At 43.7% G+C, this 72,089-nt stretch overlaps 2 protein-coding genes across 3 annotated transcripts in view; one reads left to right on the forward strand and one right to left on the reverse strand.

The window, feature by feature from the left end:
• The window catches only part of NPAS3 (neuronal PAS domain protein 3), a 628,153-nt gene extending 627,117 nt beyond the window's left edge, over nucleotides 1-1,036 (forward strand). For both annotated transcript variants that reach the window (XM_075103333.1, XM_075103334.1), the window contains one exon: nucleotides 1-1,036. This exon is cut by the window's left edge and continues 3,245 nt beyond it. The gene's annotated coding sequence lies outside the window, so the exon portion shown is untranslated.
• A 26,867-nt stretch (nucleotides 1,037-27,903) lies between these two features.
• Nucleotides 27,904-57,681, reverse strand: EGLN3 (egl-9 family hypoxia inducible factor 3). The gene is made up of 5 exons (XM_075103335.1): nucleotides 56,966-57,681; nucleotides 35,981-36,100; nucleotides 33,972-34,108; nucleotides 33,224-33,297; nucleotides 27,904-31,796 (listed from the first exon to the last, which is right to left on the reverse strand). Exons 1-5 carry the CDS (start codon nucleotides 57,320-57,322, stop codon nucleotides 31,759-31,761), a joined length of 726 nt encoding a protein of 241 aa, XP_074959436.1. The 5' UTR covers nucleotides 57,323-57,681; the 3' UTR covers nucleotides 27,904-31,758.
• Nucleotides 57,682-72,089: the final 14,408 nt, after the last annotated feature.

The raw sequence follows: 72,089 nt of genomic DNA on the forward strand, positions 1-72,089 counted from the left end.
GAACTGTAAGCAGAGGGTGCATTTCTTTGGTTTTCTCCCAGGTAGGCTGGCGGAGTAATACGTAGAGCAATTACCAGTGAGATAGGAAATGCTTTCAAAGGTCAACCAGCATTGTTTAAGAAGGAAACTGAGCTTAGAATTGTCATGTATATTTGCTTATGTGTGCAATGCTAATATATTAACTCAGCTGTCCTTTGAATTTTTGATCACTCACTGCGTCGAGTCAATTCCTGGGGCAGCTTTGAATTTGAGAAGTAGGTCCAAGCCACAGCGGAGCAATAGTGAAAAAGGAATTGGACGCCACAAATTTATTTAACGAGCTTTTGAAGGTTCCATTGGAAGGATTTAAGTAGGTCTAAAAAAGGTGAGAAAGCTGATTGGGAAATTCAAAGTTTAATTCTGGAAGCTCTACTCTAGCTATGGAACAATCAAAGGAGTGCACCTCTCAGCTACAAAGAACAGCTAGACAGCTGTTGTTGTTTTGGTTTTTTTTTTATAAATGTTTCTGTGTTGTGTCAAAATGATTTCTGGTGATTTAAACTAACAGATAATCACAGCTGCTGTCTAAATCCATAGTGTTTAAAATTACAAAATGAAAAAAAAACTTCATTACCTGTGAAGACTGTGTCTGTGTTTTTAACTATTTCTTGTACAAATATATGAAATCTTTTATGAGGAGACTGGTGCCAAGTAGCTGAATAATGGGGAAAGGGATTCTGTTCGTATAAATCTTAGCAGTGTTACCAACTCTACAATATAAAAAAAATTAAAATGTTAAAAAGTGACAGCTATGGTACATTTATTTTGTGTTAAGCTAACCGAATCTAACTTCTTGAGTGCCTGGCTTATTTGAAACATTTTTTTCATTGATCATTGATAATGCTGCAAATCAGAAATGTACATACTTCATTTACAACAGGGTTCTTTTTATACTTTTGTAGATTCTCATACATGTCATACATGGTTGTCTTTATGTAACTTAATTTTTTTTCATCCCGCAGGTGCCATTTTCATAATAAACTTCTCTTGGATTTGTTACTATCTGGCATCATTTCTTTTACATATAACCATCCTGACTAATGAATGCTGGTAGTATTTGTTTGAGCAGGTATTTTTTAATTGTTTTGTTTAAAAAAAAAAAAAAAAAAAAAACAAAAAACCAAGAAAAAATAACCAAAAATCAAAGAAGATAAAGCTAGATTTTATTAACGCTGTTGAAATGAAGAAAAGAAGCTGTCAAGATGTAGGTTAAGAATGCTAATCCAAATACTACAACAAACTTGCCACCATCCTAAATTCTCAGCTACCCCAACTCATTGTCATATTGAGCATTTTTATGCACATTATCAAAGCTGAATAATGGACCTGCAACATTAACCACTATAGAAAGTGTGCATTTTTTCTTGATTAATGCACACTGGGAGAGGTCAACTTTTCTACATTAATCATTTAAAATGCACTTTATATTTTCATTTTTGTACTCAACAATGTTACAGTGAAACTCTTCAGTCACATTATATCCTATCTAGGCTGCTGATTCTTTTAAATGTGTACTTTCTTTCCCCAGACTGGCAACGTGTAAGTTGTTGGTGTCGTGTGGCTAGACTTTCTGCCTTGCAAACTGAGGACAGAAACATTTACCAGCGTAGAAAAGACAAGGCAAAAAGCCTTGACCTCACAGCTGAAGGGGAAAAAAACCCTCAGATATAGTTTTGGTTACGCAGACATCCACACACAGTGGCTGACTCTAAAAAGGGAACAGCCATCAGCGACTATGCCTGCATACGTTCTGAAAAAAGGTCCAGAGCAAGTGTGTTTGGTCTCTGCTTTGGAAAAGCAGGGAGAAGCTGTGCTACAGGAGATGCCACCCCAGGTACCCGTTGCTGTGTGCTGACTCTGGCGGTGGCTGCTGCACGTGCGAGGAGTGGCGGGGTTGGGGAGCGGGAGCCTTCTCACCCACTGCTCACGCAGTCTCGGCGTTTCTCCTTCATTCATTGGCTTTCTTTACAGAGCCTCCCCCACCTGCAGAAAAGATTTCCAGATTCCATATTTTACTTTGTTATTGCTGAGTATGCAATCTCTAAGAACACAAATTTTGGGCGTGTAAAATCAAGGCAGGGCTGCCCATAGCCAAAATCTGTAAGCAACTTTGAGTGCCCAAATCTTTTCTCTTCTGTATGTCCACTTAGAAATTAAAGCTGTTGGGCTAGTCATTCTGGGTCAGATTTTGGTTACTTTATAATACTGAGCAAAACTGCCTAATCAGTTGCAGTTTTCAGCACATCTTTTTAAAGCAAAAGATACACTCTGCTGAAGTAAGAGCATGTGAATCTGGCTTGCTGGGCTGATAAAACAAAAAAAAAGGCCAAAAAAAAAAAAGCACAAAAAATGTATGCAGTTATGGCTCAGTGAGCCAGCCCAATGGCTTAATAGCCTGAAGCCTGGCTCTTTGAGTTTCCGAGCAGTTCAGGATTCCCACTTCCCAGGCTCCAAGTACTCAGTTTGATATGTCTCCAACTTGCAGGGGGTAGAAAGGAGCAGAGGTTAGCAGTGCTGCTTTCAGCTCTGCTCACACGTTCCAGTTGGCAATGCATCTTGTTTATGAGGTAGCTAAGGGCACAGATGCCAACCGAGAGGAAAACGGAATTTAAATGGAGACTGGAAGAATGACTAGAATAAAGCTTAATGGAAGAATAACATGCCTGTTCCAAATAAGTGTTAACCAATATTAACTAAAGCCATTAATCCCAAGAAGGGGCTTGAGGGGGGCATTTCCAAGCTCTTATAAAGGCTTTTTAAACCTCAGCCGTACTGTCTATACATTGCATCAGAGCACAGAGTTGATGCCCAAAATGACTAGACTGTTCTAAGACTTCCAGTTGAACAAGAAAGTTTGTGCATTAAAGAAAATGATGGAAGGGCTGTTTCATGGAGTGGCTGGGTTTTTTTCATACACTGATGCTGATGGATCGATATAGCTCTAGGGAATGGATTTTGTAAATTATCTGTAGCAATTTTAAGAAACAAAAACAACCGCTTCAAAGGGTTAAATCCTTTGAAAAGGGTTCTTTGGGGTTGGTCTAGTTGCTATTTTTCACAATGTTTGCAGGAAAAAGTGTTTGCCATGCAGGAAGTTGGTCAAACTTTGTCAAGTCATTTCATCGAAGAACATGTCCTAAAACAACTGATCTCAGTAACTGCCATCTCTGGATATTTTGTTCCTGAACCACTTGTTTTGCAAGGTGATATATGCAGTTATCTAAAAGCCACCTGGAGAGTTGCAAAGGCAAAAGGGCTCTTCTGAAGCGTCATAACTCTGAAAAGTTACAGCGATAGAAAAATCTTTCAGGACTACTTAGATAGCTAGCCCTGACAGCTTGCACTGGTGCTGTTGCGAGGTGGTCACGTCACTGGAGTAACTGTGATTCCTCTGACAGCACATTTATTGTTATGATTCTAGGAACTGCATTAGTTTAAATGTGTCAGTGCTTCCAGAGGCATTTGCATAGTTTTTTTCCTTCTTGCCACTGTAATTTCTTTATTTTCATTTTAGGGCTGGGGGAGGAGGGTGGAAAGGCTGGATGTGCGTTGTCAACTAATTTAATGAACTGTCATCTATCCAGCGAGTTTACTGAGGAGCCTACAGAAATGTGAACAAATGGGGTGTCACCAGAGCCACAGATGCTCAGGTAAGATCAAACCATTTATAAAACATGCACATGCATGCACACAGACACACAGATCTGCTACCTCTGAAAGCCAGTTGGGCTTTCAGACTGGGCAGAGTAGTACCTGTGTATATATGCATAACAAAGTCCCTTTCTTCCCCTCTTCCACCTATTCCTTTATCTTTTCATCAGAAGGAGTGAGTATGGAAGCTGTTATTCTCTCTCAGTGCAAGTAGTGTTTATATAGTGTATGAACAGGTAAATTTTACTGGCTGAAATAACACCCAAGTGATTTCTCTAATAGCTTTGAGATTTCCAAATAGCACTCAAGACCCAATTTTCATAAAACTTATCGAATCACATCAACACCTTCTTTCACCAAATCAAATGGGATCCTTCTGAAAGCAATAGGACCTAAGGATGCAGAGTTCTGCTTTTAACTGACCCAAATCAGGATGGGTATTCTTCCCCACGGTTTTGTTCAGAATCCTAAATTTGGCAGGAGAGAACGCAAGAACAGCTTTCATTTCCATAATCACCGTGAGGTGGGTCATTTGGCAAAACAAAAGCCCAGAATAGTTCAGAATTATTTCTTATAAATAATCTTGTTTCTGGAAGTATCCCATTCTAGCAATAAAACCAGAGAGCTTAGTGACTCGGGTCCAAAGCCATGCAAATGAAGTCAATAATTGGGAGTTTGATTACATTTGTAGGAAGTTAAAAATCTTTCCCATCTTGTAGGCATTCTGTAGACTACATGCAATGCAGAAAATATGGGATCTTTTAATAGACACCAACAGTAAAATGAGTACTGACTTCATGCCCAGGCAAAAAAAGACACAATAAAGGCTTATGGGAAGTTAGTGGGAGGAGGTTTGCATTGCTTTGCACATAGAGGACTTTATTACCCGGTACTTTGTCTCGAATTACCTTTCACTGACTCTAGAGACATGGAAAGTATTGAAATTACCTTTCCCATTACAAGTTTTCCTGAGAAAAAGGACCTCTGTCTTGTTTGTAATAAAAGGGAACGTAATATTCTCTTGCAAAAGGAAGGGAATCAGTTTTTCCTCTTGTTTTAAAAGCATTCACAGATTTATAGCGGAAATGACAGGAACAGGATGTATTAACCGAATGACCCCAGCAGAATGAGTCTATACCCTTGACTGATTTAAAAGTTTATCTGTGTCCTCTGAATAGCCACAAAGGGTCAAGTCTTGGTCCTGCTCAAATCAATGAGAGCTTGACTAATGACTTTAATGGTTTCAGGAACAAGACCAAAGTTTTGAGCCAATACTTATAAGCAAATAACAAAGCAGAGCCTATAGCACAAACTGCAGACAAATGAGTCTGGCTAATTGGTACAGTGCATCAAGTTTCCTTTCTAATCCTGTACCACACCGCTCACACGCTAAGAGAGCAGCTCTTCTTTGTTTAATTAAAAAGTCTTTCCCAGTCTTCCCAAACTGTGTGGTCTGATCCTTCCAGAGATTCCTGACTTTAAAATGGGTGAGGAGTGAGGCAGAGGCACAGGTAGGACTGGAGAGACTCTACTTCCTCATGCACGCTCTGTGGCAGTGGGCTTGGCTACCTGGGTCTTGAATAAGAAAGCAAAGGACGCTGAGGTCTAAACTCTGCTGGATATCAAAGCCTGTCTTTTCTTGAACTACCAGCAGTGCAAACCCTGATGGCAGCACCAGCATCATCAGTACAGCCTTCTCAGCCCCTCCCCATCCAAGATATGGGTTAGTTCAACACATTGTAAAAAGGTTAGTATTCACTGAAACCAGTTTCCAGTTTCTGTGCAGTACTGTAATCTCTGACGCCTCTTCGCATCCTTTGCAGTCTCTCCTGTACCTCAGTTAAAATCTCATTTCTTTCTTCTAGCCAGTTCTCTGCTTTATTACAGCATGTAAGATAGCATCTTGCACAGTAGTGACAAAAGCTGATTTCAGCTCAGGAAGCCCAGTCTCCTTAGATTATAGCAAATGGAAAGAACTGAGATTCTCCAAAGATTTACTTTGGACTGAAAACACACCCTAAATGCTGTGATTCATCCCCAGAGCAAGAACCCAGGGATCTCAGACTTTACAGGGTAAGAGCAGTTTCTGAGAACATGCTTCCCACTTATCGCTCATTGGCACTTTGAACAAGCTGATTTTTGCCTTCTTTTCCAATTAACAGGACAGGTCCTTGCTGCTTTGTGTATTTCCACTTCTGACGCAAGATCTGCAGCTGGGAGGCCTGGCTTGGCCCCCTTCAGTTCCTAGATAACTTTCTTCACTGACCATTACCTGAAATTTCCAACTGCACATTGACGTGATCATTCACTTCCCATGAGGCCATAGCCTCATGCCTTCACGTTTTCTGTATGGCGTCATTTCTTCTCTTTTTTCCACCACCTTTTTTTAAACTTTGCCTATTTTTTTCTTAGCTTCGCAGTATCTTCAAACACACACCCCTGGGTATGTAGCACTTCCCCAGCATGATCTATAACCATTACTGCCACTCCCTGGCCCTTGTTACCAAGCCAATTTTATATCCAATCAAGTTTTTTGCCATCAGTCCCATACTTTCTAACCTTATAAATTAATCTGTTATGTGGCACTGTATTGAGAGCCTTTTCAAGTCCAAGTAAATTATGTCTCCTTCTTCACCCCTGTCCACTCTCATTGTCACTTCCTCAGAGAAATGAATCAAGATTGTTAAGCATGACCTCCCTTTTGTAAATCCATGCTGACTATCTCTAACCAATCTATATTAGATTGGTATTAAATCAGGACACAGACTCAAAGGGGGCCTCCTATATAAATGCAACCTGAGGTTGCTTCGTGTGGAGATGAGCGAACGGAATCACTGATACACTGAAGTTAACAGTACGAGGTGGGATGGTTTGTCAATAGCTTATTAGCGTGCAGATCCCTCCCCAGGGTGGCAACCAGAACTCCTCCAGAGAAAACAAAAGCTTTTACCTGCATTTGCCTAGCACGTTTCTATTGCAGAATTGAATGGGATCACTGAGGATGAAAAGAGAACTGGGTTCTGCCTTTAGTCATCTATGATGAAGACAAAATCACAAAAATGTTGCAAAAAGCTCATTTTCAATGGAATGTTGTCCCGCAGCTTCTGAGAAGAGCTGTATCTGTATTACCTAAGGCTCACACCAAAAGGCAGCACGGGCATTTTCTTCTTGTACAAGCACAGCCAAAGGATACCGAGAGAGTCCCTTGCCTTGCCAGGGGGATGGAGAGCACGGGTGCTACATCAGCTGTAAAAACTTTCCCAATATCCCACTAAGACATTTGGGATCTTGCTTTCTCAGAAGCATGTGCCTGCTCTGAGTACATGTCACTACTGACTGACGCCAGAGAAGCAACTCTTCCCATGGAGATTAACAATAACAAGAGGTGGGCTCAGGGACTGCGAGGTACGGTTGAGTGAATCGCGCACCACATCCCGTTGCTTGCTTGCTTGCTGGGGTATGAAGATGGCAGCCTGCACAAGCAGGGTGAGGAAAGAGGCTCTCATCAGTGATTCCTGGCAGCAGGTTAGGTATATTTTGATAGCTTTTCTACCACTGTGACTGGAAATATCTCCCTCAATGCTGCAAGCATAACAGGCCTGTTTAGATTGGGTGGGGGGGAAAAAAAATATCATAGCAATCTGTCTTGAGCTTGTTTGACAAGATATGCATCAAGCATACTGAGACCCAGAGGAAGTCAAAGACATCCCTTGGGAAACTAGACTTTGGTCTCCTGCCTTATAGCACACCAAGGTGCACACAGGGAGCCTTCTAATCTACACCCTGCAGAGGCTTATTGCTTATATCCTATGTTTGGTTCCCTTGCACCTTCAAATCAGAAATGCGGTAGTCTATGTGTGGTGGCAGAGATGTTCTTTTGGGAGAGTTCAGCCCAGTCAGTGCTGCTGCAGATCTTAGATATTCTGGCAAACAGCTACTGAAACAAAGGAAACAGGCCCCCAATTCAGTTTGGCTTGCTTTCAAGGCCTTGACCCTGTAGCAGCCAGTACAGACATGCTCAGAAAAATAACTTGCAAAACCAGCAGGTCAATACAGAAAAGCATAACTTAAAGGTAAGGGTTATGACGGTATAAAGAAATGGTTGGAGCATGTCTTCCCTGTTCAGAAGATTGCTTACATGCTTTATAATGAAAGAGTTCTGAAGAGCAACTAAAACTACTGTGTATTTCTTGGACAAATACAAAAGCAGAAAAGCAGAAAAACTAATCGAAGCAGTGTTCAGGTTGCTAGAGTTATCACATTGCTAGTATCTGCAGCCAAAACATGTAGTCTTCTCATTGGCATAAAGATATATCACAGCTATATAGAATCCCACAGTCAAAGAAATATGGTGTAATATCAAGTGCATAATATAGAGTTATACATATAATCCAAGCTACCAAACATCTATAAGGAATCGGCTACTGGCTAGGCACATACCCTGGAATGTTCCATCAGCCAGCAAGTTATATACCATGCCCTTCAAGCAGAAACTGTATAGATATTTTTCTGAACTAATCTGATCATAGGTGACAGATCAGATGATGGTATCCATCCCTTCTGACCGTAAGGCCCCATTGAAACAACGGCCTTGCTGACACTAGTAAGAAATGTGCGCTATAAATGTGCAATTTGTAGAGTTAAGGATTAGACAAATTAAGAACAATAAAAAGTAAACAAAAAATGTGAAACAAAACCAGCAGCAAAATTATTTGTCATGACTGCAAGTTTCTGCCTGTGATTTCCAGCATATTTTTGTGAGGAAATAGTGAAGTTTTGTGAATGATCGGAGGTATCTTTTCATTATTATGTTGGCTCCATGTTCTCCTGCAGCAGGTGAGTTGTACTTAGAGGAATCAACAGTGCACTTCAGAGAAAGCGTCTGTGGGAGGAGAGCATGGAACTGACATTTGAGATAGGAGATATCCTTTAACTTCAGCATTAAGTGTCTGCATGCCATCTACCTTCCCTGCTGCTTTGGTTCATGGCTCAAACATCTCCATACACTGAAAATGAACTGACTCCCCACACTGAGCGGGGCTTACACCAGCCAGACAGCTTAAACACCGTGCAGCAGAGACACGGCAAGGCAGCACAGGACATGGGACTCCAGCACAGGCCTGCCTTGCTGTCAGCCATCATGCTCTGCGCACTGTCCCTCCTATAAGTAATTTTTGGCTGGCAGCGTTGGGAATATACCGACTCGGGTGGGTCACACAGATTTTTCTAAAGTCGCTTGGGGCCATCTAAATTAAAATCAAGTTGCTTAGAACTCATATGACTGGAAAGCACACCATGAAAACAATTTTCCCAAACCTCACAAATATTAACTTCACCAGTGGCTCAATATCAGACCCAAGAAAAAAGAAAACAAACCTCAAAAATTCTTCTACTGCTTTAATGGCATGGTGCTGAGGTGTGCATCATCTCCAATATACATCACTTCAGCTTTGTGGTGCTGCAACGAGACACAGACTTTGCCACCTAGCTATGCATTTATTCCCATTTGTTAAATTCATCTTCCAATACAGACAAGAGGTTTTTGTCAAACTAAATTAAGTCACTACAATACTCTAAACCCTTACTAAGACCATGAACACAAACCTTCCTTCCTCATAGAGACTTTCTGTAATTGAGCCACTGCTGCAGATGGAAAGGTCTCTCCCTGGAGTCCACATGTCTCCCTTAGAAGTGGGAAATCCCAGATGCCTCCTTCAAGAGATTCTTGCTTTGGCTCAAAATACCTTCTCCCCTGCTATTTTGGCCAGGTCCAAAAGAAAAAGCATTGGAGAGAGTGATAAGTAAATGGATCTAAGAAAACAGTCACTTCTAATTAGAAATGTGTAACGATACTGCCAGTATTAGCAGTAGTAGTTGTATTAGCATCAGTAGTAGTGGTGTTGTGCTGTAGGAGTAGTATCACATCTACTATCCCATAGTAATGAAAGTAGTGAAGATTAAGTAGTTGAGGTGTTGTCAGGATAAGTTCGAAGTGCTGCTGGATTTTCCTGTGCTTATGAAAGTGTGCTTAAATGGAAACATTAACTTCCAACTTCCTTGACCCTGTGCTTGCTTCTACCCTTTTTGGTCACTGATAGACTCATTTTTTCGTTTGTGTACAAGACTACACACTGTCAGAGGTTAGCAAAGCAGGCAATTTGCACACTTCATTTTGGAATATTACTTGTCTGTTGACCTTGTAATATTATCGTTTGATAACTGCATATGACACCAGCATTTAATACTCCGGGCTAACAGAAAAAATTCAAGGCACAAATTGGTAACTGTTCAAGGCCCTGATCACCACAAAGACATCCTGCCTTTTCATACCGTGCCCAAACTAATAATGCCTAAAAAAAACCTGCATGACCAGCTAGGAGGGGTCCATCATGGTGGGTCACTGGCTCTTAGAATTATTCTCTTTATGATTTGCTACAGCAGGGACTTGACAACCTTGTAAGAGGTATGCAAGCAGCTTTTCTTTAGTTGTCAAAAATGGCTGATAAATGCTGTGATGTTATACATCAGAAGTAACATTTTCTTTGCTGATATGGATGGGTCTGGGGGCCTGCAAGATAATCCTCTCTTGTGTACTATAAGAAGATGTCACAGACCAGGGCTCAGAGAGTACCAAAATGTTGATCACTATCTCAACACAGTTTAATAATAATAATAATAACAAAAAAAATAATAATAATGAATTGTTATACAGGCTTATTCATAATTATTAGTTAGAACAGAAATCTGATTAGATCTTCATACACATCCCATCTGTATACCTGACAGCCCTCTGTTGAGAAATAAAGGTGAGTGGCACGTGCTCAGTGAAGCTGATCCATATAGTGAAATGGTTTATGAGAAATGACGCTATATGATGAGAATACAAAACTTGATAATAGGTTTATTTATTGATTGAAAATAAAATTCATGAACTGTGAAGCTGAAAACTGCACCGAAGGGAATTGGTCCAAGAGGACACTGGGGGGGGGAGAGAGAGAGAGAATGTGTGTATGTATGTATGTGTATTCCACATAAACTAAGTTAAAGGTAGCCTAAAGGCTTCTGATTCCACAAGCAGAGCCTCTGAGGATAGGATCTGAAAGCCTTTAATGCTACTAAGGCTTCGTCAGTAAGATATTTGCATATTTTGCCTACAAACCCAAAGTGCCATATTAATTCATTTTTATTTACCTTTCTGCCGCTTCCAAAAGAAACCTCGCAGGAAGCCATTAATGACACAGCTTCACAAGAGATAATTTTCAGAGTGGCTTTGCAGGTAGTGACTGAAGGGGGAAAAATGTGTGTCAAATTTAGGTTATTAACAACATAATCCTTAAACAGACAGTATCTCAAAAACTAATTCATCTTCAAATTTGACTGTAAAAACTGCGTGAACCTTTGCTCTGTGTGCACGTGAATTTATACTGCATGGCCTTTTTTTCTTCATGTTTACTAGAAAGGGAAGCAGGAGAGTTTTGAAGTGCCAAGCTAGAAGCTGGAAAACACAATTTCATCTTATAGCTATCGCACCTTCCATTCAAATTCAGGGCTCTTCCTCCACAGACCACCATCAAAACTGCCAGGCAAGCAGTTTTCTTTCAGAACCTACGTGCAAAGCCATTGGGTAGTGCCAGGGCCTGTTTCCAACAGCAGCTGCCTGGGGAGGAGTATTTAGGCAGGCTGGTGGTGATCTCTCTGGTGCCCGGTCCCCAGCAAGCGACAGCCGAAAGACTTTGCTCGCTTGGAGCACGTTTGCCATCTCTGGCATCACACGCAGGGAATCTGGATTACCACAACCCATTGCAAGCCAAATCATGCTGGTATCTAAAAACATTCTCTGGGTTCCCTCACACAAAATCAGACCTGGCATCCCTGATTTGTCCACAACTTACAGCAGCAGGCATTTGGGGCGAGACTGCTGTATCTCGTTACAACTTAAATAATACTTTTTGTTTAGTTTAGTGCCAAGTTTTTGGTGCACAAACCTTTGGACAAACTGATTGAGAAGCAATTGCTCTGAAATCTGTGACGTCCTGCAAGAAAGGAGGAGTCCCATTTAATACCATTTTAACAGCATGATTTGTTAATCACAAGATGATGGCAAATGCAGTCTCAACATTTTCCCCACTTAAGCATAAAGTACCAAAACCTTTGTGTCTTCCCACACTAAGAGAAGTAAAATCCCTTTTTCTGATGTGAATTTATAATATCCAGTACAAGCTTCTTTTAAACTTTCCAGGTTTTGGAGGTACAATTTTCATCCCTCTACTCAGATCCTTTAAAGATATATAATTTATTAGAGGTTTCCTCTTCCTTCCTGCACTTTTCTGCTCTGGATGCTCTATTTATAGTCTTTGTAGTGTCACAATTATCACTGAGGAAAGACACAGACAGGCATGTATGTAGGCGGCATAAATGAGCCCTGTTCCACTGCCCAGTCCAGCACCTTTGCAACACATTTGTCCCTTAAACAGAGGAACCATTTCTCCTAATTTATCTGTACACTAATTTGTCTACATTTAACCCATGTTTAATCATTTTATCTACATCTAATTTATCACCATATAGTAGCCATGTCTCCCCATGTGCTGCAAAGACCCAGTCTCCCACTGCATCCCTTGTTGGGCTGGCATGTAGAGCGAGTCCCTGCATACAGGCAGGTGCCGTGTCCTGGTTACAACCCACCAGCGAGCCAAAACAAAAGGTTATATGTGTGAACCATACAAGGTGCCAGGCACCTGGATCCCACTGCCCTGGCGGTTGGGTGGAGAGTGGGGAGAAGCAACACCTTTGTTAGACAACCGCCATCCCTCCACCACCTCCTTGGCCTGGTTGAAGCCAGTGAGATTTTGTGCAACTGTGAGGCTTCTTGGGGGTGGGGCAAGGGGGAAAAAGTGCCTCCTGGCACATCCAGCCCCTCTCCCCAGTTGCACCAAAGTGGGTCTGCATCCAGATTTTCCTTTTTGTTCAGAAAAAGACTTGACCCATATTGTCCTGGAGGAAGGCAAAACACCTCAATTCCTTGCAGAGCAGTTAATCCCAGAAGCAATCCCACTGAAATCGATAGGGCCTCTCCAGCAACTCCCTGAGCCACAGTGTGTTTCAAAGCCTGACCCCCTGCTGCGGTGGATACACCTGGAGTCCATTACAAGGCTCCTTCTCCCCGTGATAGATGAGCACCGGAAATGTGCTTAAACAAGGGCCCTGGCCTTCCCAGGTGCCTGCCATTGCCATATGGCACAGACACAGACAAGCAGGGACACGTACAGGGAGGGAAAAGACGGCGAAGGCAGCAATGACGAATTGTGAGGCGAAAGGCCTCAGTTCCTATTGGAGCGTTACGTGTTTTTTAGGATGGTTTTTGCATCTCTGTACTGAAAGGCTACAGTGCGCTGCAGTTATATTTGCTCTTTGCAAGTGCTGCTTTGTTTTGCTGGGGTTTTTCTGCACAAACTGAGGAAAAGTTGCACCTGGAAAACTGCAAGGTCAGCTCATGCCAGTACTTATTGCTCAAGAAGCAGCCCTGTGATACCATTAACCAAGCCACTGCCACAGTTATTTAGGCACAAATCCTAAAAATGTTTCTTAGATCATGACATAGAGAGATAGCGGAGAAAGTAAGAAAAAGGGATTTCTGTTTAGGGGACTTCAAGCTGGGACATTTCCTAAAGCAATTAATACAGGGAAGAAAAAACCAGGAAGTTCAGGAACACACGAATGTTGGCCATTTCTGCCTCCAAATAAAACTGCTTGAGATATCTTCGAAAGCTAGCAGCAGCTCTGTGCAACTGCATCATTTCCCACTGTGTGCTGTCCTGGGGGCGTGGTGGGGGAAGGGGCCGCCGTGGTGAAATTGGGTGTGCAGAAAGGGGATTCTCTAATGCACACGTGTTCACTGAGTGTGCACGAGTAGCGTGCTGAAAGGTGTGTCTGTGCTGAAGTTCATGCCCTGTAATTTTAACATGACAATTATTTTATAATCCTTTAATATATTTTAAACTAATTTAAAGTTCAGGGCTGACAGTAGATTAGCCATATAGTTTAATTATTTAAACTACTACTCAGTGCTTGTCAGGCCACACCTGGAGCACTGTGTACAGTTCTGGTCCCCGCTATACAAAAAGGATGTGGCCAGGCTGGAAGGGGCCCAGAGAAGGGCCACCAAGATGATCAGAGGACTGGGAAGCTGCCATACGAGGATAGGCTGGGAGAGCTGGGTTTGTTCAGCCTTGAGAAAAGGAGGCTCAGAGGGGATCTCATCACCATGTACCAGTACTTAAGGGGTAGCAACAGAGAAGATGGAGACTCCCTTTTTACACGGAGTCCCATGGAGAGGACAAGGGGGGATGGACACAAGTTGCTCTTGGGGAGATTCCGATTGGACTTGAGAGGGAAATTTTTCACAGTGGTTGACTCCTCCACATTGTACAGGGTGCTGGGCCACCTTGTCTAGACTGTGCTCTTCCTAGAAAGGTTGGACTAGATGATCCCAGAGGTCCCTTCCCACCTGGGATTCTGGGATGCTGTGAAATGCTTAAGCTTTCTCTAACATACCAAAAAAGAGGGAACTTTAGGTATTTCAGCTTCATGCACCATGATAATTTTTCCCCTTCCTTTACGAATGCCTGCAAAACAAACAAATAAATAAAGTGAAACATGCAGGGCCAGAAACTGTTTCTCTTTTCTGCTCCTCAGAGGGCATTACCAAGGTTCAAGCCTTACTTGCGGTTCTATAAAACAAGCAAACTACGGGCAGTGATAAAACAGGGCTCATGCCTGTATGAGAGCACGGGGTGGTCTGTCTGATCTAGGTGGGCACTCACATGGTATGCCCACACACGGCCTCACCAGTGGGAGCAGCTGGCACAGCTGGAGGTGATTCAAGCCAAGCAAGACGTGGGCTGTGCTCTGGAAGTGTCAATCTCCAGAGACCTGGAGAGGTAAGCCTGGAAGACTATTTACCTAATCCAGTCACCATGTAAATCAGCAGTAGCAAAACCAATCCTCCACCCCCTTGCCCTCGATGGATTGTGTGCATCTGCTTCCAGCATCCAGCAGGACCAGGATGCATCACCAAAGATGACAATCCTGGCACGTTGCATGCTGCATGCCACATCTGTCACCTAGCCCCTCGGAAATAACCAGGGTTGCTGCTAACAGGTTGCCTATTGCTCATGGCCATTTTAATTTGGGTCAATTGCCTCCAAATTTGTTCTCACTCCACCATAGCCCTATAATATTTGGTCTGCCATATTGCTCACCAAAACGTACACACTCTGCTCATACCAAACATACTTGAGTTTTGGGGGTTTTCTTTGTTTTCTTTTGCTTCTGTTTTTGTCAACGAGATATAGCACAGTATTCACTAGAACTTTAACATATTCAGTGCAGGCACTGTTAAGCCCATAAGCAAAAGTAGAAAAAACTAGAAAGCTTCCTGGCCCTTGTAAAGTTTCAATAAAAATAAGCTGGTTCTAAATAGTGGTCAAATACCTTGCTTAAACCTGTTCTTTGTCAAGGACAGAGTTTTAGTTGAAGTCATAGAATGTTGTCCGGTAAATCCTTTGTGTTTCATTTTTCACATGGTTTTATGACATTTCCTATTTATGTTTCTATCTCTTTAGTAAGAGAAAGGATTTAATAGAGAGGAAAAAAGTATATATTCTGCTTACAGATGTAGGTGCAACAGATATACAACAGCTCTAACCATGCACAAACAACTGTGTCGTAACGATTTGGCCTCTTCCACCTGCAAAACCCCACCGGAAAATGGAAAAAAGCTAATTTTGCTATAATAATTTCCAAAATAATTACTTCATCTGCTACTGAATTTATTATATCAAATTGCCTGCCTGATTTATCTGTGTTAATTATTTTTTAAAGGAGAGGTAGTAAAAATAAGAAGTGGAAGGATCATATGCAAATGGGACATCTAAAGAGCAGTCATCATATTGGAAAGGAGTTAGCTAGTCATAAATGGTCAAGTTAAACTTACTCTCTATAACAGAGTAAAGCATAAGCCATTTCAGGCAAGTTCCCCTGCTCCTGATAAGACGTATTTTTAAATAGATCTGATATCCTAATCGTAATCTTTTCCCTCTGGGTAACAAGGCTAGGTGTTACTCAGGTTTACACCCACCTTTACATTTATTTTCTTTCTCTTTATAATGTGAAAAAATAAAATTGAAATGTATTCACACTTACACTTGTAAGAGCTTTGGAAGTTGTGCGGCAAGAATTTTGGGACCTTTGCTCCCGTCAGTTTCCACTAACACGTACATTTGCCAGTTCCCTTCTAGTGGTTCCTTTCAGGAGATCGGCTGCATTAATTTAACTCCTCTACTATGATTTGTAGTTAACAGAGGCTGAACCTGGGATAAAAGGAGCTTGGTGACTGCTTTTGCCTTTTGCCATCATTTGCTTGGTCTAAAGCTAATGGTGGTAACACTGACAATGTTAAAAAAAAAAAGAATAAAACCCAAGTACTTCAGGCTTTCATTCTAAGAAACAAAAGGCAATTATCCAAAGACGGAGAGAGAGGGAGAGGTTGTTGAAAGAAAGCTAAGAAGCAGTGTCTGCTGCAAAGAGATGTCAGCTTTGAAAAAACATATTTTTAACCTAAATATTTCCTGTTGGGCTCCTATGCCAGGTGCTCAACTTATCCATGCAGCCAAACCAGCACTGCTACTGCTATATGAGGGCCCACTATGACTTTCAGGCCTCCAGGCTCCCGCACCACCAGCACCTTTCTACCCACCAAAAGAAAAAGACCGTGCAGCTGGTGGTTTTGCTGGTGCTGGCAGCCACGCTGCACGGGAGGCAGAGGGGTATGACGCCTGCAGACCCTCCGCACCCCCAGCCTATGCTAGGATTTAAACATGCATGCCCAAAGGTGGGATCTCTGTCTCTGTGTGTGTGAGCGTGTGTGCGTGTGCATGTGCACAAGTCCCTATATCCCTTACTTTGCTGCTGCCTCATGACCCGAGCAGCTCTGGGGAGCCCTGTCCCCATGGGAGAGGCACCTCTCAAGAATAAAGTTGTGTGCCTCACAATATAAATAATAAAGAAGCGCCTCAGTCTTGTCTCCACAAAAATTCTTTTTCTTTTTCTTTTTATTTTTAATCTAGGTTTTCTGAACAATGGGGAAGCAAAGGCCATTATTCAGCTCCTGCACAGTAAAAAAAAGCATGTGGCTGAAGTACAGCATACTTAGCACTTTGACACTTTTGAAGTCATCTGCAAATTTACATAGTTTTTAATGGCACTTACATGTGTGCTAAGGTGTTTTGTTTTTCAGCCAAAGTCACTCAGGAGGGGCTGCGCTGGGCCATTCCTCAGCCAGTTGTCAGGGCCTGGGGGCCGCATTCCCCTGGGGGAGCACTCTCTCGGCTCACACATGAGGTTACAGAAGGAGGGATCTGCCACATCCCAACAAGACGAGACTGTGTCAAAGACAGCCTGAACAGTCCCATACACCCAGAAGACCCTTCACATTTGCTTCTCCACTGCCTGCAGCTCCAGAAGAAACTGAAAGAGGCGTGCAATACACCCCGTGACTGAATGGAGACAGTGCTGGGATGATTGTTTAACACCATGGGAAGTGAAATGCATCACGCACACCAAAAAAAAAAAAGAGCTAAACAAAGCAAAAAAGAATCTTTTTATAAATACATCAGGGCGTCTCAGACACATCACTATGATCTATAAATTATAAGCCATTGCCTAACACAGCTTGTACCACTTGGTGGCAACACTTCCATGTTTGATTTATTGAACCTTTCTTCTGATGCATGAAAGGAAAAGCGTAGGCCCTGATATGTGCAATTAATTATTGCAGAGAATAAAAACAAAAGTTTTGAATGGCTTTGACAGCACTTTCTCTCCAGGAATCATACTAAATAGTTTACAAGAGCATATTACTTTAATGCCTGAGACATTTCTAACAGGAAACTTTTACATGCCACAGAGACATCACTGAGCGGCCTTGTATGGTAATCTTAAATGCTGGCAGCAAACAATTTCTTCCAATGTGCAACCAGAACCACAAAAGAAAATGTTGACTAGCTGCTTGCAAAGCATCAGGTGCTCTGGAAAGACAGGGTAAATGGCTACAACTGTCCAAGGTTCTCCACTGCAAGTGTGTTTTTAAGACTACAGTTACACATCCGAATGGCATTCAAGGTGCACTCTTGCATGATGCCCAAACAACAGCCATGACATGGCTCTTTCTTGCAGTTTAAGTTTGATCTGCAACACTCATTCTTCAAGCAGAGATCACTCAGTGTCCCCACCTACTCAACTCTGGGCCCCCGCTAAACCTGACAAGTAATGTCATTAATGTCAATAATTTCCCACATTGCAGGATGTGCAAACTCACTAGCATTGGGCCCATACATGCAGTCTGTGGTGTCCTGTTCTGCCACATGTCCCTACAGTAATGTCACCCCAGTGTTATCAAGGGGGTGGCAGGATAGCTCTAGGAAAAGCAGCCCAAAGTCATGTAGCAGCCCAGGGGTGGTAATGAGCATGGGGGTGCTCCTGGGTCTCTGTTCACTGCTACAGGCAGATTCTGGGTAGGAAAGCAGTCCACAGACAATGTAGGTGAGGTTCATGTGCTGCAATTGCCTTCAGGAGTGCTCTCCAGCCCAGACCACCATAGCCTCAGGCAGAACAAGGACAATGCAAAAGGCCCCTACATTTACATATTCCTAACCTCTCATGAGACAGAGCACATACTTATTAGCACAAAGGCCTTGAGATCAGCAGCTGAGACAGCAAATGGAGACATTGTTTGAGCCTTAAGACCGCACTGGAGAAATCTCCTAGATATTCCCCTGCCCTTTGTGCCTGCTGCACAGGGTGATGCTGGTCAGGGTGCTGGCACAGGTGCTCTATCCAGAGGGGATGGCAGCAGGGTCCATCCCTTCCAAAGTGCTGAGCCAGCTCTGCCAGAAGAGCTGCCATCTGCAGAGGCTGGGGAAGGCCCCACCTCCTCCAAAATGGCCTCATCTACGTCTTCTGGGCATGACTGGCTGACAAGGGGAATGAAGGGAAGCTGAGACCAACAATTTTCATGCACTCGCTGGGCACATTTGCAGAGACTAAGCAAAGGAAATACACTAACAATAAGGGGGGAAATATTTGGCTTATGATATTAATGTATTTATAGAAGCACGACTATTATAGGTCCCAACCTCATGTAAAAATTTAATAGACTGCCAGTTTTAAAAGTGAAAAAAAAGTTTGTAAGAACTACCCATGCTATTTAATATTAATAATAAACACGTCTACACTCAAGTACTGATATTCCAAGTGCTTGAATTTATGACCACATTAGTTAACTCAAGTTCTTTCAGATGTGTTAAAAGAATTGATGACTCAACTGAGAATTTACTTAAAATATACTTGGAAACCAACACAGCTTTGCAAAGGGGAGAAAACGTTCAATGGAGGTAGCAAACGCTGCCTTTTGAACAGATACACGCACATTGTCTTTAACCAGGACATGACTTAGGGGAGGGAGCAGAGGTTCCTGCCCCTAAAACCTCATAAGTTCCCAAAGGCTAACTTCTGATACACCACTGTATATGTCATTGTCATTCCTTCCCCCCCAGTATTACTTCCATTTGTAATGAATGATTGGAGGTGATCTGTAACTCAATATTTCCTAGAAAAGAGAGAGCCCAACCAGCTGCAGAGCTGCTCTGCATAGGAGGGAAAGCAGGATGTGCTCCCTGCTCTAAAATCTGTTCTCCAGCTACCTTGAGGCTAGACCCAATGTGGCATCAGGTTCAGAATTGCAATTCCTGAATTTGAGACAAGAAAAAGAGGAGGAGAGCCTACAGCCTTAGGCACTAGATCAAAAAGGTTTGGGCATCAAATAACATGATGTGTAACCTGCATGAGCTATCCTACAGGGAGTGGGTATAAAAGGAGCTACCAACACCTCATTGCTGTGAAAAAAATAATTTGATTCAGCTCTGTGCTGCACTGGACGAGGGGTATTGCTCAGCACAGACAAGTGCCAGACTGCAGGGTCCTCCTGGGGTACGTGCTTACCATGCCCGACCGCCTGCATGGTGCGTGCAGCATGGGTACCTGCAATTGTTCCGCCCCAGAAAGAAGAGGGCAGGAGAAGACAACAGCTCACAGCAACATCAGGCTGAATTCCACTCCTTGACAAGGGCAGCCCTGGCCTAGTCCCGCACCAATGAGTGTTAGTAGTCCCCATAACTATTCACTGAAATAGAATCCCAAACCTCTTCCCTTCCATGGTGTACCTTGACCACTTAGGCTCCAAAAATCACACTTACATTACCATAACACAGGACACGTCATCTAGTCTGGCCAGTCCCTACTCACTGCTCCAAGAATGAAAAATCACTTCTACCTACATCATTCCTGGAAGACATTTCTCCAACACCACCTCTGGCAACGGCAGCTCCACAACTCCTTCAGGTGCTCCAGTGGTTCAGTGTCCGAGCCGTAAGAAAGCTCTTCCTAATAGCCAACTGGCAACTTCCTTGCTGCAGTTTTAGTCCATTAATTGTGTGTTATCCATCACAGGTATAGAGAACAAACTACTTCCTTATTCTTTGCAGTAATCTTCCCTGCATTTTAAGACTCTTATTTTGCTTTTACTTCCTCCTTCACACCTCTCCCCACTCTTCTTATCCCTGGAAGAAAAAATACCAGGTCTTTTACTTGTCCTCACAGGTCATGTTTTCTAAGTCTCTGATCATACTCATTTTTCTTCCAGTGAACTGATAGGACAACACTTTTTTTTATACATCTTTCCTGAAGTCAACTGAACCACAATATTCCAGTTCAGATAAATTTGCTCTTGAATCCATGAAAATGTGTTTATTCCCTCAGAAATGGAAGAGCTTCAGTGAGTTAACCAGAAGGGTCACACTCCCTCACCACAAGGACATGCTGTGTAGCCTAAAACTCCAGCTCTTCTCTTGGTGGGTGAATGAAGTCAGTCTGAATCTCCTTGGGTAGGTCTGGTGTCAGACCTTCAGCATCCTGCCTCTGTGCACTGACTGCCAGGGACCAGAGAACGGCAGAAGTGGCAGCTCCTCTCCCTCCTGCTATGGTCCACATGGGACCCAGGCCCAGACGATTCGTGTCTGCTCAGCACTGTCAAGACTGAGGCAGATCTTGACCAACTACAAGGAGATCTGCTTGTGCTCAGGGAACTTTGCTAAAATAAATGTAGATGACTGTGGTGCTAGGCAGGAGGTCGTAAAGCTCCAAATGTAGGTCTCTAGCATGCCCTCGGGCACACAGGGCCATGTGTATGCCGCTTATTACAGTTTTATAAGCTGAGCTACTCATCTGATGGCGGCTCAGAGCCCTCCATCTCCCCGGCCCTGGGTGGGATTCACACCCCAAGCACTGCATTCATATGACTGCACCACAGATCACAGCACTGGCTTGGCTCTAGCCCTGTCATGTCCACGCATTGGGATTGCAGTGCAGGGACCTAAAAATAATTGGCCTTTCCCAAATCAAGGAAAGATATTGCAGGTGAGGCCCAACAGAGTGGGAGCTAAGTAGAAGGCAAAATAAAATATTTGAAGAAAGAGAAATCAAAACAACTTTCTGTATTGACACTTGTTTTTAAACTAAAGACATAATTATCCTGTTGCAAGCCTTGGCTACGGAGAAAAAAAAAATCTTGTTGGGAACTAATTAAAGAATTAGCCAGTGTTTAGCTTCTCATAGATAAAGGAGCATACGCTTTGAAAAAGAAGTGTTTGCAGTGAGCTTTTGAAAACTCTCTGAAGACAGCCGAGCTTAAGTCTGTTAAGCTTCTTCCTTCACCTATTAAATGTCTGTTCAGACGCCTTTTCTTTCCTTCTTTTCTTTTTTTGTTCTTATAAGAGAAGCCCCTACCCTCTTAACAATAGGCATTTTCTTCTTTGCTTGAAGCACAGGGTGATGTGCTACTGTATGTCACAGTGATGGACACAGAGCATCCACCGAACCACTATAAAGGTGGGATAAGTGTCAAAGCTGGCATGAAGTACAGTCTTTAGTAAATAAAAAGCAACCCACTGTTGCCACATGCCACAGCATCACTCCAAGATTATGTTTTGACCAGACCTTTCTCGGGCATAGCCACTTTGCCTGGCCCACGTGGATCAGCATCGTGTCCCTAACACAGACAACCTTTGGGTGCTGTAGGGGATGCCCAGACCCTTTAAAGAAACTGACCCAATGCTTGGTCATTTGTGGGGCAACTTTCATCCAAGTTTCCCTGCCTACGACCTCTTTTTCCTTGCTGGGATTACCATTTATCAATGAATATTAAAACTTTGCTTATGTGGGTGGAGAAGCTGAATGTTTTGCAACACAGTTCCATTTGGATCTGGTACTTTTTCTACCTCACCTTCTCGGCGATTGGTGAACTTGGCTGTATCTCCTATGCTCCACTGTATGTGCCAGAGAAAGGTGGTACTTAAAATACATAGATCCACAGGGAGATCCCAAAATCCCTCTGCCAATTGCCCCCTAACCTAACACTGTAAGAACCCTTATTTTCTAAGTACTTACTTCAGGCATTGGATCTGCGCTTCTCCCAGCGTCTTTGCTGCCTGTCTTGGCAAAGCTGAGTAGCTGACATCTGACTGAGCCCCTGACATCATTTGGGCTCCGCTGCCTAAGTGGTCCTCCCTTTGAGGGAGATGGACCAACCACCTGCAACCCGCAGGCACCCTCAGTGCAGCCCCAGCTACGCACTCAAGGGTCCTACCAAATGCAGTAGCAGCCGCTGCACTGGGTTTGAAATAGCAATGGCATTGCCACTTTATCCCTTTTGCATACTGCACATAATCATTTTGTATAACAACTTTCTGCTCTTTGTATGGACTAGTGACGAAGACAAAGTGCTGAAATGCAACATGGAAGCTCTGATTCTCCTCTTGCTTTAAGGATCCTGTTTCTCTTCCTGCCAGAAAAAAATGCCTTTAAATCCTCTTTTCTTACTTTTCAGGAAGTGTTTTTGATTCAAGTTCAAAAAGAAAACCAAGCCTTGATTAGTTTCTCTTTTTTTTGGTCACATGACTACAACATATATTGAAAAAGAAATATATTTCCAACATAAAAGTGAATTATTTTCTTTGCCTTTTGGGAAAAAAGAGCAGTATTTTGTTCACTCTAGTTGGATATCAACAGTCACTGAGGAGGAAGGCAGGCGTTTCCCACGGGTGATTAGGAGCATTTACAGTAGTGCTACAGGGAAATACCAAGCCCTCTTGGGTGCTTTGCATGTGGTTAGAAGTAACATGATTGGCAGGTTAATCAAGCCTGAGTTTTTAGTGAAATGTGGTGTTAGTCTCTTTTCTCTTTTTTTTCTTTTCCTTTTCCTTTCAGATTAAATATGGACGTGTCATGCAGTTTTCTTGGCTTTCAAAAGTTTTTACATTTGTTTTCAAGTTTGCACACAGATGGCCCTTTCTTATCTCTGCCATTAGGGCTGGCCAATGCCTTGGCCATAGGCTCAGAAGGCCCCTCTAGGTCCTGAGGTCTCAGAGCAGCTGGGACATGTGCTTGTGGACATGCAGGACACTGCCTGAGGCTGCTGAAGCTCATCCTGGACCATTCACCTCATCAGGATGGTGCACAGGCTCATCCTCAACAGCTTAGCAGCTGGCAGCGAGGGGTGGGCAGCAGCAGGTAAGTGGTACCAGGTAAGAGCATTAAGCTCTTTGGGAATAAGATTTTGGAGATGTATTTTTCAGAGCTATAAGGTCCATCACAGGCAGCCTTCTGTAAAACACCCCAGGGCTGAGCTTTGTCCCACAGAGATATTTTGTGAGAAATGAGATGCAGCTGAGTTAAACAAATCCAGACACAGCAAGGGTGTGATAGCACTGATTTTATATCCCACTTTGCATACTCCTGACTGATGTGCAGTGGGGCCGTGGTGCAAAACAGCTGGCAGAAGGCTGGGCATGGCGACTGCTGTGGGTTACGTAAGTGCTATACATCAGCCTAAGCCTAGTCCCTTGTGCGACCAACTCTACTAAGTTTTAGAAATACCATGAGAAGATGCTAGTCTTCCATGTTTTCCTAACTGCTTCTCCTTCAGTTTACTATTAAAAAAAAAAAAAAAAAAGGAGAAAAAGAAAAGAGACTTCAAAGATGCACCTTTCAGAAACAGTAAATATTTTAACTATAGATCCCTTCCTATGTCAGTCTTGGCAAAGGGCCCAAACGAGTCTCTCCTGTACACTGGAAAACACAACATATCTTTTCTCCTGTAACAGTAGCAAGGGGAAGAGCCTGGGAGGTTAGCTGAGCCATAAGAGAAGTTTGATGGTAAAATTACTGCTAAATTGTTCCACTTTGAAAGTATGCACTAGGTGGCTTCATTTTGCAGCCCTTTTAGGAAAAAGAACTGGTTTGTATTACCACATTAGCTGGTAGCAGACGAGCAACTTTCAGTTTTCTCAAATTCCCCTGGAAATCAGGCTTCCCTCTAGCTGCACAGAGAAACACACAGACACTCATACATGCACACACACACACACGCACTGATGCTGGCCCAGACCAAAGGAGCACTGGATGCTTTTATCTTCCCACCTTCCACAGGCAGCAGCTGCTGAGGCTGTTACAACACTGCAGTGATGTAGCTGATTTCTGGTACTGATATTGGAGCTAGTGAGAGGGAATGGTGACAGTAATGTCACCTTTCATAAAAGTTAATAGCTCAACATCCTCTGCCAGGGAAGGACCGTCCCACCCTGAAGAGCAGGGGCAGCCGGCCTCTGCACAGGCTCCTGTGGTGACATGTGTGCTCAGTACTGAGTGCTCTCCTTAGGGATAACTGGGGCTTGGCTTCAAAAGCAGCGTCTCTCCACCGTGAAAGCAGAGCTTGTCACTCTGGCTGACCCAGGCAGGGCAGCAGCCACAGTAACAGAGCTGTGGGGACAGCATCACTGGGCAAAAAGGAAGCAAAAGTAAAATTGGTACAAAACCAGCTGTTTGTTTTAAGAAGGTGGGACGTGAGTTACAGGCAGGGCTGGCCAGCAGGGACTGGATGGTCATGTGGCTCACCCTGTGAGAGGTGGCAAGTCCATCTATACCGATGGATACCCTCAGGAGTCTTTGTCTCACCCAGTCTTCTATAAAGCTCCCCAGTGATGCTTTCACCCCGCCATGTAGCGGCCTCCGGGATGTGTCTGTGTTTACAGCTATGCAAGGTGCTTGGGCACTTGCCTGAGGTCGGAGATGTGGGAATGACTGCCCTGTGCGGAGGGAGAAAGAGATCCTGCTCCTCCCAGCTCCAGCTGCCAAAGGCTGCCATGGAAGGGGAAACAGCCCCTGCCAGCTCTCATATGCACCACCATCTTAATTTTTTTTTAAAAGTTATGTTTTCACGGCTTCCATGCACAGAAAGGATTTGAATCTTTAAGTGCTCACAAGGTGCAGACATTACAGAACTGAGTGCTGCAGTGCCCACAGGCCACACCCTCAGTTCCCTGAGCAGTTCCCTCTCTACTACCCATACTTAAGAGACAGGCACTTCTGAATGCTACATCAGCCAGCAGCCTAGACATGCAAACAACACCTCAACCAGGCCACCACTAATGCTGAAGGTGGGGCAAAATGCCCCCTTTCTGCACAATTCCAGCTCAATCTGCAGCTCTTGGACAGATGCTGCACCAAGACTGAGATTCATTACTTCCCAGGGCAGGGTTTTTATGGCTGTGCTACTGGCTTGTCCCTCACACAGCTCCCATTCGTACCTGTGTAATGTTCTGGTCTGAAAGAGAAGCCTGGATGGAGGATGTCTCCACTCTCTCTGCCCAGCATTCTGACAGGAGCTGTGAATGCAATCTCATCTGCCAGGAGCAAAGGCAAAGCCTGCAGAGGGCTGTCATTGCTCCATGTTGTAACCCCTAAATGCATTAATGCTTGGGGGCCTACTCTCAGCTTTCTGCATCAGGCTCCCCAGCTGATCCCTGGGCTCTTCCACACCAGCAGGATGACATGCCTGGTCACGGTACACACTGGCAGAGGGCAGCTCAGTGCCAGCAGACACTGCTCCCAGAGTGCTGGGTAAACTTGTCCATCACATTCTGGAACCTGCACAGATGCCCTGCGGTCAATTCTTTTGCTAGCCGTATATTGCTGTCATATGTCCTGTTAATAGAGAAGTGTAACAAAACCAGCTTGCCACAGCACCGCCACTAGCAAAGGGTGCTTCAGATAGCTTTTCCCACCTCTTCTGAGTAATGTTGTCCCTTCTGCTGCTTCTTTGCTAAATTGGATGATGATTTCTCAGTTCAGAAATCTTCTGTACTGCATACAGCATTATGGTGTTTGAAAGATCATGCAGCAGCAATGCTTCATAGACGATGGGGCATCAGGGACCAGCAAAATGCTCTAAGTCCACAGTTCTGGAAGTTACTAAATAATACCAGCTGTATCAGAACAGCAAGGCTTGTAAACGGGGATAGTATTTTTTTATTAATCATACTGACACATTTGGGGAAAAAAAGGGGACACATTCAGGCACAGAAACCCTTCTGTTTACGTGCACTGGCTCTACTGTTTGGAGGTCTCTTCCCACCTAGGTGCTTTAGTTTAAAAGTCTGTTCTAATTTTGCTACTCTGCAGTGTTTTAGCACAAGAGCCTCAACAGGTACAAGCTGAAGAAAATGTCAAAATTAGAGGAACTAAGAACAGCTGCATGTAATCACAAGTAATCTTCAGAGCTCTCTTAGCTTGGACTACAGGGTATTTCTTCCCATGCTTCTCACCAGCTACCCATACTGGAGACTTCCAAGAGCCAGCCAGATTAACACTTTCCCAAAACCTTGGGACTAGATAGCCATACCCTGACTAAATCAGTCTCCAGGGTGTTGGCCAAGATGAAGGACTACAAAGTGCCTCCTCTCTCACCTCTAGCAGGAAGATTTACTACTGTGGGTGTCTGGCAAAGGAGCAGGCCTGCACACTGGCACTGACTGGGTTTGTCACCACATGAGAATTGCTGTTGACTGCAGTTGGCGTAGTGTAGTTTATTTAGCATCGCTAGAATTGTTTAAAATCAGCACACATGCAGATGAAATTATCCCCTCTTTCCACAAGACAGATTTAAAAAAAAAAAATCTATCTACACTTTATGAAAGAGGATGGGAGTTTTACCAACTCTCTGAAGTGCAAGTATTCCACAGAGATGAAATTATGTGGGAAAGGGGAATCAATTTTTACTAACCTCTCTTCCAGTGTCATGCTACTTTGCAATTTTCAGTGCAACCTCTGATATCAGATGCATTCTCAAGAGTCATGGGAATTGTCAGTGCAAGTATATTTAGCCATATCCCTTTGGGTAGGTGGGGGAGGAAAGAGACCCCTAAATAGCTGTAAGATAACAATTACTTCGAGCATATTTGCTTAGAGAAAGTTTAGTCAGAGTTCAGAGAAAAGACAAGTCCTTGGCAGCTGGATGGCCAACAGCCAGCTGCTTCTCAAGTTGTCCCTACAAACCCTTACTCTGTGAGGAGCATGCTCAGAAGAGAAACCCTTCTGCTTTCGTTAGGTCTTCTCCACATGCTCTAAGCACTCCTCAGTGAAAAAGAAATGCTTAAAGTGGCAAATAATCTAGAATTCTCTCCCCTCTTTAACCAAAAAAGTTAAATCCAAGCCTTCCATGATAAAGAGCATTTTTTTCCATGGGCAGGGGAAATTCCCACTACTCACAATATTGCAAAAGAATCAAAAAAGTCCACAGCACTTTAACAGATGACTGAAAACGTCCTGGCTGTCATTCAACTGCAATGTTAGTGGGAGTTGGGAAAAGCCTCCCCCACAGCTGCAAGAGAAAACTGTGGGACTCAGGCTGGAAAGTAGCAGGGGGAGGATGTGAATGCGGTTAAAAATAAAACTTATCAGACAACAATTGAATAATGAGAATGTTATCTGGTTCAACAGGAGTGTGAAAACAAACAGGTATTTCAAGAAAAGGGTCACTAGCAAGGTAAATAACTTCAAAATAGCAGGAAGTGACCAAGGAAACATGCCAAGCTGATGGCAACAAATAGAGCTCTCCCCAAGAGCAGAGGACAGTGGCAGCCACGGATTTCGGTGTCACCTCTGTGCAGTGCCGTCACCCTCCATCCAGCTGTGTGGCACTACACCCACCTGCTGCAACCCTGGCCATGGTAAGACAAAAGACTGAAAAGATTTGCACAGGACAACATTTAACATAAGCCAGTGTTTATTGACTCCTGCCACATTTCTTTTCTTTTTTTTTTTTTTTTTTTTTTTTTAACAGGAACACAACATGTGACGTATGGTAAAATACTACTAGGGGTTTCTATATCAATCTGATGCAAAGTGCCAGCATTGTTGACCAGCATACAACCTGACAAGAGAAGATGTAGTCATAACTCACTCTCAGATATCTGCTGGGAGTACAACACAGCCAAAGTAGAACTAGTTATTTGCCTGCAAATAGATATTTTCTTCTAGATGCAAGTGGTGTTAGAGCCAGCTATTTTGCAACAACAAAAAATATATATAATATATCCCAACATTTTTAAAAAATGCAATAGGAAAGGATTAAACCTGTTTAAAAAGAGAAGGAAAAGAGTGGATCTTTTTAGACACTACTTTGCAGAGGCTGTTCCTCATAGAACCAGAGTAATCTAGAGAAAATAAGATTTATAGAGGCTACTTTGCTCAAAAGGCCAGTTGATACAGGTTTAAGAATAAAAATAGTCTCTTGATTGTCAGTACTGTCTCCTGGCCTTTTTCCTCCCTGCACAATAAAAAACCTGTTGGAAATTGTGGTTTGGTGACTCTGCATATTCTTCCAATGCAATTGCACTTGGAAAGGCAACCATATTTCTTAAAAAGCCACAAAAAACTTGCATGACATGCACATGTGGCACATAACATCTTCACAGATATGAATGATGAAGGCACATTACCTAAAGGTTGGGAGGAAAAAACCAGACAAACCAAAACACACCTAAACGTTTGGAAGACTAAAAATTAAATGTCTTAGAGAAAACACTCTTTTTCACAACTGGATGACAAGTGCTGTTTAGCCAGTTGTTTCAGTTTGCCATGAAAACAAAACACAAGGAAAGGGTCTCCCTGAAATGCCCTCCCTACCGAAGCAGCCTGCTTCCCCCACAGCTCTTCAGACAACTGCGTTCTTGTAGAGCAGTTTGCAACAATTCCAGAGACCAGCAAGAGAAATCTGTGTAGAAAACATCAAGCCTGTGGATTCCTGCATGACCAACATCCCACAGACACCCCCTACCCTCTCCCCCAGTTTAAGTACAGCATCTTCAAGGAGATCACCCCGCTGCAAGGTAAAGGTCTGGAACAGAGGACTGAGGAATTTGTTTCAAAATCCTGTGCCCTCAACATTTTCGTACTTAATTATATGTGTTAATAAAGAAAAAGGCAGTGCTCTCTGCCACAGAATAATTGCTCTCTCCTCTATCTAGAACAGGAAGATATTGTCTAAAAATGAAAACATGTACTTTCTTTACATTAAATGCATCTATACTGCTCCATCCACCACACATCTGTTGCTGACCACTGCTGAAGCCAGGTGGTAGCAATACCAGTAAGTGAAGTACCTTTCTTTTTCAACCTTTATATAAAATCTTACTCCTCCCACCCCATTCTTTTTTTCCACTGTTCTAAGCTCCAGTGAGATGTGTATTAACATCTTTCTAGTGCATTTTTTTTTAAGGTTACCATTTCTAAAGGCAAAGCAAGACTTGCCTCTCTCTGTTTTACCTGTCTTTGCCCCCTTTAAAAATCATGTAGGAGTTTCATATTTACATGGCATTATCAATTTTGCATAGCAATACAACAGGTTGGGTGTCCCCCCCGCCCCCTTTTTAAACAGTAATCCTCTGGCCCCCCGTTTTCAACACCTCCCATCTTTCAGAGGGTTACCTCTCACTCTCAGGGAAGAGCCCTAACTCTCTCTCCTCCCACATGAACATTGCAGAATAAGAATTTCAAGTTATTGTTAAGTTTCCATCAAGTCTACATTGTGCTACTTAGAAGCAACTGTACTAGAATAATCATGTTTTTCCTAATACTAAAGGTCATTTATCAGGTTATTTGTCTTTTTCTAGTCTTGAGTTATAAAAGTATTTGTCACATGTTCCCTCATATTCCTCTCTTAAGGTGCACAGTGGTCACGCTGAACAAAGTCCAGCCCATAAGACCACAGCTGAATTTCTGGGAGAAGCCAGAGAGAACAAGGGGTTTCTTAGCACTACTGTATTTACATTCAGAATTCAAGAACAGGCTTAAGGATGCCCAGGGCTTTTTGGGGTTGTTTTTTGGTTTTGTTTGGGTTGTATTTGTTGCCTTTTTTTTTTTTTTTTTGAGACAGAACTGCTTAAAAAAATACTCCATTTCTATTACCATTTTTTATGTCATGTAAGTTATTTCTTATCTGTCCTATGCAGCTGTTACCCTTCTGTCACTGACATGTAGCAGTTGCCATTGCACCCTACCTTTTCATTCCCTAGCTCAAGTGCAACAGAGCTGTCCCACAGACCCACCATTAGCATGACAGCCCAGCATGGTGAACTGGTGCAGGGGCCAGGGGTTCAGACAGACCACCTTCACCACTGTGGCAGGTGGTACAGGAAAATATGGGACACTGAAGAGGGCATCTGTTTGGAACATTTAGTAGGGTATGACGTGAGACAAAAATGAATGCAAGTGAGTGTATTAGGTTGAGAACAATTAGTGTGAGTGGTAAATACATCTACCCCCAGCTCTTGGCTTCATTAAGAGCTATACTGAACTGCATAGTGAGTGCTGGTTGTAGGAGCTTAGGCAGATTGGAGATAGCTCACCAGTTACTCACCGAGTCTAATAAGTTTAAAAAAAAAAAAAAAAAGGAGGGGGAAAAAAAAGATGTACTTTGCCATTTGAATAACTCTGATCTCACAGCTTGAGCACAGCAGTAGTTACCTGGCATAACAGATCAATTGAAACAGAAGCACTGTTTCATTCAAATTACACACGCATGCAAAGTTAAACAAGTGTGTTAACTAGGGCAAGCAGCATAGAAATTAAGACTAAGTTACCCATTATTCATCATACATTTGTCAGACTGCCAGACATCTTTTCGTTTCCGATTCATATCTATGTCATACAAAACATAGTAGATGGAGAAGTGACAAAGATAACATCTAACTCTATGTATCATTGGTCTTTACTGACAATGCATTGTGTGCCATCAGCCTTCCAAGTTTACCAAACTTTTGGGAGAGAACAGCTGCCTTACCAAACCATGAAAATAGAAACCGTACAATCCACCCCACTCAGAACAGAAAGGAAATGGCTTTACAAAGTTGTGGACAGATGCATAACTACTTCCCCCTCAGTCCTGGGACAGAAAGGGCAGCACAATTGCAAGCTAGAACTTAACTCTTGAAAAGCAAACAAAATCCAGGAAATGCAATGACTGTGTAGACAAAAATCTGTTTGGAAAGTCATGCTGTCAAAGAGCTGAGCCAATGTTCTGCGCAGCAAAGTGGTGAACAGTACATCGACAGGCCCACGTGGGATAGGCCATAAGATGACACTCTGCAACGATCCAGTTTAATTTCATATTCCCGGTATCTCTCCTTGGCCATTAGCAGTCTGCCACAGATTTTTTCAAACTTGTAAAGCTCCTTTCCACTGAGCTAGATTTCCCCACCCCCCCCATAAAGTGCAAATAAGACTCAGGTTTTTACCACTAGTTCCAATGATCATTATCTTGGTTACAAGAGTGATCAAAAGCCAGTTGGCTGAGCCACTACCACTAGGCTTAGTGATACTCTTTTTTTTTTTTTTAAACCCTGTTACTTTTTCCAGCAAAAGGCAAATAGAAAACAAGTGTTGCTTCTGCCAGACGCAGGCATGACAGGAGGCTGCCTTAAGTACCATCAATATAAGATGCACATGCTAGACACAACCACTGCATTTGTGTGCCTAACTAGAATTTGCCCTTGCTTGCTGGAAATTTAAGTCATCTTCGGGACCTTATTGCCTCACAAAGAGTTCAGGAACAGTTGATTAGTCTTCGTTAAGAGGTGCTTCTCTCTTCCTTGCATCTACATCAAAAAGATGAAAAAAGAAAAGGCAGTTAAGCCAGACGATTCTGATGATAGCATTTATCTGAAGACTCAGAAACAGAATAAAATTGGTTTGTTTTCGAGGGACAGCACTTTCCATTCCAGACTCATGATATGAATTCACAACAGATAAAATCCTCTATGAATCCACAGCATGTTAATGAGATAGTCATACCACAGTTTTGTACATTTGCCTTGTTGAAACTGAAGACAACTTGTGCAGTATTTAAGTAGGCCAATAAACTTTCAGGCTCCAGTACTATGATACTTTCCACACACACACCCCCCTTGGCTCCTTGCTTATGATCCACTTTAAGGGTAAAGCCAGTATTTGCTTTGCATACCAGCTACATAGATGACAGTCTGCTCTGAAAAGGATTTGACTAATTAGGGCTTTGCTGGTCCCCTGCTGCACAGCACATATTTTATAAAATACAAATGCTCTCCCACACTGTATTTTGAGGAACTGCCTGAGGCAGTCCCTGAAGACCAGATCCTAAACTGCTCCAAACAGGAAATCTTTAAGTACGGCCCCAGGTAGAGCATTGGAGCACTTCTGAACAATTCAGTCCACTACCTGTATTCCATTACTGCAGTAGCAGGCAGTGTGGTTGCCGTTAGGAAACCTGAGGTCACCTCTTTCCAGGCTTCTGCAGAAGCATCTCTGCGCTGACTTTAAGCTATCTGTGAGACCCAGTTGAATGTACGTAGCTCTTGAAGTGCACCATGACCACAGCTACTCTAGCAACTGCCTGCCAAAAGATGCACTTATATATATATTTCTAAACTTAAGTTTCTTTCCAATGCATACTCTATACATTTCAAGGTCATTATGAATATCCCCACTCAGAAATTACTTGTAAATTAAAGAAAAATCCCTCTTGCATTACTGCAGGCCCCATCTGCCCTTCATTAGTATGGAAGACAGTCCCTATTTGGCCAGAACATTTAGAGAACATGATTATGAAACTGTTTGTGTAAGTCTCATGACTTTGTGCTAAACAAAGTTTGGAGGAGAGAAAATATATTTCCCAAATTAAAAAAAAAAAAAGAAAAAGAAAAAAAAAGAAAAAAAAAAAAAGAAGAGCTTAGAGACTCCCAGTGACTGGAGCAGCCACCTGGGGTGAGACACAATCTCAGCAGCCATTTAGAGAGAAAGCAGAAACTGCCTGTCCCATGTTCCCCATCATGCTTATCAGGGATACTGAGGCCAGGCCTGAATCTTCTTCTGTCACAATTTCTCCACTTTGCATAAAATAACTGACCAGTGATTAGAGATGAAAAAGCTTTCTAAAAATGTATGTCATACCCATCCAGCTACAGAGTTATTCCCAGTTTTTCTCTGACTTTGGAAATATCAAAATGCATTAAATTCTTTCTGGTAAACTCTTATAAAAGAATCATACCGGTTAAGTTCCTGAACTTTTTTTTGGCTTCTGCTCTTTCTTCAGCATCAAAATACCACACAGTCATGGCATATCTATAAAAGAAAGAAATCTTGTGTTTGTTTCAACTTTTGTTATTAAGTACAGCCCTGTAGTTTTATGCTCATGAAGAAAGCAAAAAACAAAACTGGATCAGTAGATTAAAAAAATAGAATGCAAGTGACAATATAGACAGCATTTTAAAAGTGTATTTTATCAAGATAGAAATATAGGTGAGAATTTCTGCTTGGCGGCACAAAAGAGTGCACAGCCCCTGGTAACAGAGGGCAAAAGTAGCTTACAGACCCCTGCATGTTTTTCTCTCTGGGATGCCTGTAGGCAGTTTGGGGGTTGCCCTGCGTCACATCAGCTTTTCATAGCCTGTTGACAGATGGTAGCCCCAAGAATCCCTATAGTGTTATGAGGGCAAAAGTATAACCCAGCATCTCCCAGCTACATAGCTATGCCTGGCTTGGAAGATTTCTCCTGTCAATGGTAAAAGGGCTTTTTTTTCTTCACGCAAGAAATCTTATTCAAGCTTGTTCTTCCTCATTTGATGAGAGAATTCCCAGTGACTCAAAAACAGAAAATCCACTCAAAATCTAGCTATTTTGTATGTACATGTATTTTTAAACAAACACACGATGGCCATAATTTTAAACACAAATATTGGTAGAAAAGATGTTTTGGCCTTTCCTGGCCAAACATCAATAACAAATATGCTACTTACCTCGTTGCATAAGAGGGCTGGACTTCATGTGGGTTCCTTCGATCTGACCAAAAAAAAAGTAATCTGTCAAAAATTGGCTCAACATCTGCTACATAGGACTTCCCTTCTGGGAATATCCGAAGAATTCCACCATGCAGCTGAAAGAAAAGGAAAGGTTGTTTTTTTTACACGTATAAACACCCACACATTCGTCCGAACAATTATTTCTCCCTCCTCAGCATCCAGCAAACAGAGACTAAATGTCGAACAATAACCAAGGTCACTATATGACAACACTGGAAAACCGTACACAATCTCTTGGCCACCTTGATTTCCAGTTTGTAGTGTTTCAGCATAAGCATCTGGCTAAAGTAAATGAACCAAGATAAAAACAACACTGTCCCTGTAACAAACACTGGGAAACTTCTGAGCTCTCACTCACATCTCTAGAAGCAGTGAATACCACAAGGGAGGTAAGGGTGCTCCACCTGACTGGTCTGAGGTCAGACTCTCCTCCCAGTGCTGATGGTATTTCAGAGCCTGCATCTGATCATAGAGGAGTTAACTTTTACACCCTGGGAAGAATGAAGCCTGTTCTATTGTTGTATTTGCAATAAACTTCTCATAATTGTATCTCCCAGCCACTCTTTTCCCTGCTTATGACATAGCCTGGTTTCTCTACCACATCAATTCTCTTTCCATGTACTACCAGTTTCAGGGAAAAACTCTGATCTGCATGCACTGCAGAAACTTCAAAAGACGCAGACGAACTCTGCCTCCTCCCTGCTGCTGATAGAGGGCTCTTTGGAGGCTTTTACGCTGTACCACACAGTCCAGGGAAGATGCTGTCAACCCAGCACCGACCTGACTTGGTACCTCCACATGGTATGCAAACCTCAGAGAGAATCTATTAGGTCAGGTTTAAACCAACATTGTTGCTTTCAAAAGCCAGCATGGTTATATTGCATCTCCTCCAACATGCATTTGCTTATAATTACCATCACACCAACATAATACTCTCCACCCATGTCCTGGATTTCAGTCAGCTTTCTTAGCATCCACTTGGGTGCTCCCTCCTATTAGAGTAAGAGTGCTATACACAAAATAACTTGTATATTTGCATTTCCTCCCACATCTCCTCCTTCATTTTATTACATTGAGATGTTTCACTGTCATGTTCTCTGTAATGTGTTTTGCTCCAACGGTGCATTTTTTTAGTGGCATTCCCTCAAAATCTGAACTCGCTTTGGGGGGGTTCACAGTATTTATGTATGCTTAAAAAGCATCCACCTAAAGCAGCCAAAACCAGTTAGAGAGACAAAAAACTTTGGGCGATTTTCAACAGATAATCCATGTGAATGGTTTGTGCTGCTTTATGACAACAGAAGTGTCAAGAGACATCCTGCAATTTTACAAACCCTTATTTTGTTTCTAACTTAATGCAAGGCTGACTTTATTGCCTTATAGTAAAACAGGCAGAAACAAGAGCACTGTCTTGTCAAAAGACCCACTAGTGGAGTCAAAGATGGAGAAGACAAACCAGGTCACGTGCTCATTCCTTTTACTAAGCCCCATCACTTCATAAGGAAGAAAACCACAAAGGCAACCACCTGAAGGTTTTCTGTGGGTTAGCCTGAAGAAACAGCATCAAGAATAGTAAAGTCCCATATTTGGGCTGTCATTTGATTCTGCTCCCTGAATCCACTTATTCCTTAGTGGATTATGTTTTTCTTTCTAGTGCTTCATTGCTTTTTCCTCTAAACAAAGCATAAGAGCCAGCAGTCCAGGGCTTAGAAGCTTTATTCTATAGCAACAAAACAGCATGTGTGGGATGGGAGAGAGAATAAGGAAACAGTTCAAATTCTTACATCTGAAGGGTTGCCATAAACACCAAGAAAATAAATGCACAGATGAAGAATGGACCAGCTGTTCAAAAGGTCAGAGTTCACAGAAGGAACTGACAGCTCCAAAGCTCTGTTTCTGAAGCAGTTTTTCCTTCATGTTCTGCCTCAACCCTGTGGCTTACTCACCTTGGAGTCCCAGTTCTTATTCAGGTAATAAATACAGGTGATGCAGCGCCCATCGCCATTTGGATTGTCCACATGACGAACATACCCAGTTCCATTTCCAGGATAGCAAGCAACCATAGCCTGAAAGAAAGTTAAAGGTTGTTGAAAAAATAAATTCTACATGACATCCGCCTTCAGTTTTTCTTTGCTAAGCATCCTCCCACCACCAGCTTGGCTCAGTATTTTTCGGATGATCAATCTAAAACCTACAGCAGACACCAGCAGAAGGTCTCTTTGCACAAGCTTCTTTCACTAGACGAGTCAGCCAGCATGAAATTCCAAACTGGAAATAAACACCCTTCGTATTTCACAATATATACACTAAAGGAAGAGGAAAATAATCTGAATTAAACTAGAACACTGGTCTTTATGGTACAAGCTTTTTGTTCTCTACAAGCTACGTGACTTTGAGGCAGTTCAGCTAAAGTTTGCTTGGGTTTCTAAAGATGAGCAGTCATTGCAAAACTGATTTGCCAGTCATAATGAAAGTAGAAAGCAATCCCAGGATGTCATGCCTTACTACCACCATCCTCCTCTATCCATATCTTCCAGTCCCTGTCATATACATCCCTATGGTCCAACACAAAGTAAAGGTCCCCAGGAGGTGTGGGGAAAAGTCCATAGAGCAAAGTCTGCAAAACTCTGCAACAGGGCAGTGCATGTTTGCTTTCATGGACTGAGCCACAGAACTAACCAAACAGCTTTCAGAAGCATACTTATCTCTTTGATCATCTCCAGACTTGCTGATACAATCGCTTAAGTCACGGTTTGTTTAAATTTCACCTTGAATGATGAGATAAGCCTAACATGAATTACTCCAAACTGCACAACAGGCAACAGGTCTTTAAAGGGTTTTTAGAGCAAAAACATTAAACTTGACTTGACACCATTAGCAGCCTAAGCAGGATGCAGGGAAGAGCAGGTGAGACTGCTGGTAGGGTACCCAGATCTCTGCCTCAGAGTTACTTCTTCACTATTGGGACTACTTGGTAATGATACCAGTCACCTTCCATAGAGTTTAGTCCACTAAAGCTGTGACAATAGTTTTGTTCCCACTCCTCTGACAGGTCCTTTCGTTGCTTGCCAGTATGAGCAGCAAGAGTGATGGGAGATGATGGGCTAAGTTTGGTTGGAAAACTGGACACAGTATCCAGATGTGGTCTTCCCAGGACTGAGAAGGCAATAACCATTCCCCTCAATCTACTGGCTGTGCTCCTGTGAATATTGCCCTGGATGCTGCTGTGCAGTGAGCACACTGCAGGCTCACATTCAGCTCACTGTCCACTAAGACAGTGGTGCTCCCCAGCCTGGCAGCCCCCAGCCTGTACTGCTGCAAGGGGCTCTTCCTTCCCAGGGGCAGGACTTCGTATTTTTCCATGTATAATTTCATAAAAGTTGCCAGTGGTCCATTTCTCCAGCACACCTGGGTCCCTTTAGGTGGCAGCCGTGCCCTTGCGTGCATCAGCTAGTCCCCCTCAGTTTGGTGTCATCTCCACACTTGAGAGTCCACTTTGCCATCTGCTTTGGGTCACTGACAAAGGTGGTTAACAGGTCAGGTCCTGTGATAGACCCCCATGGTGCTCCATTTGTTACCGGCCTCTAGGTATAATGTGACTGAATAGCCACCACCCTCTAAGCCCAACCATCCAACCATTTTTTTTACCCATCTAGTTTTCCATCCATCCAAACCATAACATCCAAACTCTGGATACTAGAGTATTGTACATGCCTATCGCACAGAATGAGGATGTAATTGTGCACCATTTGCATGACCTGACCCTAATAATTTGCCAAGCACAGGTGATAGCATTGAAGATTGACAGTATAGGCTTTTCCAAGAGCAATTGAGATTTTTATCTAGGAACCCCAGAGGTCTTGTTTTCTGCTTCCTAGCACATGCTAAAGGCATGCTGTCCTCATATGACACATGATCAGCTAGAGTATAGCACATGCTGCTTTAATCACAAAGGTAATTTTACCATCCAACAAACACTGGCACAGAAGTTACTGCCAGCCAGCACAGTGGATCCCTTGGACCTTCTGCTACTAAGAACGAAAGTCTATTCTCATGAGTCAGACAGTTAGGACAGATGTACACATATAGCTGCAAAAATACTGCTCTGCATCTCAAGTCACATATGAATTGACTTCCCTTCCTCCCTACAAGCACCAGCAAATGGCACCTACAGGCAGCAGTAAATCACCAGAGCCTGCTTCTCGCCCCAACACCTAAGACCACAGCTGTTTTGGGGCTGGTGGCCCACTGAGGCAGAAGACTATGCTGAAAAACAGTGAGTACCTTTAATTCCCAGTAATAAGCCTTCTTCCATCACCCCTGGCAGTTGGCTAGATGCCTTACCATCGGTCCTGTCTGCTCTGTTGTCATTCTGCTGTCAAACAGCTCTGCAGCTGAACTTGCATTTCACTATCAGCCCAACAACAGCAGTAAGGGCCTCTCTATAGCATGGCACTGGAAACAATACTGCCCTAGGGACGCAAGCCTGGAGGAAGCCACAAGCCAGCTGTAATTGCAGTGTAGAAATGGTCCCAGGGAGCTGTACCCTCACTGAGGATAACCCCCTTGTGCACCCCCCCATCCCAGCTGCTAGCACAGCAGCTGCACCCTTCACCTATCCCACGCACGGCGAGCTGGATTAGGTTGAAAAATTAAAACAGCAACTCTTTGACAAACCTGATGCTCGTATGGTGGGGAATGTGACCCTGGAAGCCGAGAGAGCAGAGGAGAGGGGGCAGAGGTGCCAGCAGACAGGCAGGGAGGAGGGCTGTGCCGGGAGAGCCAGCGGAGCGGGGGCGCATCCCTACATTGAGCACAGCTGCCGCTGAGAGGATGCGTGCCTACGCCGCCAGCACAAGGTCTGGCTCAGCAGCTAATCGTACCAGAGGGATGATGCACAGTGGGAAAAAAACTTTGTTGACTGATAATACCTCGTTTTTAAGTCGATGTACAACACAAAATTATGGAGGCCTTAGGGAAGCCTCTCTTTGGAGAGCAGACATTACTCCAAGATTTCTGAACTGCCAAAAAATCCATCCAATATTACTAGTATTTTTTAATGCCACAATCAAAAAGCTGCTGAAGAATAATAGACTGCAGGCCAGATCCTTAAAGGATTTAGGTGCCTTACTACCAAAACCTGGGCAGAAGGCCAGAGTTTTCCCTGGCCTGCCCCACCTAATATGTTCTCTTAGCAGAACATGTGTTTTGACTCAGAGACATTGGTGCATTATTTATTTATTTACAGCGCGCACCTTTACAACGGCAACGTGCAGAGTCCCTGGGGATGAAGAAGTAGAACAATTCCCACAGAATCCAAAAGCGCTGGCCACACTAGCTTAACTTTAAGAAAAGAAGAAAAAAGTTTAATAGTAGCAGCAGCAAAGGGAGAAAAGCAGAAGTGAAATATCCATTTTCCTGGCATAGCGAATATTTGAATGAAACCTTAAACAATTAAGGGAAATCATTCTGGTCCTCCTAGAGCCTGTTGAAATGATATCAAGCTTTATCAGAGCACTGGCTGGAGCAGCTCCAGAGCAGATCAAGCTGGCCTCAGTAGGGATTCCAGCTGTTAGCACAACTTTTGGATTCAGTCAAAGCAAACAAGAAACAGGAGATGAGATGCGTGACCCAGACTTAATTTAGGTAATTGGTGAACAGTGGTATTTGCCAGTTTAGTGCACAGGTTACCTACAAAAGCTGGAGGCTGGATTATAACAATCAAACCATTTACCAGGTGACCAAGAAGAATGTCAGTAAAAAATTGTTTCCTATACTTTTGGGCTATTGTGTCCAGAAGAGCACACTCTGCTTTTGGAAGCATCTTCCTTCATCAACCAACTCCAAACATAAACTAACTATAGCAGACAGTAATGAGCTGGAACATACCTAACTTTTTTGCAGTATAATCCATTACAATGGCTCCTAGTTGGCTTAACTTCCCAGTGTGTGCACTCAGAGCAAATTTTGGCAACACCCTCCCCCTCTTATTTTAAGTTAAAATAGATGAGTTTGTCTTAAACAGCTGAACAATTAAAAACTCTGATATACAGATGCATGCCTTTGTGGTTGCACACACATGCGTGCCATAGTTTGAAGACCAGTGCTCTGGTGGTCTAGTTGACAGTCATAAATTAAAGCCTACAAAACTTGGAAAATGAAAAGCAAATCATCAAGACTGAAGTTTCTGCACTGCCATTTTCAGAGATGTTAGGTTTCCCAAGAGGGTGCAATTCAACGACCAGTTAACAAGCAGTAATTACCAGCTCCAGTAAGGAGCCAGGAATCATCAGTAAACTCTGCGTTGCACAGAAGCTTGCAGAAATAAGTTATTCGTCATTCAGTTTAAGTATTACACTCAAGTCAGCCAGCGAAACCTGCAAGTCAAACTGCAAGACACCAGCAAAGTTTGGAGGCAGATAAAAAACAACAGTTCCATAGAGAAGATTTTCGCTTGCCTCCCAGTGCTTCTAGCAAGGGGAAAAAGAAATTATCTTAGCTGAGAGCCAGGACCATGCTGTGAGGCATCATTCTGCTACATTTTATAAAATAAGCAGCACCAGAATGGACTGATACTTGGAACAAAACGCTTCAGAGAATATCTCAGCTAGAAAATTATCATAAGTGGACAAGAACACTGCTTAATAGGAAGCAGTAATGACAGCAGGTCAGAAGGAGATGCTCTCCGTGCCCGCTAGCGCTAAGCCAGGGCCCCACTGTACTCCTAGTGCAGACTGTAGAGGAGGTATTATAACCTTATACTGATCCCATATTTTTCTCTCAGAACTAGCATGACCTTTGCAACCAGCAGAGAAAATTCTGACCTGCATAACTCTACCCTGCCAACACCAACCACCCCTGCAGATTAAGCTAAAGTCTCCACAACACGCTTTTCCACTTTCTGTACCGGATGTGTCCTGTATCTTGTTGAACAGCTGCTACTTTTGATCCCTAGCATAGATCATCTCTGCTTACAGCTTGCACATCAGCTAGTTAAATTCAGAAATTACTTATAAAGTCTGTTAGATGAAAGGTACTACATAGACACAAAACAATAGTGATCTACAATATCACTACGACGGCTGTCTAGAAAACCAAGGTATTAATAAGAATTAATGGTACTATAGCCACTGCAGCTTTCAGATACTTTTTTTTTTTTTTCGGCTGAACACTTCCAAGTTTCCCAAATTTCAGTTCAATATGTGGTTCTCAGCCCTGAACTCTAGCACAAACAAAAAAATCACTTGACCCAACTTTAGGAAATGAGGGCTAACCAGGATTCACTTGATTGACTCAGGTCTGACTGCATATTGTATTCAACCTGATTTTAGTTTGTAGATGTGCACAGTCTGTACAGCCAGAAAGGGAGAAGCACACAGCACGCTCTACATTAAAAGAACATGAGTAGTCTGACATTTCATGATCAAAGACTAGAGATTCTCAGTTGAGGCTTGTCTGACACAGACACAACGGGGTGTTTCTTAAGTACTTTCGTGTTGCACCCAATTGTGCCTGAGTGTTTTCTATTGTGTAGCTTATAATGGTTAAGTATAAAATATTCATGAACATTATTAAATATTAGTTTGTTTGAATTTATGAAAGTTAAAACATTTAACTGCTATACTGAAGCAGGACCTAGGAAAATTGGCCTGATTTAATACTCCGTAGAGACGGGAGGGAACAGAGGTAAGAATATTATGTTGAAACACCAAAAACTCAGAGACATTAGCTTCGTGCCTGTTGGAGAGGGAATCACCAGTTCCAAGGGGGGTGTGAAACCCTGCTCACTTCAGTGAGGCAAGACATGAAATGGGCCTCAGTAGCAGTGTTGCCTGAGAAACCAGTACCTCATTTCCTCATCCATAACTTGATTATCAGTCTTCAAACAGCTGTTGGATTTATGGAGCTAAACATAGCCTCCTCTCTTGATCAGTTTCTTGCTCAGGGATGGAGGCAAGAGAGAGGAAAGGCTGTGTGAGGAAGGAGCCTGTTTTTAGAAGTTAAGAAACACTGGGGAAAGGGCTAGAATTTGGCAGGTCAAGACACCTGCATCTTTTCACTTCAACTTTCATCTTCATACAGAGGCCTAAAATGAAGCCATACAGAAGACATCTAAAAGACAAAAAAGCCAAGAGAAATAACAATAAAAACGCTGGGACAGTTACCATCTTTCATGAACCACAGAGCAGATCAAATTCCACAAACTCAGCTACAAGCACAGTTTGCTGAAGACTTCCCTTCATTAGCTTGCAGAAATAGTCCTACACAACAAAAATACCTTGGATGCAGGTGACAAGTGGCTACTGAAGGGCCAAACAAGGCATGCCAAACAAAATATGAAAGGTTGGTATGACCCTCTACTGGTAGGTGGCTCCTCTCTGGGGCACTATATCTTGGACAGATTGACATAATCACAGCTACTTTTGCTTCTTGCTCTGGTATTATATCAGCAACCCTGAAAATTCAAGTGGAAAGGAGAACACAGGAGAGGGCAGGCAGACAGCCACACAAGTGAAAATGCGTCCGTTCTCAAAAGTTGTCATCTCAGGAGCACAATGCACTGTTTTTGCAATGTCCATTCACCTCCTTTATTTTTCTTTTTTTTTTTTTTTTTGGAGGAAGAGCCTGAAAGGGGGAAAGATGGGAGAGTGCATTACTCTCATCTGCAGGAAAAGGATGCAAAGATAATGGTTTATCTTTTCTTACCAACCAAAAGGCTAATATTACCTGATATTATTCTAATTCCCATAAGACGGAAAACTGTTCCTGCTTACTAAATTTCTTGTGGAACTAAGGGCAGAAACAAAGAATTACACATGAAAGCTCTGTTCCCAGATTATCTCCATGCCACACAGCTGTTGATGACTGGCATGTTATCTAGTGGTAGCTCGAAGAGCCCCTAATAAGCTTTCAAATCTTACGGAGTCTGCCTGTAAGGAAGCTAGATCACAGATTGATGCTGCTTTAAAAATGGGTTCCCTATTAAATGAATCTGTGATAGGGCTTAGGAAGCTTTTCAAATTATTGGAAACAAAATTGAGTTCTTCATGGGCTGAAGAGTCCTATTAATGTGAAAGACCACTACAGCTCGTGACTATTTTTTATTTCTTAGCAGAACACCCACTTAGGGATAAACCTGGGTTCAGCCTGGCTGCCGGGGCAATGCCACTGTGAAATGAGAGGCATGGAACAGCCGTGCCTCCTGTTGGCAGTGGCTATCCACCACTGCCAAGAGACTAGGGAGCATTTGCAAACCAAGCCTTGGAAACAGCAGTGAGTTTTGCTGAACTGTCCCTGTTGTTGGATACTCCCTGGGATCCTAAAGTGACAGAAAGGGCAATTTTGGAAACTGTGAAAGGGCCCAACTGAGGGAGTTCTCCAGGCTTCTGGGGAGAGAAATCTGACTTGTGGTTTCCTGGGCAGGAACGTCCCAGGCACTCATCTGTATTGCATTTTTTATTTTTTTAAGGCCAAGTAAAATAACAGCTCGTGCTATCAGACCACCACCCAAATTCTCTGTTCAGCAGGCCAGGAAAAAATAGAATATGTTTAATCTAAAATTGCCATAGGATCACAGCTGTCCTTGCAGTGAGCATCTTTGTCTCTTCTAATAATTACAAAGGTTAACCTCCTTCCTTGTATGTTTAATTAATCGACATATTTCTGCATGTATGTCTGTTAACGCTTTTCTCCAGTTCCCCAGTGCTCCGCTCTTGTATTCTGCAATGGCCAAATCAGGTAAGATTTTTACTTCCTCCTCTGACCTAAAACTACGCATTAGGCTGCAGCGTTCCTCGGTCACCATGCTTTGCACGCACGCAGAGGCAATACAGGTTCAGAAGAGACTGGCGTGCTGCGGAGAGCAGGCATACCACCGCGGCGGGACCTGAAATTGAAAAGGCTATTGCCAGTGAATTAGTTCAGTCAAGGATATTCAGATTAAGCCTCCAATTAGCAGCTGTAAACATGCGCACTGCATCGAAGTATCAATAAAAGCTGTTTCAGTGCTGCAAGGCCGCCGAGCCCTGGCTTCGGGCCAGGGGGATGATGGCTTAACGACAGCGCTACGTGCGGAGCGTGAGGCAATCGGCGATCACACGCAAACTTTACTCCAGAGTACACTTCACAGAGACGCTGTGGAGGGAAGAGGGGGAAACCCACGCTTGCAGCGCACACACACTCAAGGCGCTTCTCTGTTCTGGTTCTTACTGGTCTCCCTCCCCCGCCCTGCTGCACTCACAGGCACACACGCTTATTTCCCACACTTAAAAAAGAAAATATTCTGTTTAATTAAATTTTAGGATTATTTTTGCCTGTTCTGGAAGGCCTCTTTCATCACCCTGAAAACTATTTCAGTCTCCTCCTCTCCCTCAAGAACCAAACCTGGACGAGCTGCACTAATGAGAGAGCATCGCAAGCAATCAAAGCAGATAGAGAAAGCATCCCCTGTAATGAGTCCCAGGGGACACGGTGACAAGCGCCACCCCCGCAGAAAAGCAAATTTGTAAGTGTAGGCTCATTAAGGAAATCTGTAAGAACCGTCCCTGGATGTTCAGGTTCTCAGTGGGGAATAAAGGCATGGTAACCAGCACAGATATCCTCTGCGGAATATCCTCATCTCCATGGTAGAAGGATAATTTCATAGTTCCTTAAATATTCTAGCCTTTCATTCTTTGTCAGCACTTAAGACCTTTTCAGCTCTGCTACTAATCACCCAGAGGATTACACCACTCTCTTTCCCGCAACATTTAAAGAACTATGTATCTTGATGCTCTTGTGAGTGCATTAATAAAGGTCAGGAAAGATGGCCACAACACAGGCAAGCCGTGTTTTGCTGGTGTCAGAGTTGCCTGAGCTGGCCAACATCCCTTTTTCACTATTATTCATTTATTTTTAGCCCATGGGCCCAGGATGAGTGAGCAATGCTTCCCACAAGACTTTTATCAGCTCACGCACAGTGGACAACACCCCTAACGCTTCCTGTGAGTGTTTCACTTTGGAGGCTGGCATGGGGCACCCTGGGCACCCACAGGCAGAGGAGGTGATGAGCCACCACCTCAAAGTGGATGTGCCATGGGGATGGGGAGGCCATGGCTTTACAGCATGGTCCCTCCCTGGGTCCACTGCCCGGGACACCTCTCGTCGCCTTGCACGCTCCCATCACAGTGGCGGCAGCACCACACCAGGGAAATGTTTTCCTTCATCCCGTTTGGCTCAGTGAAAGTCTCTCTCCGCTGCCAGAGAGGGAGGCAGGGTTTAGACTAGCACTGTCACATTTGGCAGATACCCCAAATATGCCTCAAGGGTCCTCCCAAAACTGTCAGAGCCGTCTGAGCTTCTGAGGCTGCTGAGACATTACTGTGCTACACAAACAGAGACAGGAACGGTTCCCCAGTGTTTGCTATCACAGCAGTAGCACCAAATTAATGCTAATTGACGAGACCACTTATTTCCTATGTTAACTTCAGAAGGAAGTAACCCACTCACCCCCTACCCAACTCTTGCTCCCCATCACTTTTTCAGAGGACCTTGCCTAGCTAACAGTGCACTTATTCATGCACAGGTTTTTGTATACATTAATATTTATGGATAAAACTCATTAAAATTTTCTATAATAAATTACCCTCAGAAATAATTTTTTATATCCTTAAACAGCACATGTAGTCTTTACCACTAAGGCTTTGCCCGCACATAAAGTTGTACCGCTCTGACTACACATGTACGTTACAACGGTACAATCTATCTAGTGTGGGTGCAATTAAAGAAGATGAATGTGCACACAGTGACACAGCATCCTTCCATGCAAGAAGGAAACAAGTTATTCAGATTCAAGGCAATTTTGTATTAATATAGCTATACACCTGTTCTAAGGTTAAGCAAAAAATGTATTAGTACAAAAAATAAGTAAATCCTAAGTGTTGTAGTGCCTGCCCTCCACACGATCTACACAGTTGGTACTTGCACCGGTAAGATGTGCGCAGACAGAAACTAGGCAACTCTGAACAAAGAAAGCATGCATACACACAGACACACACACAATAAATTGAGCTCCAGCCTTACATATGCGCATCTTAAAACTATTCAGAAAAGCTCTCAGCTCATAGACAAGGAAGCATGGTCCTAAACCCAGCTGCAAGGCAACATCAGACTCCGGATTTGAACACAGGCTGCTGAATTCCCACTTCTCTTTTTCCACTAGTCAAGACTCTCCCATGGATTTATGCTGCCACCACCTGACAGAAGAGACCAGCCCTACAGGCTAGCTGCATCGTAGCCACTGCCACAGGGTTTGACTCGCCGGCCAGGGCAGCTGCCCTGCACAGGGACACAGCCATGCCTGAAGGTTGTCCTCCCCAGCTTCCCCTCCAGCCCCGTTCACACCTGCTCTGCTTCCCTGCAGTCGCCTCTGGAGCCTTACCCAGCCATTCCCATTGAAACTTACTGAAGCAACAGCCCTTGGGAGGTTTCTCAAGATCCAGTTCAGGACTGGGTCTTAAAGTAATAATGTTCTTTGGCATTTCAGGTAGTTTTTGCAGGAAGCACAGCAACTGTTGAGCAGGGAGGTGGTCTCTCTGGTGTGGGTTCAGGATGTTTCCTGAGGATGCAGAAAGCTTGGAGTGGTCTTTCTGGCTCCATTCCCTCCTTTTTCCTCTTCCTCTCCAAAACCTTTCCTCTCTGGCAGCCAGTGTGACGAGAGCAGCATGTAGTCAGAGCCACCACAGGGGTGGCCAGGGGTGAACCAAGCTGGAGGTTGGGCAGGGGCTGCTCTCCCAGGATGCCAGCTGGTTGGGCAGCCAGAAGAAGCAGCCCTTCATCCCCATCCGTTCTGTTCCCTGGGACAGAAATGAGAAATGATGGTTGCACAGGCATGACAGCCTATTGAAAGAATGGGGGTAAGAAATTCCTTGGTGAGGGGCTGCAGCTGGCTTTGCTAGAGGTGTGGGGCACAAGTGGTTCTCTGCAGTGGGAAACGCAGAGGGGGAAGGCAGTAAGGACATGTGGTGGCAAATCAGGGCTATATATGCATATTTACATGTGGGGGTGAAGTAGGTACTATGTCTGCCCATAGCTACGGTCACCACTGGCACAACCAGTGCCTTTCCTAACTGCAGCCAAGACACCACACTAAGACATCCCATAATTAGCAGCAATAGCTTCTACGGAAGGTAGGCAGTGAAACAGGCTTTTAACCAAGTGCCAGCAAAAGACAAAAGTAAAATAAGAAAGGAAAAAAAATGTATTTGTCTCAGTTGCAGATATCTTAGATAAGCGTAAAGAAAACAAACAAAAAACAAGTCAACTCAATTTTCGTCCTTGACAAGAAATTATCACTGTGAGTGTCAGACTGGCACTGAGCCTTTAGGTCACCAGTTAGACATCAAGTTATGCACTGAGAAATATAATGGTAAAATGCACAACCTTGACACTTCAGCCTTTGACCACCGTCAAAATTTGAATTATAGTAAATTTGGCAAAGAGGACCGGCATTTGCAAATCATCTCATTGCTCCTCTGTGAAGAGGAAGTCTGTAAAACAGTTAACCAGGCAGTGACCCTTCCTGTTGGCCTGCTTCAGAGACACCATGCACATGATCCACAGACAACGGAAGACAGGCGACAAGTTAATTTAGGGAAGCAGAAAAATTGGTGAATAGTGTAAAGAGCAGTTATCAGTACATCCTGGGGGACCTTGCTCTGTTTGTGCACACCTAGTCATATGCCATGGCTTATATGCCTTAACAGCAGGACATGTTACATCATTTACAGTGAAGCTTCTCCTTTTTTCCACTTCTTAAACCACTTCTACCAGATTCCCTATGGGAAATCAGAAGGGGAAGGTGCAGTTACACATCTAGTCTTCAGCAGCAAGCACAACACCCTAAGGCCATTAACAACCTAGGAATAGGCAAGCTGAGGGCTGACACTTCCCTCCTCCCCCTCCCCCGTTTTGTTTTTTTTCATACCTCCTCTCCAAAATTCCCCTGGTTCTGCATTTTTTTTCTACCATATGGTCAAGCAAGGGGCTATGTGCAAGACACTTTTGCCACTCCCTGGGACCTCAGGGCAGTTGGGAGGTTCCATGCCTGCACCCACCACTTTGGAGCCCACTGTCCAACAATGCCTTGCACCCAGGCTCTTCCCATTCAGGGTGGTATTCCCCAGCCTGCACGGACTAGCAGCTATCTCCCTGTCTGCATTACTGGAATAACCACTACTGTTAATGGTATAAGACAGGTCTGCCACAAGGCTGTCCATTGCAAAGGTCAGATAAAAATCCTAACTCCTGTCTGTAACTTCCATCGAGAAAGGCTCCTTGCTCTCTCCCAACACATCATGTAAAAGATGGCCTGTATTTCAAATCTAAGACACAATGTAGACAAAGACAGGGGGTAGCACAAGAAATCACTGCAACTTTTCCTGAAGTTTTCTAAATGTATTCTAGCATAGTCTAAGCCAAGCACCAAAGGATGCGCTTCAGTCCCATTGATTTCAAAGGCCCTTTTAAAAAACAAAAAGTACTTAAGTGAATTGCTGAACTCAGGCCAAAACTTTAAAAACATTTGGTTATCAATTTGTATTAAAAAAATGACAGTGCAAGAAGACATAAGCAATTACTAATTATTATTATGGCTTACAGACAAGAAAAATACATACATATTTCTTGTTTAGATTTTCAGGTCCAGAAAGAAAACACAGAAGAAAGCCTATTGTGATCAAAGGATTCATATAAACTAGATATATATGAGACTCTAAATGGTTATCTTTTTGCTACAAAGCAGGATGCAATTCCCTGATGTTTGGCCAAAGACGTGGCTACCCTGCCATTTCCAGCTGACAAAGCTTTGGACAAACTGTTTCCAGTCTGTGCAGGTAGTGTGCTACGCTGTACTCCTGCAATTTATGCTATTCATTTTAAACTGGGTGAGCAGTGGCATGAATATTTAGTAAGCCTCCATGGAACCATTATGGTCAGCAAAACCTCTTATATTACTTTATTTGTGAAAAATCAGAGCAACAAGTAGCTTGTTTAATCAACTGCTTTCTATTAAGTACTTTGCACGGTGGCACTAAGTTTCTTTGTTTATTAATCTTATCAAAACACAACAGCAAAAGAAAAATGACCATAGGAAAACGCTCCTTTCTGTCACTGGAAGATAGTAGATACATATGTGCGAGTGATGGAGGGGAAATGGGGCTTACAGCTCTCTCCAAATCACACGCAGGAATGGTCAGGAGCGGTATGCTGATGGAATTACATGCCTGTGAATAGTTTAAACAGAATGAGATAGTCTACTTGGCATGAGCCTCCTTCATCCGTTTTCTTCCTCCAACTCACTGCCTGAACAGCTAGAGAAACATTCTTGCTTTTCTGACCAACTCCCTGTCATCTCTTTTCAAAGCAATAAAAGGTCTAAAACAAATTGCTGTGTAATGTTATGCATCATCAATCAAAATCTTTCATCAAACCCCACCACATTCTGTGCCAATAGATCAGTTATTCACCCTGCAGCCCACCACAGGGGCTATCAGCTGCCCTAGGCACAGGTACCAGAGGCCATTCCCAGAACATCTCTACCCAAGAGCTCCTCTACTAATCCAATAAAACCTTTTCACAGAAGCTTAGGGAGTCTTGTGTTGCTGGCAGCTTTAACAACATTGTTTCAGTCTTCAGCTTTGTGACAGAAAGATTACAGCCATGATAAATCCAATCCAGGGCTTCAAATTCCCTTGAGTTGGTATGCGCACATCCTCCTCCTCCATAAATCTAAAACCAGCAACACTTACTTGCAGGCTTCCCTTCCTGACCTCCTCATTCTCACAAGCCATCCACTGCAAGATGGATGAGCGCTATGTGGCCTGTTAGTGCCAAAGGACCACTTGCCCCTGACCTATTACACAAAGGGAAAAGACAATCCAATTGAAAGAGGAGCAGGAGAAAACTTTTTAAAAAGTGAATACCTCAAAAAAGAAAAAAAAAAAAAGTACTTTGACTTTGTAAGAGTCATCTTGAAATATTTTATAAAAGTATTGATTTCTTCCAAGTGTGTCCAGTCTGTTCAAACGTCAAGATTTTACCTAATCAAAAATGCATTCATGTTTGAGTCATTGTGGTTTTATCTTCTCCCTCTATCCCACCCCTTCCGCATATGGAAAGGAATTGCTGAGGGAGTACAGACCGGGGGAAAAAAAAAAAATAAATATCTGTGCAGCAGAAAAAGGAGCAAGACGACACTTCCATGTACTAAATGAAGCAAATTGCTCAGGAAGCAACATGCAGGGTAAGGCTGTATTACATTGAGCCACCACCCAGGTAAATTTGGAAGTCAGAGAAAGAAGAGTTTTCTGTGAAATCAGATAAAGACACTGGGATTAACACAGACAGCTGGAATCCTTAACGCAAAGAAACATGTTCACTTCTTCTGTGTACATGCTGCCCTGCATCAGTGCATCTCCATTTAAACGTATACTGTTATTAGCAGTAAGCTGTAATGAACTGAAATATTCATTAATAATTACCTTGGGAAAAGTCTGGGTACAAATGTTATTAGCAAGCACCAGCTCCCCTCCCTCCCAAAATGCCAGCTCAGCAACTCCAAATCTTGCCATTTTCCCCAGTGGCTCTCCCAAGGATACTGTGCCTGGCAATGCTGTACACACCCCCGCCAGTCTAAAGGACAAACACTCCCCATACCCAGAGGCATTAATGCCACCTGTATTACAGTGTCCCCCACCACACAGCTATGGAAGGTTTACTTTGACATTTAATGAACCCTTATACAAAAACAGACACGCACATATTTACTTAGGGCTTGCAAGTAATAGGGGTATTGGCAGGCACACCAGTAGGGCTAGCGCTCCAAGTCTCTGGCTTTAAGACCTGACATAGTGGTACTGGAAAGGACTGGTACTAGTGCAATGGATAAGGCACTAAGGAAAATATACCACCAGTATGAGACACTTTGTGGAAAACCTCACTGCTTTGCCATCATTGTGTAACTCCAGAGTCTAATAGGACTCATCAAGCACTTCTTGACTGCAAAACTACAGACAATATAAAAGAGTCAAGTAACCTGCCCTGATGCCACAAACTCAGGATAAACAGGCCACTCTGCTCTTCACATTGCCTGAGAGCTCGGACTTATTTCCCTTCTTTTACAGGATTATCCACCTTCTGCCTTCCTCTGCAACCGCAGCTGTAAAGCACACAGACAGGCTCCTAATGTGGTGTAAGAAAGGTCACTGCAGGGTTTCAGACTTGTCCTCCACAAGAGAGGGAAAGCAGGACGAACAGCAGCCACCCGGCTGCCAAAGGCTTTGGTGTAACACACACTGAAGACAGCACAATAGTCTACCAGCGCACTAGTCAGGTTATTAAGAGTGCTGATACATACGCGTACCAAATTCAAGCTGCTTGTAACTTCAGTGCCCAAGTATGAGCTCAAACACTATTCCACAGAGGCTAGCCATGCTTCTGAGCCCGCTTACAGATACGTGCATCATTGCCTGTGAAATATTGACCCGCTTCTCCAATAAGCTGTCCCTGCTGAGTGACGAAGCATCCTGAAAGATTCTCCGAGTGCCTCTTTCAGAGAAGTATCTTTTGAAAGTTTCAAAAAGTCATTGAGAATAATTTGATGAAGAACAAAACCAAGACCTAATATACTCAGGTTTATACTCATTTAATGCTCTGATTGTCAAGTAAAAATTATACATTCCTGTGTATAATTAACCAGGCTAACTAATCTTGCTTGACAAACACTGATATAAACATCAGCTTTGACACTGAGCCAAAGCAACCACTTTAGGATCTGTGCCAATGCTGAATTCCTCAGTCTGATATCATAAAACGACTTGTCTGTTGTATTTACAGTTCCAGTGGCTCTGGACTCCGCCGGCAGCTGGCCAGAAGAACAGATTTGAACTTACCCATTATGCCAGAACATGTGTGTTTGATTAGAAGAAAGAAATTATGCATATTTCTTCTGGATGGTGGTATTCATCAGACCTCCCATTGTAAACTAATTACAAGGCATGCTGCTATGCAAGTATCAAAAATCCTTTGTAACATAATAAACCAGTATATTTCTATAGGCAGTATTGCTCTTAAGCCCTATAGTCAGTTTTCTGTTATTGTGCTCCTTACATCCGCACCTCAAATCAGAAAATGCAGCATTTCACTCTTAATTGAAAAGGATAGAATTTGAATGCTATAGAACAGAACTTTCCTTTCTCCATATATAATTGCAAAAATATCTCACCTCATTACCTCAGTTATGAGGGGCTTGGTAAAACCACTCAACCCAAGCCTGTGACGTTTCATGCATTTCTTCAGCCTTCAAGAACAGAAATCTTGGTAACAACTTGTTAGACCATGTTTATAAACCTACCTAAGAACACCCCATTGTGCGATAGGCAGAAGGACCCTCTCTGGTTTTCAGCAAACACTCACTAGCGGTGAAATGGCACCACAAAAGACCTGCTTCTCCTGCAACAGTCAGAGGCAGCCCACCAGGCTGGGGTGAGCAGGGAGGTATCACGGCTATAAGTGGAAGATGCAGAAAACATACAATAAAAAAAGTGAAAGGGCCACAGAAATTTTGAAGCAAGGTTTTAAGAGGGTTCACATACCACAGGGACTTCTAAATTAACTAATCTTATAATGAAAACACTTTTTTTTTTTACTTCAAACCATATACTTGACACTGAATGCAAGCAGTTGGGTTCTGAGCTAAAAACATCAGTCATGGGCTTCCTTCAACAAAAGGTCAGCTCTTAGGATTATGGCTTCTTGCCTTATTTTCTAACCAGCAGGGCTCTCTGGTGTCCAGCAGGCACAAAATGAGCTCAGCGGCCCCAAAGGCTGCCCTGATGTGGATTTCAACCCATGACAGCACACAAGAGGGTACCAGTGACACGCTCCTGTCGGGACCAGGTGCAGAGTCCACACAGAGCACAGCCATGCCAGTTCAAAGTACCTTCCACCCCTCGCTCATGAGGGACAACGCAGCCCACTGGCAGCACATCAAGCGCTGACTCAGTCGAGTTGGCCCAGGGCAGCAGGTGCTGACGGCATCACTCTGGGACCCTGCCTAACCATGGGGAAAGCTGCCCTTCTCCAGCAGAGGCAAACATGAAAAGGGGAAAAGCCACAGCCTCTCAGCAGCAGATTAGCTACCCAGGCATCCCACTGCAAACACAGATTTTACGTTTCCATGCATCAGCCAGCCAACCAGTTCTTGCCAGCTCCCATCTCCTGCCTCCCGGCAGGAGGGACTTCCAAGGCCCAGGGCTCCCCAGGCTCTGCAGCATCTGAGGCTGCCAAGCAGGTGGGTATCTCAAACTCCACAGCACCTGGCACATCTGCAGCTTCTAACTTTAAAAAGAAAATTCCTTTCTTATATCTTGAAGGAGAAATTTCTCAAATGGCTTCTCTTCTGGAGTATTTCCTTGCCTTGTTTTGGGGAGGTTTTTTAACATTGCTGCTTTTGATTTATTTATAATATAGGGATTATTTTTCTACAGGGCAGACATTTCACCTCCTACAAAATTTTGTAATTGCCCCCTGAAAATTTTTACAATACATGGCAGGCCCCTGTGCCACCTCTGCACCTGAGCAAAAGTAATTTCAAGTGGGCTCAAACCTTTTACAGACAGCATCATCTCCATCATCCCCCTCAAGCCCCTGCAAACCCCAATTAACCCTAAGAAGTGACGCTGGGACCTGAGCTGCCAGAAGCTGCAGCACATCACCCTTTCACCCACGGTCCCAGAGCACCACCTGACCTGGGGGGCACTCCAGGTGACTGACCGTGGAGCCCAAGCTGTGGCCTCGCTTCCCAGCCTGAACCACCCGCCAGCTTTTCTCCACCAAGCGTCAGAGCTCCAGCAGAATGGAGACAGGTCCTCAAAACCAGACTGACCTCTGTCCTCAGGCCAGAGCACCCCTCTGCACAAGGATGTGAATCTTCTCACACTGAGGAGAGGACTCAGCCTGAGTCAACAACGCCTTGGTGAGATCCTTAGTTATTTACCTACTACAAAGGGGGACCCATGGTATTATTTTACTAGAAAATGGAAACTCTAGTTGAGGAGAATGCAGAAGCCAACAAGCAGTGCGTTGGGTCTGTCTACAGAAGAGTCCTTTAAAAGAACGTTACCTGGTTATTTTGACTGTTTAACCATGTCAGCTAATATTTTTAAATATGACTGATTCCAAAGATAGATTTGGATCACTGGTCTGCAAAGATGAAAGGTTACATATCATTATCAGCCCTCATACGTCAACGAACAGTTCTCAGGAGTAACCAGTACCCTTTTAAAATTCTACTTCCATCCATTCTCTTTGATGCAATCTTAACTTTCTTGTAATGCTGTTGAAAGTTATTTAGAAATGGCAAAATCCTGACTCATTTCTCTCATGTAGCTACAAGGAAAGCTTACTTTATTGGACACAAGTCATCCTTGTCTTATGTTTGTACAGCTTAAAAAAGAAAAAAACCATGAAGCACATCACACTAAGCAGACAGTAAACTGACAGAGGTTCATTTACTAAGCAAACCTCTCCCTCTGTTCCAACACTTAGGCTGAAGATTAAAGTCACACTATTGTTTTAAAAGCACAAACCTTTAAAGAAAGATGAGGCCAACATTACATAGATTCATTTCCATGACAAGAGGAGTTACCACCTAGCCAAAGGCTTACACTTTAAAAAAATTCTTCTGGACTCTTAGCCCCACCTAATACCTATATCCCAAAACAATAAATTACAATAGCACATGTCCCGCTAAAAAGTTCTGATCCAGTTGCTCTGAAACACCCCATGCCCCTCCAAATGTTAAGCCATAGAAGCTTTCTGGGCATCCATTTATGTGTATAATCTAGCAGATAAAACATAAATACACTGAACTTAAATTTGGGATTTTTGTGTATCCATTCACAAGACTTTAGAAGACAAGCAAAACGGGCAGGTTTAATGGTGGAAGGGAAACGTCTATATGTAGGAACCTGCATGCAGTCAGTTGGTTAGTCACGGGAATAATCTTCCTGTTGAACGCATCCCACATCTCAGTTACAGATGGTAGCTGCTATTTCAGGGCCTCACATATCCATGGTACTTATTGTAATAAGGGGATTGGTTACTATTAATTCTGATGGAAATTCCTCTGCATTTCATTTTACAAACAATATTGAGTCCCTTTCAGTCCTGGACCGTTGTGTAGCACTTCCATGCACTGTTCGGAGTCTGATACCTTCCACACTAAAGCACAAGGGCCAAAAATCTCTTTAGAGCAAGTAGCTTGGTATCAATTTATAAAACAAGTTCTGTCCTGTCATTACCATTCATACAAAAATGACTGCAAGAACACCACAGCTCAGTTTCAAAATCATATCTTCAACACAGGGTCATTCCCCAGGACCCTTCTCCCCAGCCAGTGCCAACAGCCTTCAGGCATCCAGTTGAGTCTCCAAGTGTCTTGTACAGATGCTGTACTCCAGTACAACTTTAACATAACCCACCGATTTTTTTCCCCTCCAGGTGGCCAGCAATGCACTTTCAACAGTAATCAGGCAAACAGACATCATCCAGAGAAAGAACTAGGATGACCTTAAAGGCATGCCGAAGCAGAATGGTTATTTATACCTCCTGACACCAGGCTCCCACCAGGAATAACTGAAATCCCATCTACTCTCATTTTAAACCAAATCCACCCAAGCCTTAACTGAACTGATGATCAGTAGTTCAGTGGAGCTAAGTACAGGAGCAATGTTTCAACCTTTGTGGAAGCGGGGCGGGGGTGGGGTGGGGGGGTGCATACACGGGTTTTAAGGTGTTCCCAAGCAATCGGGAAACATCACCATACTGCTCGCTTCATTTCCCGTGAAAAAAAAAAAGAATCTCAGCACCACTCACACGTCCCCTTAGTTTGGCACAAGTTTGGACCAAAAGAAATGCCTAATTTTTCACTTCTGTAATTTTTTAAAAGTTCCATTGTTTCTATTTCTGGCATATCTCTAAAAGAAGTGGATGCTTTGAAAACATGCTATATGCTATAGAATTCAAGTTTCAAAGAAATGGGGATCTTTTCAGCATTCAGGACAATGCAACAAACTTAGTTCTAAGCCAATCCACTTTGCCACAGCAAAACAGACATGGAGAGAACAGCCAAGTCACCCCAAACTGAAGCAATGACATTGGAAGTGCAAATAAACTTCATTGGGCAAGAAACCTATAATGTAAGTGTCCTACAAGGCAAGCGCCCTCTCCATTTCTGAGCAGCAAAGCCTGGAAAAGCCCTTAAAAAAAAAAAAATAACACAAAACGTTTGCTGTGTTCAGAGCATCCCCTATTTCGTGGAACATAACCAGCGCAGTAACGACAGAAACTACTTTGGGTAACACTATCACACGGGCGCAAACCACCAAAATACCGGATCCGAGCCCTGTACCTGCGCAGGGAGCGTTCTCCCTCCACCTGAAACAACCCTCCAAAGGAAAGCCACAGTCAAGACTAGGCTTTTTTGGCGGGGTACGGCCCGCCTTGGCGGTCCCCGCTCCCTCTCGGCAGCCGAGGAGCCCGGCGAACATCCCAGCGCGGAGCACGGCGGTGAGCGGCCCCGGAGCGCTGCCGGCACCGGCGGGGCGAGGGACCCGCGGGCGCAGCCCCGCTGTACGCCGGGCGCGGCTTTAGCAGGACGAGCCCTCCGCGCCCGCCCGCCGCCCGGTGCGGGCGTCCCCGCGCAGCCCAGGGCGCCTCCGCCACCCCGAGCGGTGCTGAGGGGACAGCCCAGCCGGGGCTGCCTAAGCCACGGACACCCGCGGACAGCGAGAACGCGACACGGGTGGGTGGGTGGGGGAGCCCGTGGAAACTTTCCACCGGGAGCTGCGAGGCGGGTCGGTCCGGCCGGGAGCCGGTGCCCGGCGGCCCCTTACCTTGGATCTCTCCTTCACGTAGTACTTGCCGAGCCGGCTCCCGCAGTACATCACCAGCCGGTCTATCAGCGTGAGGAGGAAGTTTATGGCCTCGCAGCCCTCCTCCGTGCCCCCGATCCACTTGATCTGGTCGCCGCGGAGGTGCCGCTTGGCGACGCCGCGGCTGGGGCCGGCCAGTTGCCCGTCGGCCAGCTCCCCGTCGCGGTGCATCCGCTTCACCCGCTCCAGCACGCAGTCCCCCACCACCTCCCCGAGGAAGTTGTCCAGGTAGCAGAAGCCGATGTCGTGCAAGCAGGGCACGACGTACTCCAGGGCGATTCTCTCCAGGTCGAGCCTCATGATGTGCCCCAGCGGCATGGCGCTGCGGGGACGGGCGCGCCGCTGCCCTGCCGGCGCCCGCCCCGGGAGGCGATGACCGCCGGGCCGCCGCCGGCTCCAGGCCGAGCCGGGCAGGGGCTCCGCCGCGGCGCGGGGCCAGGCGAGGCGAGGCAAAACTTTCGCCGCGGCGGGACGGGACGGGCTGGGCTCCGCGGCCCGGCGTGCGGAGGCAGCGGTGCTGCCGGAACCCCGCGCTGCTGCCGCCGCCGCCCCAGCAGCCTGCGGGACCCCCCCCCCCCCCCACAGGGCCGTGTGGGAACCGCGCACGGCGGCCCTCGCCCGATTTATGGACCGAGGCAGCAGATGGCCCCGCGCTGATTAATACGCCGGCTACGTGCGGGATGTGTGCTCGCCCCGCCGCCCGCTCGCGCGGCACCGCCACGCGTGGGTGGAGCCCGCCCGGCACGGCGAGGCACGGCACCGCCACGCCCACCACCGCCGGCACAACCAATCGGCTGTCGCGGGGCGTGGTCAGCCCGCGGGGAACAAGCGGCTGGGGCTTCCACACGTGCGCGGGGGGGAGTGGCTTACGGTCCCGCAAGCTCCGCCTCCTCGGGGAGGGGGCGAGGCCAGCGCCATTGAGGAATTCTCCGCTGGCATGTCGGCGGCGCCGGGGCCGTCCCGGGGCTGGACCGGGGGGCACCGTCACCCCTCCTGGCCCTGCTCTGCGGGCCGCGGCTCCGGGCTGCTGCGCTGCTCCGAGTGAGCGAGGTTTGCAAATGCCCCCCCCCCCCCCCCCGGAGTTCTCCTGCCGCCCCCGACACCCGCCTCCCGCGGTGGCAGTTTCAGCACCAGACGGAAGCATTTGGTTGGGCGGCAGGTACAGCTTTTCTGGGCGAGGAATGCACTATTTTTTTAAATAGTTTATATAATAAAACTCTTTTATTTACCCCTGCCGCGAAATACGATCCCGCTGCGGCTCCTCAGTCTGTCCCCGACCGAACAGCACGCACGCAATTAAAGATGCCTCGTGAAAAACCAAAAGTAAATAACTGCTCGGCTCCGCTCACAACACACAACATGCCCGCGATTTGCTAAACAAACAAACAAAGCCTCCACAGAAACCAAAACTGAAGCAAAGACACATTACGGAGAGACGCTGCCTGCGGCCGAGCCAGGCTGGGGACCTCGCGGGGGGAGGCGGCCGTGCCTGACTCCGTGTCACTGAAGTTACCGGCATCGTCTTCCCCTCTAATTTTGCCACCCCGCAGCCGCCCGTCTGACGAGGGCATCCACCCTGCACGGCGGCCACCAGCGTTGTCCCACGCCCGCCGCGGCACCGCGCAGTCCCGCGGAACCCGCGCCCCCGCCCGGGATGCCCGCAGGACGCAGGGTGCCGTGTGCGTGGGGGGACGGGCCCCGCGGGAGGCCGCTCACGCACCGGCGGAGCCCCGCGCCTGTCACAGGGGAGTCACATGCGCTTCAGCTGGAACCCCGCACATTTCACCCCCCAAAAAAGGGAAAATCCGCGCTGGGTGTTTTCTTCCCCTTCGGGCGGCAAAGCCTGCCAGGGTTACAGGCCGTCGTGCCGATGATGCCGCTCGAGCTGCGAACTCCAGGCCCCGGCACAAGCAGGAGTGGGTCACGTATCCCACATTTGCTCTCCTCCAATCCAGCAGCACCTACCCCCCCAGTGCGTAACACTGCACAGGACTAGTCCTCCAAAGTTATTCCCTGGCAGCTCTCTCAAGAGCCAGGCAGTACTTTCACATCAGATAAATTCGTATGCAGTGAGATACGGATTGTCAAAGGACTTCATTTGATTTAGGTACACACTTCACATTAAAGTGTGGTTATAATTAATGAGATACAATTCTGAATCTTATTAATCCCCTAATGCTTATCTGAAAAATCAGTCAGGCATGGTAAGCTAAGAGCAGCTATAACAATCAGCAAGGGATGCGAGATTAATTCAGCTGCAAAATGTCAATGTTGTGAAATTTGGATACATTAGGAATCATTATTGCTACACTGTTCTACTGTTCACACATTTTTGTCATGTAAAAGCCATGACATGCCAAAATCTTTTGATTTTTCTTGGAGTTCCCCCCCTCTTTCTTGTTTGCACGTACATGCGTGCGCAGTCCTATGCCAGGATCAAGCATTTGTAGACCCTGAACATCTAGCCTTTTTGTCAAGTGTAATGCTGCAACTTGGACAAGTCGAGGGCTGAAAGGGATATCTTCTGGCTGTAGCTGAGGTTGGCCATTACAGCTCTATTTTTCTCCTTTTGAGAGTTTGAAATTATGAGTTAGGCAGATCTGTGTCAGAAGAAGCCACCTTAGAGAGTTAGAGATGTGCCTTAGAAAGCTGAGCCCACAGCCCCACTTGCAGAGTAGTGTTTACAGAATTGTAAATACTCTTATTCCATAAGCATCAAAAAGACGTGTCTTCCTCAGGAGGGCATCTGCTGCCTTGTGTGGGCAAATCAGGTTTTCTGGTGGACAACGCACTTATTCCCTTCAAGCATGATGTGTTTTTCACACCTAGCATTCACAGTAGCAGACAGACACATCACTTTTCCATGTGAAGATAAAATACCAGGAGAAATAAGCCCCAAGACTAGTGATTTTACTTATTTTTATTTACTGGTGCTATTTTACTTCATCTTTTTGCCCCTGATTTTTGCGGGAAGCATGATGATGATGATGAAGGTGTGTGATAGAGATTGTAGTTGCTTAGGTTAGAAACTCTTTCCCCATGCTAACCCACAGGCACTCTGCAAGAGCGCTCTCATTCCCCTTAGGGGTACCAAAGCTGAGTGGAGAGATGCTGGCCTACAACTGCAGTAACTCCCAAGCGAAGTCACCAACTTGCTGATACAAGAGGCAAAGCAGTTGTCAATATATACTATCCTGCACAAGGACCACCCAGAGGAATATCAGAGACAGAGCAGGACCAGACATTGAAGCTTCCCAAGCACTTCTTGTGACCACTCCACAGCTCCCCAAAGCAAGCTACAGTAGCACGTACAACACAACAGTCTTGCACACGTCACGAATAAGGCATGAAGGTGTGAAATACGGCAATTCACAATGTCACCTGCACCTTTGGACATGCACAAAGTTTGTTTACAGTGCTGTGTATCACAGGCACGAAAGGCGTCACCACATATTAATTAAAAACCCTACACCACTCAATTATATATGAGCTATCCCTCTGCCATGCGAAGCTCTGTTTATCCTTACACTGTAAAAACTCTTATTTTCCCCTCTGAAATTAATTCTATATTTTCTTATTTTCCATTCTAGAATCTCATTTTCAAAACTCTTTTGAGTCCTGTGTGTCTGTTGCTTACTCCTGCCTCCATGGTACATGATAGAGTTCAGTAGACTAAAACAGAACATTATCACACTGGCAGAATCACTTTAAGGTGGTTTGTTTTAGAGGACACGAGCGATTGGTAAGTGTCATTAAAGCCCGGATACTTTGTTACATGCTAATGTTTTGGGGTTTTTTTGACAGCAGAGTTTACAGATGAACTGTTTCACACTTTTTAGAGCAGAAAGTTTTAAACATTTTAAGTCTTGTTTTCACATTCTTCCTTTCAGAAAGCCAGACCACTTTAGTGCCAAGAGCTGAATTGCAAAGGCCCCAGAGAGAGAAACGGATGAGGGGAAGAGTATTCTTTATATCAGTGAGAACTGAAAAGTAGTATTTTCAATACCTCACAATGTGATGAAGAGCTGACATCTCACAATCTAGTTAGACCTAACTGAAGCCCTGCCTACAGAAGAAAGTTTTCTGATGATGTTGGTATGCCCTTACCAACCCCTCTCGCCAAAGGGCAGGCAGTGTTTGTACAGGGATGACACAGCACCACTAGCAAATCTTGCCACGACTGCTTAAGAGGTCACTAACCCCACCTGCCCTTCCCACCGCTCTGCTCAAAGTTTCGACCTCTCCTCCACAGGGCTGAGAGAGGGGAACGTGTTTTTGCCTCAGCCACTTCAAAAGAGCAAAGTCCAGGGCCTTAAACCCTCCTTCACTGGGGGCTTAATTTTACATGGAAGCATCTGTGGCATCAGCACCTGTGCCGTTCCTCTGCCAGGCAGCAGCTCCTAGTAGAGTGGCAAAGCAGCCATGCTTTGGTAGGATGTCTCCTCCAACTACAACAGCAAGGTTTGCGGAGCTCCTTTGTCAGCACCCTTAATATTATGTCATACTGAAAGCAGGTGTGAAGGCAAAGGTACATGTCACAGCTTGAGCTGGTCTAGCAACTTGTTCAGTGGCTTTTCCCTCACACCTCCTTTTTGCACTCATTTGGCACACTTTGGACTCCTCCATGGCCGATCCCATTTGCTAAGGTGGCAGAAAAGCAATCCTGAGCAAAACAATAAAGAAAGAGTCATTGTCTGCCAAGCCAGAGAACTGAATTGTCTCAGGTCAGGTCCCATGAGACCCGCTGGAAGGATGGGAACCGTTGGGACTGGCCCCTTTGGGCAGGGCTGAAGGTTCGATAGCTCAGCCCTTGCTGGTACCTTTCCTTCACTGTCACAGTCATCTGGCCTGCACTAGGTTTCAAGTTAGTTAACATGATAAAACTTCAGGGTAGGCTTTGATTGAGCTTAAAACCTTCTAAAAATTGCGTTGTTTGTAGTAGGCTGTTAACATGCATTAACTGATGCACCAGTATCTTCCAAATCCTAGTCTTGGGAAAAACCAATGCTATAAATGTTAGCACTAAGGTGAGCTCAGCTAGCACCAACTGAGTGTTTTCTCAAAGTTTTTCTTAAGCTTTCTAGGTGTACAAATGGCCCTTTGGGAAGTGAGATACCCAGCTTCTTGATGGGATCAAGTGCCCCAGTCTTGTTCCAGCAGTCCCCGAGATACGCCAGACCTTAAACTTGCAGCTTTTACTGGCCTTTTGTGCATCTCTTCTGGGGGAATGGATGTTTGTGGCATGCTGTCAGCTGTTTGGAGAGCCATGGGATGTTCTGAACTGCCCTGCAGGGAGTTAGCAAGAGAGCAGACTGCAAGGGGAGCAAAGTTGCATAATAAATGCAATTATTGCATGGTGGTCTGACAATATATCACTTGGCCGTTATTTTTATGGCTATCGACTATCATACTATCAAAGACTTGGAAGTATGGCTGTGATGAAAAAAAAGGCAACTATTGAGACTTTCGTTACGTAAACAGAAAAGTTCAATGGGGTAAGTAAACAGCACAAACAAAGCAAAGCGGTAAACTTTGGTAGTATAATATTTTTGTAAAACAAGGATTCAGTGATTTTTAAATTGTTAACATCTTTTTAGGAATCTGGCTGTACAGACATCCATATATATATCTCAATGTTTTAGAGAGGTTTGTCTTGCAGTGCTAAGTTAAGAACCACATCTAGGGCAAGTACTTGCATTTGAAAGGAAATAGAAAATTATCATAAATAACATTCTGATTACCTTAAAACTTATTTCATTTTCAAATAGATACTCCTCCTCAGAAACCATGTCCTTTCTTACCAAGTGTATCTCAGTGTTTCTGGGATTAAACAGTAAATCTCACCAACAGAAAAATAAATCTGCCTGAAACAGTGCATTGTAATAAAATAGAGAAACTATCTAGGAAAGTAATAATCCACCAACCAGAAGACTGGAGCCATAGCTGGGTTAGCTGCATTGCCAAGGATTTTAAGCCAGAGACCCTCAGAAACCTAAATTTTGACAGACCAGAAGTCAAAGTTCTCAACGTTAAAGAGATTTCTACCAAAAGGACCAGGCTTTTAAAGCTTCCCTTTTCTTTCTCAAAGACATTAAGTGGCCATTTAACATCAATATAGATGAAGAAGAAGAAAGCCAGAAATAGAGTGTTTAAAATATCTTTCCTGCTGTTTCGCAGTTGTTGAGTTTTCACACCTCTAGTTCTCCCCACAGCTTCCAAGGAAAACAAGAAATAAGTATACGATGTAAAAAAAAAAAATCCCCTTTCTCAAAAAAAAAAAAAAAAAAGAGGACCTTTGGGGATGGACAATTTTAGGGATCAGACTTTCCACTCCTCCAGTTCTAGGCAACAATGAATGAGCAATAGTTTATTATCTAGTTTTTATAATTAACGCCTCCACTGTGAAATTGCCAGTACAGGCAAACTTCATTTCTGGGAAATCTCTAGCTAGCAGTGAAAATTACAGTTGTCTTTCAGTACAGTTGGCAAGTACACTGTCCTGCTGAAATGCCAGTAAGGTAGTAGGGTTGTCTGGGTTAGCTTGTTGTTGGGGGTTTTTTCTGGGTTGGCTTTTTGGGTGATTTTTTTGTTTTGTTTTTTTTCTTTGAGTTGCTGAAACAGAGAACAGTGGAAGACCTTATAAGGGAAGAAAATCAGAATTCTCGTTCTTCTTACATCTTTCTGATCAATATGGCTACAAAAACATTGTGTTCCATATGGGTGAGTGGTGATATTGCTTTATCTTATTTCATCTCCTTGCCTTTTTTATTTAGAAAGTCCCTACATACTACTGGAAAATTTTTGAGGGGCCAAGTGAGTACAGATTTTAACTCTCATGCCTTATCTCTCTGGAATTATGGTCCTCCACTTTGTCTTCAGATTACAGTATGATCCAAGTTAAACAAACAGAAAACAATATTTTTTTAAATGACTGAGTAAGAAGTCAAAATGCCGTCCTCTAGATTCCTTTAGATAATTAAAGCAGTGGATTTCTGCCCTTTCTTTTCTATCCTACAAGTAGTGGTGCATTTATATACCTACAAAGGGGCTTTATACTAGTACATAGACTTTTTTTGTATCGGAAGGAGAATAAATCCTATAAAATATAAGGCACATTCATATTGCTGTAATTATATCCACACCAGTAATTGTACTAATAACCATTCAAATAATTAAAAAAAAATCTAACAAATACTGGTTATATATGTTGTGTATAGCCAGGCCATAAATAATGTGGTACCTCTGCCTACCTAAATGCTTATCTGTACGACAAAGATTTTTTTTCAGATATTACTGAAAATATGGCATATACTTGGCTATTTGTTATTATTTTATTAAAAATAAAGTTGGTGGTTTTGCATAAAGATCACAGTAGAACATTTTGGATTTGGGTTTCTGTGATACCAAATGAATACAAATGTAAGATTTTTCTGAATCCTGAGTTTGATGATTAGGAACAGATGTTCATGGATTTGGACATCTTATTGCATATATAATTACTAGAGCTGTCTTTCTAATCATAGCATGCCAAATTGATCACTTGCCATATCTAATTAAATCATTTTTTACTCCTAACACAGAACCATTCTCTTCTGAATGGCTTCGTAATAAAACTTATATCAAAGATCTGCTTTTCTCTCTTAAATTAATGTTTCTGATAAAATTCCTCTATTTTGTAAGATGTTTGCCTGACGTTATTCTGAGCAAGTACTGCCTGAGTATTACTTTGGCTGCATAAAATGTAAAATACATGTTCATATCAAGTTATAAAATTAATAATTTACATACATAAATAGTTGTAGTGCAGGCTTAAAACAAAACTGCAGTCAGTTTGTCCTGTACACAGTTCCAAACACCCTCATGGCAGGACAAATGTTTTGCTTTATTTAAAATATGACTTGTTTTTTTTGTAAATGAAGTTTAATTAAGATCTTGACACTCATGCATTTCTGAGAATCTTGTTGGAGGCTACCTCTTGTTCACACATTTGATTTTCTGATAAGCAATTTTCTTCTCCTCTTGATCTTTTTCTGCCTCAAGAGCTGATAGCAAGCTGTCCAGCTACACAGTAGCAACAAAAATCAATGTTATTAGGTGATTATCACAAGTGAAAAGTTAACAGCAGAATTCACAGTATCTGTCAATCACGCTTGCACAGCTTTCAGCTCATGTTGGGTAAATGCTACTCTATTCCTCTTAAACCATAAAGTCCTTGTCCTGGTGTTTGAATAGGGTGGACACAGCTTTACTATCTCTGACATGGGGTTCCCACTCTCTTTGCTGGCCAAACAATGTCACCTTTCACAAACTGCATGCACCTCAGCAAAAAAAAAACCTCACCACTTGTAATTAAAATCTGCCTTTTCAAACACACTTTGCTGTTCCCACCTAGTACTGTTTCCAGTAGTATCTTTCCCAGTGACCCTTTCAGAAGACAGTGCAGAAGAGAAAATCCAAGACTTCATGTAGTGTGTAGATAAAGCAGAGTCTAAAGGGGATATTAAAGTATTGTGGAAAAAAAGATACTGTCAATACCTTCTCTCATAAGAGCTGAAATTATTTTTAATGAGATTTACAATGTCCTATGGGAAAACTGAAAAGGAATCTGTGTGTTGCAGGCACAATATGGTGATTTAACTGCTGGATAAGGGTTTTTTAATGGAGAAAGACCTTGTGGAATGACTGTCTTGCCTAATTAGTTATAAAAGGAAAAAGAACACAAAATATTATAGCCAAAGGAGGTCGCCATCTAAAATTATGATTGATTTATTATTTCATTCATATACTTTTAGAGTATTCTTTTGGTACACAAGCCAACACTCCCACAACTCATCTTGTGGCCAAAGCAAGGTTCCAGTTATTCCTAATTCGTTCTCACAATGGATTAATTGACTTTCATTTATGTTTTCCATCATCTGTCCATAGAGGCCTGGTATTCTTTCTTTCACTGTCTGTTTGACTAAAAAATGTTAGCATGTCAGGATGCTGGCATGTCCAAATAAAACCCCTAGACACAGTGACCGTAATCAGCCTTTGAAGAAGGATATCTTTGTCCCACAACATAAACTTTTTTTCCGTGAGGGATCTTTTGAGCTGTCTTTCCTGCACAGAAACCGCAATAATTAGGCTCAGTTCAAAATGTCATTCTTACTTAATAAACAGATCAATTCCAGTTTGCTGTTCCTTCATTGCCTTTCTGGGGATTTACAAGTCAGAGGATAAGCAGATATTTACTGCCAAAAACCCAGGGGAGGTTCAATAGCAACCTCAAGGGAGATCAAGCCTGGAGATCACAGAGCAACATCACTTCTGGGAATGTGGGTGCCCAAACCAGATGGAAGCAGTTAATATCGTCAGTGAAGACTTACCTTGACTTAAGATAATTTGATCAGATACCAGGTAATTGCCTTATCCAGAGACTACAGCAGCTAGGCACACGTTGAAGGCTTTATGACTATGATAAGTGAGCCTTCACATGATTCATTCTTTAGCAATTTTCAGAGAAAAATATCTATTTTTCCTGGGTGTATGGAAGGAAGAGAAAAACACTCGGAGAACACACATGACTAAGCTTGTCTCCCCATTTCGTGGTGGTTAATGGAAACTTCATCTGAGCTCTTATCTGCACTGCTGTGCTCGGAATGGTCTGACATTGTGACCCGAATGAGAAAAAAACCAGCCTCATAATTGTTCCTTTTCTCTCTTCCCTAAGGAAGAAAAACTTGTTTATGTTTCGCAAACAAAGATTTTAGCAAATGACCGCACCCTCACTTAACTAGGAATTATTACATGATTATGACTTCTGGCTTGGGGTGAGGAATCACCTGAACAGATCTGTGCCACATTGCGTTGTAATTTGAGAGGTTGATTACACTGATTCTTTTAGGCTTGATCTAGGTATGACTCTATCCTGGGGGCCCAGGAGTCTGTCCTTAAAGCCATGTTATATCCCAGGAGCCTTTTAAATGTAAGAACAAACTGCCTGATGAAAAGTCCATTGAAGTCTTGCACGTGACTTCAAGGAAGTTTCAACAAGGAAAAACATGCGTATTTCTTCTGGCAAAGTTATTGCTTTTCTAGAGGCCAGAATCTCAATATATTATAATAAATTGATCACAGAGTGGATTGATTTATGTTCTTTTTTGTCCTCAGCATTTCTGTTAAAAAATCTCATGCCTTTTCCACGAAAGACAGAAAAGAAAAATTGACATTTTAAAAATCATATTATAAGTAAATTAAGCTGCTATTTCAGTAACAAGCTGTCTGAGTGTATGCGTGTTATTAAATATGTGACCAGGAGTAGTTACAGCATCCTTATCAGACAGGCTGATTTTACAGAGAAAAGTAGATCATCCCATTAACCTGTCTCATATCAACAACACACATTTTAGTGCAGACGAAAATAAATTTATGCACTAAGAAGCAAAGAACAGAGATAAGATTGGGGTCTCTGTGTGCATGTTTATTTAGATGCATAATAGCTGTGCATCTGAATATACATATATAACCTACATAAATAACTATGTATTATTTTGTGCTTTGGGATCCACGGTGATTTTCAAAAGGCCTTAAAAGTCAGGGAAAATCAGTTTGCTTTGCAGGGTCATGGCTGAGAAAGCAATGCAATCATGACAGAAGTGTTAGTCTAAGCACAGGAATCACACCTGACTGAGAATTTGATTTGCTGTAGTAGAGGCATGTCTGCACCATGCCCATATCTACTTGGCACTGACACATCCTCCCCTTTCTAGTACTGCAAACCCTTCCCAGTGGGCCACATCAGAGCAGTGGAAATGGTGACTTACACTGATACAGCCATCTGAATGCATCTCAATTCAACAGTCAAGTGTCTGGTAAACTTTTTGAATGCTGCTGTCCATAATTCAAAGTTCCAATGATCTTAAAAGATGTTCTACATTACAAGCTGCTACACTCCCACTTCTACTCCCTGTCAATGAACATGAACTACGTGGTCAATAAGGTGCAGAGAGGAAGCTGTGGGTTGTCTGGGACAGAGAGGCAAAGAAAAGTACAATGAATTGTCTGAAAGCCCGGTATTGGCCCGGGTCTAACCCTAACACAGAGACCAACAGAAGCCCAAAATCTCACTCAGATGCCTGAACTTTTATTACTCCACAAGAAAGGAAAATTAGCTAAACATTTGATACTACACTAATCTCTGTCAAATTCCTGAACAATAACCTTGAATTCAAAGTAATGTTTATTGTGCTTAAATTTTGAGCAAGCATCTCTAGCCCCTACCTTCCCAGCTGAAGTAGACAGGTATGAGTGAAAATGTGGGGATCCTGTCTTTCCTCTAGCTCATTCACATGCTTCCAAATAATCTTACATTTCCCCTTGACAAGCTTTTTTTCTGATTCTCCACTACGTTAAAAAAAAAAAAACAAACACAAAAAAACTAAAAAACGAAAAACCCCAAAACACAACACAAAAATCTCCCAAAACTGAAACAGCTTCCTGAAAATGGATCATAAGGTTCCTCAAACTCACTAAAATCCTCTTTAAAAAAAGTTCAATAATTTCCAGCAAGTGGCCTTCTCTATCCTCACCTAAACCCAGAAAGCACATCTATTATTGCCAAAAGCATTGCCTGAATTGCAAGAGCGAAAGACGGTGCTTGGGGACGGTGGCATTTTCACTTCAGTGATACAGTACATGATAATGTGTTGATTTTTTTAAAGCATATTATTCAATCCATTAATAAAACATATTTAAACCATATGTGTAGTGTGATGTATGAAGTGTATTATGCAGTATTTGTATGACAAATCTAATTTACTGTAATGCCATCATATAGAAATGTAGAGGAGTAAATTATATGATAGGCGCACACAAAACACACTCATTGATTATGATACATGAATGAATGTGTGGTAGGAAATGTGATACACACATGCAAGCAACTAAGGGAAAATACATCTAAGATAGCTTACAGACATTAAATTACATTATTTCCCAGTTAATATATGTGGTTTTGAACTAGAACAGGATTTTTTTTCTGCTACAGACTCAGTCACAGATATGTAAACTTGCCTTGTGTGCATATCAGAAACCCACCTTTTTTGTCCAGACAGACTTGAGTAGTGGATTGTGCTATGGAGATTTCAGGTTATGCTCTGCCTGTCTTGCCATGTGATAGAAGAAGAATCTATAATGGCAGTATTTATTTAGGCAGTATTTATTTAGGGAACCAGCTGCAGCATCTACACTGTAATGCTATGGTGCTCTAAGGAGCTTGCCACAGTCACTGAGGGTCCACTCTGATCTCCCGGTGCAGACACGCAATGATGGGCCACCACTGGAGAGGCAGAGGAGGGACCAGATAGATCGCTTGGCGGAAGCCTATAAAAACCCACTGGAGGAAGCCACACCCAGTCCCGTGGCTTATAGACATAGAAACCTGTTAACATTCATGTATTTAAAGGCAGTATTTCACAGGATGCTTCCCACTTTGCCGGCACAGCACAGAGAAAGAAACTGAATGTGGCAAGGAAGAAAAATGCTCCTCATCTTATTCCACCAGCCTTCTCAGATATTGGCTACATATTTTCCTAGCTTGTCTCCTACCATTTAGGGATTCCTCTTGAAAGATATTCCCTCAAGGATTCTGTCTGGAATAGTTTAACATCCTTCATTAAATACTTCCTCTGCTTACCCTTCCCTATCCCTTTACTTCAGTATTCCCAGGAGAAGTTTTACAAGATGCTGATCTTGCACAGTAGAGAAAAAAAATACTCAGCACCCAAGGCCTTAAATGAAGTGTTTGCTTTGAGACTTTAATTGAGGTTTAAATATATGTTTTTAAGTGAGGAAATAAAAGGCCTAGAAACAATTAAGTGTTCTTTGTTTTTTCAGTTCACCCGTGACCTCAGGGAGCAAATTTCTGCAATATCTTGCGAAATCTCTGCAAAATTTCTGGTCAATGTTTGAACCACAGGAAAAAAAAGTGGTGAGTGTGTGTTTTGTGAGCTTATGTCCAGAGGCCAACAAAATACCAACAGAAGCAGGAAATCCTACAGTGTCAACTGTGGCAAGTTAGGATGATATACCTGGGAAAGCATCCCTTCAGAAGTGTCTTATTATTATGGACTTTCCTGAAGCATCTACTGCTGCCACAAGGAGTACAGTAAGTAACTGGACTTCTGCTCCTATCTAGTATGGCCACCCTCCTGGGAATGGCAAATAAGTACTGAAAGACATGCAGCTGGATGCAATCCAGACAATGAAACACAAGACGAACTACTAGAAACAATAGTAGGGAATAGCTGGCAACTACAAGAAATATAGCCCCTGAGCTACAGAGCTGAAGGGATGCAAGCCGTTGCCAACAGCCCATAGGTACATCACACTCCATCAAGTCACCTCTTCCTCCTCTGGAGCTCTCAACTGACTTCATCATCCCACAACAATACCTTGTTAATAAAGTTCAAATGTTTTGTAAATCAACGTCCTTTTATTGTAAGTGATTACCATAACAATAGACAGGAGATGAACAATAGAGGCAGTAGAGATAAGCACCAGGGAGCAGCCTTACAACCTCTCGGACAAGGAAATACTATATAACTATCACCTATTCTCAAAATAAGTTAGTACTGCATTCTCCACCCCCCACCCAAAATGGCAGTACACCCACATGCCAAAAGTGAACTTCATAGATTTTATATACCAAAAACCAAATAGGAGCGGTGGTCTAGTACAGTTTTTTTCTTGAGCTTAAACTATGGTATGAGACATTTCCACTTGCCTGTTGGCCTTCCACAGACTTACTCCACACCCTCTGTGACTACCTGCCACTTATTGTCTCCTTTAGCAGGAAGAGAACACTGCATTTCATCAGCCTGGAAAAGAAAAGACAGGTTGGGACAGCTAGTGCCTTGATTAATATAATGAATACCAACTAGGTGATTGGGGAAGGGAGAATTCCTTACTAACAGCTTTACCAAATGTTTCCTGAATTGCCTGAATGCTCTTCTCCAGCCTGGGCTGACAGCACTGAGGCATTCCCAGTGACCTGCTACAACATGGGAATTATTAGCTCCCAGTTATCTCCCTGGTAGGTGGGTGAGGATGACAAAAAATAGCACCCATGATCAATTAGGAACTTGGAATGAGTACCTATGGGGACTATAGCCTCCATGTATATTTTCTCACTGAAAATCCACAGCTCCAAGGTCATGATATGCCCTGAGTTTTTAGTTTCATTGTTGGCCAATATAACAACCACCTTCACTACATTGTACATCTGCCCTGCAATCACAGCACTCACAAGCAGTTGCACTTAATTCCTCTCATGCATGTTCTCCACACTTGGGCATAGGCACTTCCAGCATCCTTCCCATTGCAGTGGGGTAGATCCTGACCTAGCAATGGGAAAGGGCTTACTTACTCAGTCCTCATCCATGCAGGTGATGATAGGCTCAGGAATGAAACGGCCAAATAGATTAACAGATTAAAAAAAGCAAAAGTCAGTGTTTGAACCTCAGCTCCCACTATTAAGAGAGCTGGTATGCTGCCAGAGCTGCAAGAGCATCCCTGCTCCTGGAGGTCTGGCTGCGGGGTTCAGGGTCCCTTTGGTGGCTGTGGAGAGAGGCTGCCCTGCAGGCACTGCTGGGAGCCTTAGCAAGGGTGGGCCCCTGCCTTCCCGTGGGAGGTGCTTTGAGCCAAGCCTCTACCATTTGCCTCCCACCTGAGCCTGACCATCCCAGGGCTCTGTCTGACCCTGGTTCTCCTCCCTGGGCCTGATACTGGCCCCCATCTGCAAGCTGGCATCTCAGCCTGGCCGTACCCCTGTCCCCAGTGCTCCCCAGACTGCCCTGGACCCTGGCTGGGGGTGGTGGGATGGTTCTGTCTGGGAGGCCCTGCTCCCCCTGCTCGTGGGAAGCCCTGGCTGCCCCAAGCACCCTGATGCACAGCATGGTCACACTGCTGATGTTTCTAATGAGGCCTGGCTGCAGCAAGTAAGATCCAGGACATCGGTTACCCATGTATGGAGCACTTCCACACTGCCACGGAGAGAGAAGAGCTGGAACATGACAAGGGGGCTCAGAGTCAGCCAGCCAGCCCA

This window comes from Phalacrocorax aristotelis, chromosome 9, assembly GCF_949628215.1.
Source record: "Phalacrocorax aristotelis chromosome 9, bGulAri2.1, whole genome shotgun sequence".
Lineage (NCBI taxonomy): Eukaryota > Metazoa > Chordata > Aves > Suliformes > Phalacrocoracidae > Phalacrocorax > Phalacrocorax aristotelis.

Coding starts and splice junctions, on each gene's coding strand:
- EGLN3 (XM_075103335.1), bottom strand. CDS start 57,322: ATGCCGCTGGGGCACATCATGAGGCTCGACCTGGAGAGAATCGCCCTG. Junction 36,101..56,965: donor ACGTGAAGGAGAGATCCAAG/GTAAGGGGCCGC, acceptor ACTTTCTTTCAG/GCTATGGTTGCTTGCTATCC. Junction 33,298..33,971: donor CAGCCCTCTTATGCAACGAG/GTAAGTAGCATA, acceptor TTTCTTTTATAG/ATATGCCATGACTGTGTGGT.